General features: G+C 43.2%; 4 protein-coding genes and 1 long non-coding RNA gene across 8 annotated transcripts; 1 reads left to right on the top strand and 4 right to left on the bottom strand.

The window, feature by feature from the left end:
- Positions 1–15,960: 15,960 nt before the first annotated feature.
- Positions 15,961–23,716, bottom strand: LOC109876554 (oocyte zinc finger protein XlCOF6-like). The gene is made up of 3 exons (XM_031811423.1): positions 23,636–23,716; positions 22,517–22,985; positions 15,961–17,953 (listed from the first exon to the last, which is right to left on the bottom strand). The coding sequence occupies exons 1-3, from the start codon at positions 23,648–23,650 to the stop codon at positions 16,689–16,691; spliced, it is 1,749 nt and encodes a 582-aa protein (XP_031667283.1). The 5' UTR covers positions 23,651–23,716; the 3' UTR covers positions 15,961–16,688.
- Positions 23,717–28,008: 4,292 nt separating this feature from the next.
- LOC109876556 (zinc finger protein 436-like) lies at positions 28,009–38,909 on the bottom strand. Of its 2 annotated transcripts, none has more exons than XM_031811421.1 (3): positions 38,806–38,909; positions 36,869–38,033; positions 28,009–29,509 (listed from the first exon to the last, which is right to left on the bottom strand). In XM_031811421.1, exons 2-3 carry the CDS (start codon positions 38,025–38,027, stop codon positions 28,338–28,340), a joined length of 2,331 nt encoding a protein of 776 aa, XP_031667281.1. In that variant the 5' UTR covers positions 38,028–38,033; positions 38,806–38,909; the 3' UTR covers positions 28,009–28,337. The 2 variants fall into 2 exon arrangements, with proteins under 2 accessions (XP_031667281.1, XP_031667282.1); XM_031811422.1 differs by having other exon boundaries at positions 38,618–38,870.
- A 1,786-nt stretch (positions 38,910–40,695) lies between these two features.
- On the bottom strand, positions 40,696–48,420 carry LOC116359000 (oocyte zinc finger protein XlCOF6-like). The gene is made up of 2 exons (XM_031811596.1): positions 48,298–48,420; positions 40,696–44,047 (listed from the first exon to the last, which is right to left on the bottom strand). Exon 2 carries the CDS (start codon positions 43,941–43,943, stop codon positions 42,792–42,794), a length of 1,152 nt encoding a protein of 383 aa, XP_031667456.1. The 5' UTR covers positions 43,944–44,047; positions 48,298–48,420; the 3' UTR covers positions 40,696–42,791.
- A 781-nt stretch (positions 48,421–49,201) lies between these two features.
- On the bottom strand, positions 49,202–53,969 carry LOC116359001 (uncharacterized). The gene is made up of 3 exons (XR_004206583.1): positions 53,888–53,969; positions 50,160–50,268; positions 49,202–49,435 (listed from the first exon to the last, which is right to left on the bottom strand). It is a non-coding gene; the product is annotated as an uncharacterized LOC116359001 (long non-coding RNA).
- A 10-nt stretch (positions 53,970–53,979) lies between these two features.
- LOC116352771 (zinc finger protein 239-like) lies at positions 53,980–64,030 on the top strand. Of its 3 annotated transcripts, none has more exons than XM_031811597.1 (5): positions 53,980–54,260; positions 57,034–57,153; positions 59,678–59,818; positions 60,759–61,077; positions 61,170–64,030. In XM_031811597.1, exons 2-5 carry the CDS (start codon positions 57,048–57,050, stop codon positions 61,900–61,902), a joined length of 1,299 nt encoding a protein of 432 aa, XP_031667457.1. In that variant the 5' UTR covers positions 53,980–54,260; positions 57,034–57,047; the 3' UTR covers positions 61,903–64,030. The 3 variants fall into 3 exon arrangements, with proteins under 3 accessions (XP_031667457.1, XP_031667458.1, XP_031667459.1); XM_031811598.1 differs by having other exon boundaries at positions 54,012–54,203; XM_031811599.1 differs by lacking the exons at positions 53,980–54,260; positions 57,034–57,153 and adding an exon at positions 59,012–59,142 and having other exon boundaries at positions 61,170–61,953.
- Positions 64,031–71,826: the final 7,796 nt, after the last annotated feature.

The following is a 71,826-nucleotide window of genomic DNA, read 5'->3' as shown; positions in this document are numbered from 1 at the left end:
TGGGGAACTGAGACTGGGACACTGAGACAGGGGCACTGAGACTGGGGCCAAGTGAGTCTCATGAAATAGTCAGAGAAGACAGGTAAGGACACTCCCTCTTAAAACACCCAACATGGCATGCCAATAAAATACATGTTAGAACATTCAAACTCATTTTCATTGGGAAGGAAGACATTTTTTTTAAAATCAAAAGCAATCACTTTTGCATTGTGAAACCGCAGAATTCTACTCATTAATCAACCTATGTCACTTTTATTTGGAGCCAATTTCACCATCATCCATAACGGTTCAAACACGGGAGTAGACACTGACATGCTTCCCCCGGGGCCCGGGACAGTAATAGAACTCCCTCACTGGTCTTTTGACCAATCACATCTTTTCACATCAGATCAGTTTTTTATCTCCACAGACAGGACTTTGAATGAGACACTTTTCAAGCATCAACATCTATAAGTGACTTTATTGAGCTTCACGATACATTTTTGATACTTTCGAATGATTTGGACATGATGCCCGAAAAATTGCTAAAATCGGTCCCATGACTTGAATGGAAATTGCTAAAACTCTAGCATTTGGAAACAGTGGCAGGGAAACTAAACCCAAGCATGGATTGCTGTAACACCTTGTCCATATAATTCTTACAGGGTTAGAAAACCAATGTGTAATTTTGTTATTTGGATGAACTATCCCTAAACATCAATCCAGGCGTTCTGAGATCTGGCATTCATCTGCAATGTAGTCAACTTGGACGGTGGACATTTGCTTAAGAACCACAGGTCTCAGTGCCCCAGTCTAAGTGTCCCACTAAACTGCAACTAATGTTAGCTGACAGAGTGGTTAACTGTTCACTGCTCCAAAACCTGCCTTCTGTCACCATGTATCTGGTCTGTTTTGACTGACTGTGTAGGCCTTTATTCCAACCTAAAGGCCAAGCAGTCTGTGGATTCTATTTATAGACGTCTCATAAAAGTGTGAAGCATCTGCTATGTGTGAAGCCTACGCTATGCTGACGAAGCTATCTAGGGGGTCACGGTGGCATGAGTTTGGGGGGTGAATGTAGCAGATGAGGATCTCTCAGCCTGATGTGTCCCGACTGAATAGCTAGGTTTTGGGCGGCGCGACAGGGTAATATGTTTCAGGAGGGCACTCGTTGCCAAGCAGCCTGACATCCTTTACACGTGGTTTAAAGTGAACGTTGCACAAACAATAAAAAGCTTCTGTGTCTGAAACATGTCTTGCCTACTGCTTAGAAGTGCAGTCACCTCCAAAATGATTGGCACCCTTGATAAAAATGAGCAAAATTATTGTATAAAATAAATCATTAAAATACTGAGCTATGTTGTACGCAAAAAAAAAAAATGTTCATATTTTATACTAATTCACTTGCTCAGAGATAGATATTTTTTGAACAAGTCATATTTTCTTCGGAGTGGCTGCAGATCAGACTATTCCCTGACCTTTTTATTTCTTCTGCTGACCAGCTAAAAGTCTCGGAAGCTTCTGCGCGTCTGCGGGATTCTCTACGTAGATTTTTTTTTACGTAGCTGCTGCTCACTCTGCTACCGCTTCCGCATCCTTCCTCCCAGCAGCAATGATCGGACACCTTTGTCTATTTTAGCGTAGTCTACAAACTTCTTTGTCTGTTGTAACAGTAGGCTATTGCTAACATAATTATGACACAAATAACAGGCAGTCTATTTAGGCAAGCTATTTATAGTTAGCATATCAAACACAAGCGAGACACAGACAGGCATTCTAAACAGCAATTACATTTTATTTTTTCATTCTTTGCACACAATGGCTAAGCAGGAGGCAGACAGGCCGTTCAAAGTAGGTAGTGTTCTTTTTTTCAGCATGATATGACAAATAGCAGTAGGCACTGGGCCTGTTGCAGAACGAACTCGCCCACTATCAAACTCTGGTTAGCGGCTACACGCTTCAGCTGCCCAGAGTTGGAACAGCTACTCTGGCGAATTTCAATCATGCACAGTCTATCAAATCATGTGGTACTCAGCAACTCAGGCAACGATATAAATATTACACCATCATTACAAATGTAAACGTGTGGTTAGAAGGCAGATTGTTTTGACCCAATGCTATGTGTAGACTGAGCCCTGCTTCTGCTACTGCAATATCCTCACTGAAAACGGACAGAGAAGGTTGTAGCCTACATCCTCAATTAGCCAAGAAAATAGATTTATTTTTTGGAATGTTCATTCAAATAGCCACAGGGTTGTTCTTTCTGCTGTTCAGAAATATGAGGCAGAGACATCGGCTACATCATCGTGTCGATCATATCGGTTGAGACATCGGCTACGTCATCGTGTCGATCATATCAGTTGAGGGTTGATACATCGGCTACATCATTGTGTCGATCATATCGGTTCACAGTTCAGAAGAGGGGATTAAAGAGAGAAATGTGCAGGGAGGGGGAGGCTGAGCAGCAGAAATGTAAGAAACGTTTCAGGACAATTTGTGTTATAGTCTTGGTAAGTGTTGGGTGTTTTAAGAGGGAGTGTCCTTACCTGTCTTCCCTGACTATTTCATGAGACTCACTTGGCCCCAGTCTCAGTGTCCCAGTCTCAGTGCCCCAGTCTCAGTGCCCCAGTCTCTGTGCCCCAGTCTCTGTGTCCCAGTCTCTGTGTCCCAGTCTCAGTGCCCCAGGCTCAGTGCTCCAGTCTCTGTACCCCAGTCTCAGTGCCCCAGTCTCAGTGCCCCAGTCTCAGTTCCCCAGTCTCTGTGTCCCAGTCTCTGTGCCCCAGTCTCTGTACCCCAGTCTCATTCCCCAGTCTCTGTGCCCCAGTCTCAGTGCTCCAGTCTCTGTACCCCAGTCTCTGTACCCCAGTCTCATCTAAGGCCATCAGCTCCTTCAAGAGTATCAAGTGTCTTTTTTGATTCAGTAAGTTGTTGCTAGGGCAATTAAATTCAAGTTCCGACCCTCTACCTAGTAGCCTACTTAATAATTGTTGTTTGAGCTGTCTATTGGTCAGTACTTGTGACTGTTGCTGTGGACATAGATTCATTTTCAGGCCTGTTTATGTAATTGTCGTGCTACTTCGTAGGCCTGTTGTCTTCTAGGGGGGGTATTTTTCTTCACCTCTGCTAGGCAATCAGCAATTAGACTGGGTACTTAGTGTCTCCCTTGTTTTTTCAGCAGCAGCTGTAAGAGGCGGTGTTGTCTCCGAAACTAAGACTGTCTCCGAAACAAAAATGTTCTGAGTTATTCAGAGGAAGGAAAGAGAGGAAGGCTCTCTCACTTGAGTATCTTCATTATTTTTAGGTTATATAATTTTGGCTATTTTGTAGCTTTGTCATCTATGTGTGTGTTTTCTATCTCTGTTCGTTCCTCTACTTGTAGGTTCTACAGACGTCCATGGCGCCCCACTGCCCATGGCTGCCAACCCTTCTAATTTAGTGGACTTCAGCGCATGTGGAATTCCTGGATCTGCGGTCATCTGCGGTCATTTCAGCCTATGCTGCCCTTTTTGGTACATGACAGATACATGGATAACTTAAATGGAGATGATCTTTTCCCCCTCTCTCCTGTCCATCTCCTCATTTGAATTCCATGCTGTCACTGTAACTCAGCCCCTACCCACTCAATGCAGAGAGAAACAACAGGTGTGGACTAGCCGTGAAATGCTTACTTATGGGCCCTACCCAGCAATGCAGAGAGAAACAACAGGTGTGGACTAGCATTTTAGAGTGGCCTTTTATTGTCCCCAGCACAAAGTGCACCTGTGTAATGATCATGTTGTTTAATCAGCTTCTTGATATACCACACCTGTCTGGTGGATGGATTATCTTGGCAAACGAGAAATTCTCACTAACAGGGATGTAAACACATTTGTGCACAAAATGTGAGAGAAATGCGTTTTTGTGCATATGGGAAATTTATGGGATCTTTTATTTCACCTCATGAAACATGGGATCTATATATTTTTGTTCAGTATAATAGTCAAGTCATTGTGTAAAAACAGTTGAACTGTTTCTAAACAGGTGAGCTGGTTAAATGTTCTGGTGTTTTGTGGTGGAAAACTGAGTGGGTTGAGCTTAATACGTCAACCATGTTACCCATAGACATACAGGATAGAAATGTGTAGCTTGCACTCAATTGTCACTCCCTGTTGCACACAACAAGCTTCACAAGGGGATTTATGGCTGATTTAAGATAAAATCGTCAACCCTGCTACAGTCAACTCTGTTACAGTCAACCCTGCTACAGTCAACTCTGTTACAGTCAACTCTGTTACAGTCAACTCTGTTACAATCAACTCTGGTACAGTCAACCCTGTTACAGTCAACTCTGGTACAGTCAACTCTGTTACAATCAACTCTGGGACAGTCAACTCTGTTACAGTCAACTCTGGTGCAGTCAACTCGTTTACAGTCAACTCTGGTACAGTCAACTCTGTTACAGTCAACTCTGGTACAGTCAACCCTGTTACAGTCAACTCTGGTACAGTCAACCCTGCTACAGTCAACTCTGTTAGTCAACTCTGTTACAGTCAACCCTGGTACAGTCAACCCTGTGCACAGTCAACTCTGGTACAGTCAACCCTGTTACAGTCAACTCTGGTACAGTCAACCCTGTTACAGTCAACTCTGTTACAGTCAACCCTGTTACAGTCAACTCTGGTACAGTCAACTCTGTTACAGTCAACTCTGGTACAGTCAACCCTGTTACAGTCAACTCTGGTACAGTCAACTCTGTTACAGTCAACCCTGTTACAGTCAACTCTGTTAGTCAACTCTGTTACAGTCAACCCTGTTACAGTCAACTCTGTTAGTCAACTCTGTTACAGTCAACCCTGTTACAGTCAACTCTGTTACAGTCAACCCTGTTACAGTCAACTCTGTTAGTCAACTCTGTTAGTCAACTCTGTTAGTCAACTCTGTTACAGTCAACTCTGGTACAGTCAACTCTGTTACTTTATTTGGCACATAGTAGGCACATACTATAGTATATTTTTTTTATTTAACCTCTTGAGATTGGAAAACGTGTTTTTTATGAAGTTGAACATGTGCTTTCTATGACAGAATGTTAAAGCCCACATGCCTTCTTTTTTATTTTCAAATCATCATTGTGTTTATTTAACGAAAATAACTCCCAATACATTTTTTTTTTTACTATTTATTTCCCTGACCCTCCTTTTGCCATTGAAATGCTCAGGGCCCAGTTTCCAGATAGCGATGGAATTTAGTCTTAGGAGTGTTTTAATGATGCAACTTTCCTACAACCGTCGAAGTTGTAAAAATGTGTTTCACAAAACACCACGCAGAGAGAACGGTCGCTAGGTGCGTCCTTTGAGCATGTGTAGATACTGATATAAGATCGGAAGAAAGGGAGCACTGCTCTCAGATCAGTTTTCTCCATTCAAATCTTACCTTAATGTTACAATTATTTCACAATACCGACGACGGATCGGCTACTAGAGAGGTATTTCCACCTATGGCTGCAAATGTTGATGTGGCTTATTGTAATGCTTACCCAATAAAACGGCACTAAATCACCGATTTGGCACATCATTGCGCACATGTTAGGCTACCCATCATTAAATAAATTGAGACAAATTACAGACAGTAGTCTACAAGTAGAAAAATAGAACTCAATTAATTGAACATGAAACGTATATCAATATGATTGAAATAGGCCTATTCCCGCACACTATTTACATTGAATGTAGTCATCTCGTTTTTCATTTGAAGCTTCGTTTTATATGTTGCTTGTTTGTATCAATTGAAAAGACATTGCCAACTTTGTATTCGTAGTCAACTTTGTTGTGTAGTTATCAGCGGTCACAGAGAAACTGATAAACGATAATTCTATGTTTTCCCAATCTGGGGGTGGGAGAGGGGTCTGGGAGTGGAAGGGGGTCTGGGGGTGGAAAGGGGTCTGAGAGAGGGGTATGAGGGTGGAAGGGGGTCTGGTGGAGGGGGTTGCGGGTGGAAAGGGGTCTGAGAGAGGGGTATGAGGGTGGAAGGGGGTCTGGGAGAGGGGGCTGGGGTGGGAAAGGGGTGTGAGAGAGGAGTCTGGGTGTGGAAGGGGGTCTGGGGGTGGAGAGAACACAGGGTCTGGGTGGGGCGATGGGTAAGGCTGAATACACAGTACGCTATTTAAACCTATCAAAAACATATGCCTGACAAACCTGACTAACTTGAAAGGGTGGTTTAACAAACACAAGTTTAAAAATCCTTTTCAATGGAGATTTGTCCATTGGTTACCACAGGAGGACCCCCAGGAGACTGGTCACACTGGGTACCAGGTCAGCCCACAGCTCCCCCACCTGGAAAGAGAAAGAATTAAAACAACAGTCAGTCAATAACACAGTCATTACAGTCATAATCTATTCTATTCATGCGTGTGTGTAGATAGTAAAGATAATATATAGAATTTAATGGCAGGTTGTTGTTATAGGTGATATGTGTGTGTTTGTCCTGAACTTTGTTGCTGTTTTTAATATTGTTTTTAAGAAATGTGAGAACTCAGAGAGGTATACTACTTAGCAGGATTAATGATTTAACATTTTTTAGAAAGATAAGTGTGAAATTGGGATGGTGTAATTAAATCAACAACCAAAAACACATATTGAAGTTTATATTTCTTAATTAACTTGAAAATCAATAGGTCTTTTTGGTTGTCAAAGTTAACTGGCTAACTCATTGATTCTGCTGTGTAGTAGACCCCTCAGAGGTCTCACATTATATACCAATATATTAAAACAGCTCTCATATAGACCCCTCTGGTGAGTGAGGTTTCTAATGTATTTACTTCTTTGTCCAGAGTCCTCCTCTTCTTCCTTGACAAGTCTCTCTTCTTCCTCTTCTCTCATTCCTCTCTCCTCCACCTCCTCTGTGACGGCTCTCTCCTCCACCTCCCCAGTGACTGCTCTCTCCTCCATCTCCCCTGTGGCTCCTCTCTCCTCCATCTCCTCTTTCACTCCTCTCTCCTCCACCTCCCCAGTGACTGCTCTCTCCTCCATCTCCCCTGTGACTGCTCTCTCCTCCATCTCCCAGTGACTGCTCCATCTCCTCTTTCACTCCTCTCTCCTCCATCTCCTCTTTCACTCCTCTCTCCTCCACCTCCCCAGTGACTGCTCTCTCCTCCATCTCCCCTGTGACTGCTCTCTCCTCCATCTCCCCAGTGACTGCTCTCTCCTCCATCTTCTCTGTGACTGCTCTCTCCTCCACCTCCCCTGTGACTGCTCTCTCCTCCATCTCCCCAGTGACTGCTCTCTCCTCCATCTCCCCAGTGACTGCTCTCTCCTCCATCTCCCCAGTGACTGCTCTCTCCTCCATCTCCCCAGTGACTCCTCTCTCCTCCAACTCCTCTGTGACTGCTCTCTCCTCCATCTCCCCTGTGACTGCTCTCTCCTCCATCTCCCGAGTGACTGCTCTCTCCTCCATCTTCTCTGTGACTGCTCTCTCCTCCACCTCCCCTGTGACTGCTCTCTCCTCCATCTCCTCTGTGACTGCTCTCTCACCCAACTCCTCTGTGACTGCTCTCTCATCCAACTCCCCTGTGACTGCTCTCTCCTCCATCTCCTCTGTGACTGCTCTCTCCTCCATCTCCTCTGTGACTGCTCTCTCCTCTCCTCCTTTTTTTTTACAGTCCCACAGAAAACATGACAATGTAGGCCTTCCGAGTTGAGCATCAGTCTAAGGAAATATTTAACTAAATCATTACAGCCATGTCAAATTAGGCTTTCAATAGCAGCTTATAAACCGGTTAAATGTCATGTGTATTTATCTACAGTATCCACAGCTTAGGCAGCTGAACTGGCTTCAGTAAAACTGTTATAAACTGAATAGGGAATAGTTACAATAAAGTAACAGGTTCCTTTACATTACGTTTCAATGAATCCCACCGCCGACCCACTCATTAGGCAGGATTAGGCGTCATGCCGATGTTGGCAGATTGACGAGGGCGGCATTTTCGAAACTGACCAAAGACGTACCTCCAACAACACATAAAACATAATTCTGCCCCAAAACCATGACAATTGATTTCAACCAGGTGCCATATGGGAATTTTAGGTCTGATGTCACCCTTTGATAATCAGTGCCAACTTTGTCAAAGGCAGAGGCACAAAATATTGTGCTTGTCCATTCCCCGCGTGCCTCTCCAGGGTTCTTTTGGAGAGAAGCCAACTTTCCATTAAAATAAATTACCGAACATAAATCATGTAGCAGATATAAGACGTGGTAGAGAAAGTATGTGGCCTTTTCTGTCGCCTACTGCCTGGAAACAAATTGCATGACAATGTAATGAGAGGGACACTTTTTACATCATGTAGGTTTCTCCGATCAAATAGCCCAACCTAAATGGCGCTCAATCAGATACAAAATGAGCTGCCATGTTAACAAAACAACATATCCTACAAACAGGACAGGTCTAAATAAAATGGACAATATGGAATGGACTATCACAACTGTTGTACAGGAGTTTCACCCCATTGTCATGATCAGTGATCATAGCGAAAAATATACAGTGCCTTGCGAAAGTATTCGGCCCCCTTGAACTTTGCGACCTTTTGCCACATTTCAGGCTTCAAACATAAAGATATAAAACTGTATTTTTTTGTGAAGAATCAACAACAAGTGGGACACAATCATGAAGTGGAACGACATTTATTGGATATTTCAAACCTTTTTAACAAATCAAAAACTGAAAAATTGGGCGTGCAAAATTATTCAGCCCCTTTACTTTCAGTGCAGCAAACTCTCTCCAGAAGTTCAGTGAGGATCTCTGAATGATCCAATGTTGACCTAAATGACTAATGATGATAAATACAATCCACCTGTGTGTAATCAAGTCTCCGTATAAATGCACCTGCACTATGATAGTCTCAGAGGTCCGTTAAAAGCGCAGAGAGCATCATGAAGAACAAGGAACACACCAGGCAGGTCCGAGATACAGTTGTGAAGAAGTTTAAAGCCGGATTTGGATACAAAAAGATTTCCCAAGCTTTAAACATCCCAAGGAGCACTGTGCAAGCGATAATATTGAAATGGAAGGAGTATCAGACCACTGCAAATCTACCAAGACCTGACCGTCCCTCTGAACTTTCAGCTCATACAAGGAGAAGACTGATCAGAGATGCAGCCAAGAGGCCCATGATCACTCTGGATGAACTGCAGAGATCTACAGCTGAGGTGGGAGACTATGTCCATAGGACAACAATCAGTCGTATATTGCACAAATCTGGCCTTTAGGAAGAGTGGCAAGAAGAAAGCCATTTCTTAAAGATATCCATAAAAAGTGTTGTTTAAAGTTTGCCACAAGCCACCTGGGAGACACACCAAACATGTGGAAGAAGGTGCTCTGGTCAGATGAAACCAAAATTGAACTTTTTGGCAACAATGCAAAACGTTATGTTTGGCGTAAAAGCAACACGCGCCATCACCCTGAACACACCATCCCCACTGTCAAACATGGTGGTGGCAGCATCATGGTTTGGGCCTGCTTTTCTTCAGCAGGGACAGGGAAGATGGTTAAAATTGATGGGAAGATGGATGGAGCCAAATACAGGACCATTCTGGAAGAAAACCTGATGGAGTCTGCAAAAGACCTGAGACTGGGACAGAGATTTGTCTTCCAACAAGACAATGATCCAAAACATAAAGCAAAATCTACAATGGAATGGTTCAAAAATAAACATATCCAGGTGTTAGAATGGCCAAGTCAAAGTCCAGACCTGAATCCAATCGAGAATCTGTGGAAAGAACTGAATTGCCAATGCAATGGCCTGTTTTACAAGCGCCTGGCCTACCACATGGATGGGCATTCATAAAATTCCATTTTCAAATTTCTATTTAATTTTGGGCAACACCGTAGGCTACATCTCACCTTACTGAATACATCATGTTTGTTTGGGGTGCAGTGTCCACCCAGCACATCAGCACAAGAAGGCCAATATGGGGGAGCTACTGGATACTGGCTGGCCATCTGGAAGGATCCCATCAAAGCCTTTTCATTTCTTGGACTGTGCTCTCATCTTCACTGCAGCCAAGGTTTATTGTTTGGTATATCTGCCAACACCGTCTAATTCTGGCACCTATGCCACTGTTATTCGACAAGATATTTACTTAACATGTTTGTGGGTGGAGAGAACATTCTCACCATGCAGACTAAACGTTTATGACATGAAGTTATTTTAATGTGCAAAGATCTTGCATGATCTATGACCTATGTTTTTGTATTTGAGGGACATGTTCAGCTCCAAACTTGCTCTGGGCAGAAGTTACCCTCTGGGATAAAACTGACCTTAGATCAGTGTCAGAGGAATATGTACAGCTGTCATACCCAACTAGACAACTGTTCATTTGGCCACAAAGATCTCAACTGACTTTACAGCCATGGTCTACTCACAATGCAGTGAGCGCTGTATCGAGATCTGGGCTGGGGTCATTCCGGGTCAATGCAGGAAGCGAACTAAAAGTATTTGTCATTTCAAAGTATTGTGAAAGATTTTAATTTCAGTTTTACTTCCTGAATTAACTGAATTGTATTTCTAACAAACTGAACCTGATTTCAAGAAATTAAGCATTACATTAAAGAATCATTTTTCTTAGGATTATGATTTTAAAAACAAAATGTAGTAGGACATTTTCTATATAACTGACTGGTTTAGGATTTTCTGCTGCCAACATGACGAATCGGCAAGAATAATTCATTGAGGAGATGGAGAGGAGGAATACAGGTTTATGGTATTTATTAAACACATCTGAACACCAACCCAGAGCACATGGGGGAGGGTTTGGAATGGATGTTGATTAAGGTTTGGGGTTTAGGAGTTGGAGGTTGAAAGGCCTGTAGGAAGGTTAGGTTGTGGAAGGATGTGGTGGTCTGGAAGAGAAACAAGAGGGAAACATCAACATAAAAGGTGGTTCAAGGTGACTAGATAAAGGGAATGGGCTTACAACTGCAGCAACATACAGCCACAAACTTAGGAGACCACCAGGATAAACATAACAAAGACATATCATTTAGCATAAACTGATAAACGGATGAATATATGGGTTAACATACATACATACGTACGTACGTACGCACGCATGCACACGCACACACACACACACACACACACACATATACATACATACATATATTTGTGTCATTAAAACATCTGTGACAGCATGCACCAATTCGACACTCTCATTGACCTCCATACAAAAATTCCTCACATCGTGGGCTTATCTTTGTGGACAGATTTGAGAGGAGGAAAACCTCTCACTTTGCCTCTTCCTCTCTGATTTAGCTGAACCTGCTGTGGTGCTGGTGTGGAACAAGAGCCTGCACACCATGAGGATGGGCTGTCCAGAACAGGAGTTACAGGCCCCTCATATACTGTTATTAACTGACATATGTCATTAAGAAGTTGAGTGAACTGTCATTATAAAACTGTTATTGTACATATTTGAAGTATTTTAGTAGGGCCTTGGGAGGATCGCATAGTAAGTCTTGATCCAATACATTTTAAGGGTGCTTTAAACGATCGCAAAGTGGTTTTACCACCACAGACAGGAGTTTGCCTGAGACACCCTAGCGCTTTGGCTCACGTCAGCATTTTCTTTACATGATTCAATCCATTCAAATGTCACAGCCAGTAAAAATCTAAATCTGGATATGAAATGTCACATGCTTTGGCATGGATCCACAAAACCAACAAGCTTGGCTCGGTTCATTCAGATCTTATTTTTCAAGTCACATGTCTCTCTGTAAATCTATTACGGTGTCAGCAATGTGAGGACCTCATGGTAGACTAATAAGGTCAAAATAATGTGCTGGCCTGTATCGGATCTCTCTGTGGTCCACAGTAAAGGTATGAGGTCCTCACCTTTCAGCATGCAGTGTGAAGTCAATGGAGGGATGCATGTAATATGAACCTAATACATTTACAAGGAGAAACAGTTGGATCAAATGGGGAGTTGTTGTGTTTTACAGCAAGATTTACAGATCTTTAGACAAACAAATAGTCCATATTATTACCCCGTCAGTGACCTTCTCCTAACATGGCCGTGATCCAAAACTGGATGTTAGAAATACATGCAGCCTGAAGTCGTTTAGGATTACTGTATGACCCTCCATCATAGAGATGGTATCAAACCTGCTGAGCTGTTCTTGAAACTCCAATTTGATCCCATACAGTCCATAGCAGAGCCACAAGTGTACCAAAGCAACAGATCATTTACAATCCCAACATGGCCATGTTCAGAAACGGGTGTATCAGAAATACATCCAGCTTCCACAGCAATATATCTGAGATACTTATTTTCCACCATAATTTGCAAATAAATTCATTAAAAATCCTACAATGTGATTTTCTGGAATTCTTTTCCTCGTTTTGTCTGTCATAGTTGAAGTGTACCTATGATGAACATTACAGGCCTCTCTCATCTTTTTAAGTGGGAGAACTTGCACAATTGGTGGCAGACTAAATACTTTTTTGCCCCATTGTATGTCAACAATCCTTCCTCCAAAGGACCCATCTGTGGATTAAATGTCATGAAAATCCATTTTTGTTCAAGTTTCATGATGAATAGCTTTCTAATAGCTACAATAATGTGGCATAGCTAACCTTCCTTTCTCAAGTAGTTAATGTTTCCTCTTTCAGAACCTGTTCATAATACACTTCCCTGCCGGTGACAAGCATACCCATAACATGATGCTGCCACCACAATAGTCTTCTGAAAACCCTGGGATAGGGTACAACTTTTCAGCCAGACAATTACACAAATGTTTTTGCCAAAGACACGCCAAAATGGATTTCCAAGAAGTGTTAAGTGTTCTGGAATCATCTAGTCTCAGTCCTGATTTAAATTTGCCTAAAAAACAGAGACTAGGTTTGAATACTGCAATACTGGAGACTTATGCAATTACTATATATTTTTCTCTTAATTTGGAAAATTGAATAACCTTCTTTCACTTTGATAGAATTTGAGTAAATCTGTAGGAAAAATGGTCTAATTTAATAATTTTTCAGATTTAATTTTAAAAGCAACAAATTGTGAAAAAAGTTAAATGGGCAATTCAGGGCACAGCGAGCATTGCAGAGCAGCTAGCATGCTAAAAGCTAGGCTAGGTTGAAGATAGCATTGTAGCTAGCAACAAAACAAACAAAAAGTTTGAAAAATGTCAACGCATGCAGTGTCCGTCTCGCAACGGTACCTTGAACCACAAGGGGGCATTGCTTTTTCGCTCCGTTGTGGACATCTCCATTAAAATGCATGACATCTGGGGCAACGTGATGGAGTGTTTATGGGTGATGTGAACGAGGCTTAAGTTCCATCGCTAATCGGGAAACCGGGCCCAGACTGATTCCCACTGGAATCCGCAAGCTTGCGACACTTCCGGACGGTTGTACGACAGTAAGCAACCTTTACAGTGGCAGGCAAGAAAAGGCCCCTTGAGTAGCCTCTTCTAGGCATGTATTCCCCTTTACTGGAGAATAGGGATACTACATGTTGTTTGGATATTTGCTATACACGGTTGTTTGGATATTTGCTATACACGGTTGTTTGGATATTTGCTATACACGGTTGTTTGGATATTTGCTATACACGGTTGTTTGGATATTTGCTATACACGGTTGTTTGGATATTTGCTATACACGGTTGTTTGGATATTTGCTATACACGGTTGTTTGGATATTTGCTATACACAGTTGTTTGGATATTTGCGATACACACCTACGGATTTATTTGGACAGTGAAGCTAAAACGTTTAATTTGGCTCTATACTGCAGTATATTGTTTCATATGAGGCGACAGTACAGAATGTCACCTTTTATTTGAGGGTATTTTCATGCATATGTTTTACCGTTTAGGAATTGTCGTGGAAAATACCACCAGGGACACCGGAAGTCAATCTTAAATGAATCATTCTTTATTATCAGCAAGCTGGAGAGGTTCCAACAAACTTAATGCACCATAGTAGACATGACGATCAGGAGCTCCCCCGGGGCAGTCCTGTTAGTTCTCTTATATACTGCTATATTTGCATGATTTAACTTATTCATTATTCATCATTAATTCATCATTAACATTTGGTTCATGCATGTGACCGACCATTACATTACGAGGCCTCTTCGCTCCAAGCTGAGAACCTTGAAACTGAGACATCTCTTTCGGTTTTCAAAACAATGTTACGGGCGTGCTGCCAAATTGCTTCTACTGATAGTGAAGATTCCTCCCAGGCATGATCAATCAGTCACTTGCATGAACCCAGTCTAATTGGTTATTAGAAAACCACAAACATAAATTGTTCCTTCACAAAATGAAAGCACTTTATGTATCTAGTCCTCCCATTTGAAGGTGTCATAAGTATTGGGACAAAATCACTTACACTATATGTGTATTAAAGTAGTGAAAAGTTGAGTACTAGTTGGATGCATTTGAAGTTTGTTTTAGTTGTGTTTCAGATTATGTTGTACCCAATATAAATAAAAGGTAAATAATGTGTTGTTTCATTTTGGAGTCACTTATTGTAAATAATAGAATATGTTTCTGAACACTTGTACATTAATGTGGATGCTACCATGATTACAGATCATCCTGAACAAATGGATAATAATGGTGAGTGTGAAAATTAGAGGCACAAAGATCATACCCCAAAACATGCTAACTCCTCACCAGTACCAATAACAGGGGACATGCTAACCTTTCTCCATTACAATAACAGGGGATCCCCAAAACATGCTAACATCTCATTACCAATAACAGAGGATACACAAGACAAGGTAACCTCTCACCATTACCAATAACAGGGGATCCCCAAGACATGCTAACATCTCATTACCAATAACAGAGGATCCCAAAGACATGCTAACATCGCACCATTACCAATAGCATGTCTTGGGGATCCCCTGTTAACGTCTCACCATTACCAATAACAGGGGATCCCCAAGACATGCTAACTCCTCACCAGTACCAATAACAGGGGATCCCCAAGACATGCTAACATCTCACCATTACAATAACAGGGGATCCCCAAGACATGCTAACATCTCACCATTACAATAACAGGGGATCCCCAAGACATGCTAACATCTCACCATTACAATAACAGGGGATCCCCAAGACATGCTAACCTCTCACCATTACAATAACAGGGGATCCCCAAGACATGCTAACCTCTCACCATTACAATAACAGGGGATCCCCAAGACATGCTAACCTCTCACCATTACAATAACAGGGGATCCCCAAGACATGCTAACCTCTCACCATTACCAATAATGGCTGACACTGTCAGTGATTTATTTAGAATTAAAGCACACTTAACCAGCATGGCTACCACAGCATTCTGCAGCGATACGTCATCCCATCTGGTTTGCGCTTAGTGGAACTATAATTTGTTTTTCAACAGGACAATGACCCAAAACATACATCCAGGCTGTGTAAGGGCTATTTGACCAAGGAGAGTGATGGTGTGCTGCATCAGATGACCTGGCCTCCACAATCACCCGACCTCAACCCAAGTGAGATGGTTTGGGGTGAGTTGGACCGCAGAGTGAAGGAAAAGCAGCCAACAAGTGCTCAGCGTATGTGGGAACTCCGTCAAGACTGTTGGAAAAGCATTCCTCATGAAGCTGGTTGAGTGACTGCCAAGAGTAGGTGTGTTCAAACTTTTGACTGGGACAGTATGGTTTAAACTTTAATTCATAGGCCAGGTTGTAGCAACCTCATGATGGGTAGAGGGAAAATGAGTATCATGTAGTAGCCTAAACCTATCGATGTTACATTAAACTAGGTGAATGGAATATGAATGACAATACCATGTAAAAGCTATAAACAAATCATCCTGAAATAGAAATAAGGCTCATTAAAAAAATACTAATTATAATCCTCATCATAAACAGCACCAACCACCACTGCATTACAGTATAGCCTACCTGTAAAGCAACAGAAATAATGACCCTTCAAGCTTCCATAATAAACTAAGACAGGAGACTGAGCTGAGTAAATTAAATACAATATGTTTATTCATTTTTGGTTATATTCCTCTAATTAGAAGTTTTTGTTTGCATACATTTTTTGTGACTAAATTATATACATTTTTCAACTTAAAAAAATGTGATTATAGAAATCCAACTAGAATATATGATGTCTGATTACTGAGGATTCTCTATGGACAGATATTAGCTATGGATTCCACAATGGCAAATACAACTTCACTGAATTGTCCGTTGTGGCTGCGGAAGGTCTGCTGGTATAGAAAGTATTGCATTCCCAAAAAGACAGCTGTATAGTGGACATACTGACATTGACAAGCCATGTCTGTTTTAAGCACCAACAAAATACATACAGTTTCTGTAAAACTGCCTTTTCTCTGCAGTGCTGACTTTTTGCTGATTCCTGAAAAAGTGACATGATGATAATGGCTTATTGTGAACATAGCAGCTTCATTTCAATAAACAATATTCAAACAACTCCCGAACACAGTAAGGCTTCTCTACTGTGCGAGTTAAATGCTGTGTCTTCAAATCTGATGACTGACCGAAGCTTTCCACACAGACAGCATGTTCCACACTCCTTTGCGAGTTTTAACCCCCTTTAAGTAACCAGGTAAGTTATTGTTAGTCATAATTTGTTGGTGTTATATTTTATTAATATAAACTGGTGAAACTATCCCCATATTGACAGCAGAGTTTAGGCTTCTCCCCTATGTGAATAAGCTAGTGTCTTCAGCTCTGATGACACAGCTTTCCTCCTGAGTGAGTTCTCTGATGTTTCTTCAAAGTTGATGACTGGCTGAAACTCTTCCCACACTGAGAGCAGAGGTGAGGCTTCTCTCCTGAGTGAGTTATCTGATGTGTCTTGAGAGTTGATGAATGACCAAAACTCTTCCCACACTGAGAGCAGTGGTGAGGCTTCTCTCCTGAGTGAGTTATCTGATGTGTCTTCAAAGTTGATGAATGACTGAAATTCTTCCCACACTGGGAGCAGTGGAATGGCTTTTCACCCGTGTGAATTAGCTGGTGTTTCTTTAGGAAATATGCACTGGTGAAACTATCACCACATTGAGAGCAGTGGTAAGGTTTCTCTTCTGTGTGCGTTATCTGGTGTGCTTTCAGTTGATATAACCTGGTGAAACGCTTCCCACATTGAGAGCAGTGGTAAGGCTTCTCTCCTGTGTGCGTTAGCTGGTGTTTTTTCAGAGTTGATAACTGGCTGAAACTCTTTCCACATTGGGAGCAGTGGAATGGCTTCTCTCCTGTGTGAGTTCTCTGGTGCGACTTTAAGTCTTTTGGATGACTGAAACTCTTCCCACATTGAGAGCAGTGATATGGTTTCTCTCCTGTGTGAATTAACTGGTGTGTCTTTAGATGGTGTAACTGACTGAAACTCTTCCCACAATGAGAGCATCGGTAAGGCTTCTCTAGTGTGTGGGTTAGGTGGTGTCTCTTTAGGTTTCCTACCAGACTGAAACGCTTTCCACACTGCGAGCAATGGTAAGGCTTCTCCCCTGTGTGAGTTATCTGGTGTGTCTTCAGGCTGTGTAACCAACTGAAGCTCTTTCCACACTGAGAGCAGTGGTATGGCTTCTGTCCTGTGTGAGTTCTCTGGTGTGTCTTTAGTTGGTTCGACTGACTGAAACCCTTCCCACAAACAGAGCAGTGGTATGGCTTCTCTCCTGTGTGAGTTCTCTCGTGCGTCTTGAGTTTGCTTGGTGTTTGAAATCTCTTCCCACATTGACCACATGAGTACACCTTCCTCCTTTTTTGAGTCTGTTTTGATTTGAGGTGAGTTGGACAAATAAAGCTGCCTCTGCAATCTGAGCAGGGTTGGGGCCTACAAGTGTGTCTTCTCAACTCCTCTGGATCATAGAAACTAGTGAAGCAGTCCATGCAGTGGTGATGTTTCTGTCTTGAGTTCCTCTGTCTGTGTTTATGGTTTCCTGATGCTGTGGAACTGGGCTCACTGTCTGAACCTGGGTTGGAGATCTCTCCTGTGGGAATATGGACAGATATGGGGTTAGAATCAGGAACAGCATTGAAATGGTCTTTAAAAGACTTGTTTAAAGGCCTAATGCAGCCATTTTATATCAATATCAAATCATTTATTAGGTAACAATTAAGTACTTTACTTGAATACACTGAACAAAAATATAAATGCAAAATGCAACAATTTCAAGAATTATACTTAGTTTCCGTTCATAAGGAAATCGGTCAACTGAAGAAAAAAAAAATTAGAGCATAATCTATGGATTTCACATGACTGTGAATACAGATATGCATCTGTTGGTCACAGAAACCTTCAAGAAAAGGTAGGAGTGTGGATCAGAAAACCAGTCAGTATCTGGCATGACCACCATTTGCCTCATGCAGGGCAACATCTCCATCGCATAGAATTGATTAGGCTGTTCAAATCAAATTGTATTGGTCACATACACCTATTTAGCAGGTGTGATTGCGGGTGTAGCGAAATGCTTGTGTTCCTAGCTCCAACAGTGCAGTAGTATCTAATAATTCACAACAATACACACAAATGTAAAAGTAACAATGTTATTAAGAAATATATAAATATTAGGAAAAGCAATGTAGGAGTGACATTGACAAAAAATACATTAAATGAGTAAAGCAGTATGTAAACATTATTAAAATGACTAGTGATCCATTACTAAAGTGACCAGTGATTCCATCTATGTAAATGGGGCAGCAGCCTCTAAGGTGCAGGGTTGAGTAACCGGGTGGTAGCCGGCTAGTGATGGCTATTTAACAGTCTGATGGCCTTGAGATAGAAGCTGTTTTTCGTCTCTCAGTCCCAGCTTTGATGCACCTGTACTGATCTACCATCCATAAGGCGAGAGGGGTGAACAGGCCGTAGCTTTGATGCACCTGTACTGACCTCGCCTTCTGGATGGTAGAGGGGTGAACAGGCCGTAGCTTTGATGCACCTGTACTGACCTCGCCTTCTGGATGGTAGAGGGGTGAACAGGCCATAGCTTTGATGCATCTGTACTGACCTCGCCTTCTGGATGGTAGAGGGGTGAACAGGCCGTAGCTTTGATGCACCTGCACCTGTACCGATCAGCTCATTTGTTGTGTTGACGTTGAGGGAGAGTTTATTGATTGTGGCCTGTGGAACATTGTCCCACTCCTCTTCGAAGGCTATGCAAAGTTTCTGGATATCGGCGGGAACAGAACACATCGATCCAGAGCATCTCAAACATGTACAGTGGGTGAGATATGTAGGCCATGGAAGAAATGGGACATTTTCAGCTTCCAGGAACTGTGTACAGATCCTTGCGACATGGGGTCGTGCATTATCATGCTGAAACATGAGGTGGTTGCGGTGGATGAATGGCACCATAATGGTCCTCAGGATCATTATCATGCTGAAACATGAGGTGATGGCGGTGGATGAGGGGCACCATAATGGTCCCCAGGATCATTATCATGCTGAAACATTAGGTGATGGCGGTGGATGAGGGGCACCATAATGGTCCTCAGGATCATTATCATGCTGAAACATGAGGTGATGGCGGTGGATGAGGGGCACCATAATGGTCCCCAGGATCATTATCATGCTGAAACATGAGGTGATGGCGGTGGATGAGGGGCACCATAATGGTCCTCAGGATCTCGTCACGGTATCGCTGTGCATTCAAATTGACATCAATATCATATCGTAACCCCACCGCCACCATGGGGCACTCCGTTCACAACAGCAAACCGCTCGCCCACACGACGCCATACACACTGTCTGTCATCTGCCCAGTGCAGTTGAAACCGGGATTAATCTGTGAAGAGCACACCTCTCCAGCGTGCCAGTGGCCATCGAAGGTGAGCATTTTCCCACTGAAGTCGATTACGAAGCAAAACTGCAGTCAGGTCAAGACCCTGATGAGGACGACGAGAACGCAGATGAGCTTCCCTGAGACCATTTCTGACAGTTTGAGCAGAATTCTTTGGGTTGTGCAAACCCACATTTTCATCAGCTGTCTGGGTGCCTGGTCTCAGCCGATCCCGCAGGTGAAGAAGTCGGATGTGGAGGTCCTGGGCTGGAGTGGTTACATGTGGTCTGCAGTTGTGAGGCCGGTTGAACATAATGCCAAATTCTCTAAAATGACGGTAGAGGTGGCTTATGGTAGAGAAATTAACATTAGAGCAACAGCTCTGGTGGACATTACTGCAGTCAGCATGCCAACTGCACGCTCCCTCAAAATTGCAGACATCTGCGGCATTGTGTTTGACAAAAGTGCACATTATAGAGGGTGTGGCGCTAATGATGCTGTTTAATCAGCTTCTTGATATGCCACATCTGTCAGGTGGATGGAATATCTTGGCTAAGGAGAAATGCTCACTAACAGGGCTGTAAACAAATTCGTGCCCTAAATTTCAGAGAAATAAGCTTTTTGTACATATTAAAAATTCCTGGTATCTTTTACTTCAGCTCATGAAACATGGGACCAACACTTTACATGTTGTGTATATATTTTTGTTCAGTGTAGATTTCCATAATAAATGGGAAAAATAATTGCTTTTTAGCAGAGAAAAAAACTATTTCTCAAGCAAGAAGTTTGCCACAATTTACCACATGGTGATATCACCATGAAAAGCCTAAACTCCCGCCCACGCAAATCTGCTGATTAGAAGGTCCTGTGTAAATTGTATTTTCAACCAGCAACTACCAGGAAATAACAGATTAAAAAAAAATTAAAATCACACTGTTACAGTTTTAGTTTCATCCCGTTGAACAATATGATATAAAACACAGGAAAAACTGAATGTTTTGCACTTCAAATCAAATCAAATTTATTTATATAGCCCTTTGTACATCAGCTGATATCTCAAAGTGCTGTACAGAAACCCAGCCTAAAACCCCAAACAGCAAGCAATGCAGGTGTAGAAGCACGGTGGCTAGGAAAAACTCCCTAGAAAGGCCAAAACCTAGGAAGAAACCTAGAGAGGAACCAGGCTATGTGGGGTGGCCAGTCCTCTTCTGGCTGTGCCGGGTGGAGATTATAACAGAACATGGCCAAGATGTTCAAATGTTCATAAATGACCAGCATGGTCGAATAATAATAAGGCAGAACAGTTGAAACTGGAGCAGCAGCAGGAATCCGTAATTAAACCAATAACAAACCCCTTCTCTGTTTTGGTAAAACGCTGAGGGATGGGCTTTGAGATAGGTAACCACTCAAATGAATAGACAGCCACAAAGTGGTAGGCCACACGAGCTCACAGAACAGGACCGCTGAGTGCTGAAGCGAGTCAAATTAATCTGTCCTCCGTTGCAACACTCACTACCGAGTTCCAAACTGCTTCTGGAAGCAACACTCACTACCGAGTTCCAAACTGCTTCTGGAAGCAACACTCACTACCGAGTTCCAAACTGCTTCTAGAAGCAACACTCACTACCGAGTTCCAAACTGCTTCTGGAAGCAACACTCACTACCGAGTTCCAAACTGCTTCTGGAAGCAACGGAACCGTTTGTCGGGAGCTTCATGAAATGGGTTTCTAAGGAAGGAAGGAAGGAAGGCCCTAAACATGGTCAAAGACCCCAGCCACCCCAGTCATAGACTGTTCTCTCTACTGCCGCATGGCAAGTGGTACCGGAGTGCCAAGTCTAGGACAAAAAGGCTTCTCAACTATTTCTACCTCCAAGCCATAAGACTCCTGAACAGCTTCTACCTCCAAGCCATAAGACTCCTGAACAGCTAATCAAATGGCTACCAGGACTATTTACATTGTGGTTATATAGGTTATGGTTCCACTCTGTAAACCAACTGTGTTACCTAGGAGACCTGCTGTTTGTGGGTCTGAAACGTTCCTTTTAGAGCTGCATGAAACTGCCAGTGTTTTTAAGGACACGCCTCCAGTATTGCCACCCCTCCCACCTCAGCACAAGTGAGCTGATGTTACACAGATACATTGTTGATCATGGCGTTGGGGCTGGAAAATGCCAGCGCTCATATTCTTACATTCGGAAATTCCAAACTAACATGTGTTTGACACTTGGGCCTCTAATCGCCAGCTGAAAACAGGCCCATAATGTTAAAGGCCCCATGCAGTATTTTTAAATCATCACGTCTAATCACTGTGTTTGTTTTATTTCATGAAAATAACTTCAAATATATTATTTTATGATTTATTTCCCTGAGCCTCCTTTTGCCATTGAAATCCTCAGTCTGATCTTGTGGGCATGTTGATACAAATGTAAATATATTTACACACACAGCCCTGATTGGTGGACAGCGCATACCCCGCTTACCCCTTCAAAGTAGGAGGATACAAGTGCAAATAAAAGATGACTGGTCATTCAGATCAGATTGTGATGTCATGATCTGGGCCAAAAACCCCATCCCACCTGAACAGGCTGAAATTCCAGGAATTATTTTCCAAACAGGAACACGTTTTTAACTGCACTGCCCCTTTAAAACGAGGTGAAACCAAGTTACTCTTCAGAAAGAGCCACCAGATTGGTGGAAAGACTCAATAATAGTTCTGGAATCCCCTGTGGCTGTCAATGCACCAGCCTCTCTCCATCCTGAACTACTGAACTTACCTGGGTCAGTGTTCCCATCTACTTCTTCCTCCTCTTCCCTGTTCTCCACTTCTGTGAATGCTCTCTCCTCCTCCACCTCCTCTTTGAATGCGCTCTCCTCCGCCTCCTCCTCTTTGAATGCTCTCTCCTCCTCCACCTCCTCTTTGAATGCTCTCTCCTCTGCCTCCTCCTCTTTGAATGCTCTGTCCTCTGCCTCCTCCTCTGTGAATGCTCTCTCCTCCTCCACCTCCTCTTTAATCTCTACCTCTTCTTTGACTTCTCTCTCCTCCTCCTCCTCTTTGAATGCTCTATCCTCCTCCTCCTCTTTAATCCCTCTCTCCTCCTCCTCCTCTTTGACTATCACATTGAGTTCCAGTGGTTGGCTGCAGTCTTCCAGCTTCACTAAGACCATCTCTGGACCCCACTGTGAGCTTCTCTGGGCTGGAACACCACAGTAAGAACCCGGGGACTTGGGTTCAGACATGGAAGGCTATTGTAGGATTCAAAAGAGGCACAAACAAAATGTAAGAGGAGTTTCACAACTGGAACATCTTAATTAATAAAGGAATATAACTAAATATTCCAACCACTAGGAATCTACTAATACATGTAGCTAGCTAGCATTGCTGTGGTAATCGTACAACTAGCGTTAGCAATGTTAAGCTAGTTGGGTTAGCTTTAGATCACTGACACCTTTCTCACTAGGATGAAACGATCTAGCTAGATAACCAAATTACCAGCAATAAGTTATTTTGAAGCAACGGCGAACCAAAATAACATTTGATTTGTAATCTATAAATTACCAGTTAGCTAATGATTAGATACTGAAAATATATTAACTAGCTTGCTCGCTAGCCAGCCTTAGAAACAGCCTAGCTAACCAGCCATGCTCACTTATTAGTTAAGGGTGCCAATATATTTATGCCATCTTGAAGATGGACAATTCACATTGCTGTCTTAATAACTAATAACGAACAGTGTCTTGAAGATAAACACATTTTCTTGGGTAGCCATTTTACTGGCTAGTTAACGTTAGCACAAAATGGCTATTGTTTACACATGATTTAGTGGACAAATAATCGAATTCATCATGTTTACATATGGAAACTTTTCTGAATATATTAGAAATGTAGATCTTACCTTGACGCTTGACATTGAACTGGCAGCTGTTGTTGTTCTAAGCTCGCGCAACTCCTTCTTTGGTTTAACGGCGGGTGTATAATGTTGCATTACCGCCACCAACTGGACCGGAGAATAAATAAATTATACTTTGTGATGGAAAAATACAAATGACCCTGCTAAGTATTGTTGATGTTAATGTGTTGATGTTCTCCGTATCCATAGCCAGAATGATTTTGCAGTGCATGGTGATCGAAAAGATGTCCTGTTATATTCAGAGGTTTAGGGAGGCTGAAGTCTGTGATTTTTTTGTTGTTGTAATTATACAGATGATTAACAAAACATGCACAAGACAGTATTCATAACTTGCTTTTTGTGGTGAATGTGAATGAAAACCATTATCAAAACAGTTTCCATACACATGCCTTGTCCATAATGTAGAGGCTTATGGGATATTCATTGAAGAGGTATGGGGGGGGGATGGTACATGTGATCTGCATAACATACCAATACCAATTGATATAACTTTGTATGCTTCCTTGTCTGTATACCTGCAGACACAAACACAAAACTGAGCAGTTCAGTCATCTGCACCCAATACAGCCATCTTTCAACATATTGTTATAGCCTAAATATTCTTACCACTTTGTTGATTGATATCCTTTGAATTGTCTCCATTTTCGGCTTTAGAAAGATTTGCACAAGTATGAAAAGATATATTTAGCTAATTTCCTCAAATTATTTCAGATTTGGAAATGGTTTTAATTCTGTGTATTTAGGATACATTGTATGCTAGCTGTCCAACTGGAGTTAGCATGCTAGAATCCCTGCTAATTATGACCAAATAATGCAAAAATGTCATTCTCACCACACGTCATTGCCACCACATGATGAACTGTGATGGAAAGGACAGAATGTGGTGTTAATGACAAAATGTATTAGTTCATTCATTTTTACTTACCTCGAACCGCTGCAGGATCGGTGGGTCCACCGCGGGACTGTTGAGCTAACGTAGGCTAATGCGATTAGCATGAGGTTGTCAGTAGCAAGAACATTTCCCAAGACAGAGACATATCTGATATTGGCAGAAAGCTTAAATTCTTGTTAATCTAATTGCATTGTCCAATTTACAGTAGCTGTTACAGTGAAATAATACCATGCTATTGTTTGAGGAGTGTGCACAGTTATGAACTTGTAACGTTATTAATTAACCAATTAGGCACATTCGGGCAGTCTTGATACAAAAGTTTGAACAGAAATGCAATATTTCATTGGATCAGTCTAAAGCTTTGCACATACACTGCTGCCATCTAGTGGCCAAAATTGTAATTGCGCCTGGGATGGAATAATACATTATGGCCTTTCTCTTGCATTTCAAAGATGATGCTACAAAGAAAATAAATAAAAAACGCATGTTTTTTTTCTTTGTATTGTCTTTTACCAGATCTAACGTGTTATATTCTCCTACATTCATTTCACATTTTCACAAACTTCAGTGTTTCCTTTCAAATAGTATCAAAAATATGCATATCGTTGCTTCAGGACCTGAACTACAGGCAGTTAGATTGGGGGGGAAAAGGGGCGGATCCTGCACCCAATACAGCCATCTTTCAACATATCGTTATAGCCTACATATTCTTACCACTCTGTTGATTGATATCCTTTGAATTGTCTCCATTTTCGGCTTTAGAAAGATTTGCACAAGTGTGAAAAGATATATTTAGCTAATTGGAACTGAAAAAGACAAACAAATTTCATATGATCGCGGATGTTGAAATTATTAAACACTGATTTAAATTAAACACTTATTTGCTAAATAAGACCATTACATGTATTATGTTAGGATGATTGAGTGGTTTTGGTGTAACCATTACATGCATTATGTTAGGATGATTGAGTGGTTTTGGTGTAACCATTACATGTATTATGTTAGGATGATTGAGTGGTTTTGGTGTAACCATTACATGTATTATGTTAGGATGATTGAGTGGTTTTGGTGTAACCATTACATGTATAATGTTAGGATGATTGAGTGGTTTTGGTATAACCATTACATGTATTATGTTAGGATGATTGAGTGGTTTTGGTGTAACCATTACATGTATTATGTTAGGATGATTGAGTGGTTTTGGTGTAACCATTACATGTATAATGTTAGGATGATTGAGTGGTTTTGGTGTAACCATTACATGTATTATGTTAGGATGATTGAGTGATTTTTGGTGTCTATTTATGTGACTTACAATGTTTATTCCTGACTTTAATTATTTCTTTAACATTTGTCTTTAATATTTCCTCTAAATCAACCAAGGAGAGGACAAGGACATACACTATATACAAAAGTATGTGGACACCCCTTCAAATTAGTGGATATAGCTATTTCAGCCACACCCGTTGCTGAAAGGTGTATAAAATCGAGCACACAGCCATACAATCTTTATAGACAAACATTGACAGTAGAATGGTCCATACGGAAGAGCTCAGTGACTTTCAACATGACACAGTCATTAGATGCCACCTTTCCAACAAGTATGTTCGTCAAATGTCTGCCCTGCTAGAGCTGGCCCGGTCATCTGTAAGTGCTGTTATTGTGAAGTGGAAATGTCTAGGAGTAACAACAGCTCATCCGCAAAGTGGTAGGCCACACAACCTCACAGAGGGGAACTGCCGATTGCTGAAGCATGTAGTGCATAAAAATGGTTCGTCCTACGTTGTAACACTCACCTACCGAGTTCCAAACTACCTCTGGAAGCAACTTCAGCAAAATAACTGTTCGTCGGGAGCGTCAGGAAATGGGTTTCCATGGGTTTCCATGGCCAAACAGCTGCACATGCATAGAGCAAACAACTAGAAATGATAATAGTCTATCTAATAGGAACAATTAAATGAGATTTGTATGGTAATTTGGTGTACGGCTACTTCGGGAATATGAACTCATGGCCAGAAAAGGTGAGAAAATTATTCTGCAATGTTTATGATATGTATAATGTTTATAAATTAAATATTGTCTACTTGATAAATTTGACATTACAGTATTCAGACGTAGGCCACAAACGTCAATGGAAAATGTGAACGGTCTGTTTTTACAGTTTAACTTCGGGTCGGAGCTATATAGAGCTAAATACTTGAAATAGTGCATCTGTTTACTACTATTCTATTTACTACTGTGAAGTAGGTCCAATTAGAGATGGGACAAATGGTAGGAGAGCTGGAGAGGTCACAGTCAAACTTCGATGCATAAGAACCAGTCTGAAGCTCTAAAAGGGCCTTCCTTACATAAAGCCGTATATACCGCTATCTAAACCTACATAAACATGATTCATTGGTCTCCTTTCGTAAAGAACATATTCAGGGCGTTCTGGCATATGGTCCTAAAGAGGGGGTCATGACCCCCCCCCCCCCCCCCCCCCATATCTTTACCATGAACAGACACCAAAGACAAGATGAACATTTTCAAGGCTATCTCTTCACACAATACAATTTCCTTCACACCTTCAACTCTCCATAATAAAGTGAGACAGGAGACTGAACTTACAATATGTTGATTCATTTTTGGTTATTTTCTTCCATTTATGTTGCATATATTTTTTTGTGACTAAATAAAAATTATATTTTTTAAACTTGAAAAGAAAGAGAGAAAAAAGAGTGATTATAGAAATCCAACTAGAAGATATTAACTCTGGATTCTGCCACGAAATACAACTAGAAGATATTAACTCTGGATTCTGCCACGAAATACAACTAGAAGATATTAACTCTGGATTCTGCCACGAAATACAACTTCACTGAATAGACCATTGTGGCAACGTCCTCTAGGAAATCACCTGGATGTTCTCTGCTGAAGGTCTGCAGGTATGGGGGGCGGCAGGGTAGCCTAGTGGTTAGAGCGTTGGACTAGTAACTGGAAGGTTGCAAGTTCAAACCCCCGAGCTGACAAGGTACAAATCTGTCGTTCTGCCCTGTTCCTAAGCCGTCATTGAAAATAAGAATTTGTTCTTAACTGACTTGCCTAGTTGAATAAAGATAAAGTAGAAGTATTGCATTCCCAGACAGCTGTTTAGTGGAAATACTGACAATGACAAACCATATCACCAAATAAATAGTTTCTGTAAAACTGCCTTTTCTCTGCAGTCCTTTTTACTGATTCCTGAAATAGTGACATGTTCAATAACCCCTTATCATCATCCCTGCTTTATTTCAATAAACAATAGTCAAACTTCAGAACATAAGGATTCTCTCCAGCTGGTGTTTCTTTAGGTCTCCTAGGCAACTGAACCTTTTCCCTCACACAGAGCAGAGGTACGGCTTCTCACCTGTGCCAATGAAAAGGTAGGTCTTCAAATTTGATGACTGACTGAATTGTTGTGGAAATTCTTACACTGGGACACTCAAAGTCAATATTAAAATGAATCACCCTTTATTGTCAGCAAGCTGGAGAGGTCACAGTCAAACGTAGATGCACAATTACGAGTTTAGGACACCAAAGATAAGATGCACACAGAACATTTCATTCATTACAGAACCTTTCCACAGCTGGTGTTTTTGGGGGGAAATATAAACTGGTGAAACTACCACCACATTAATAGTAGAGTTAAGGCTTATCCCCTATGTGAGCAAATTGGTGTCTTCAGATTTAATGACCCAGCTTTTATCCTGTGTGAGTTCTCTGGTGTTTCTTTAAAGCTGATGATTGACTGAAACTCTTCCCACAATGAGAGCAACACTAAGGCTTCTCTACTGTGTGGGATAGCTGGTGTCGCTTAAGGTTTCCTACCAGACTGAAACTCTTCCCACACTGAGAGCAGACGTGAGGCTTATCTCCTGTGTGAGTTATCTGATGAGTCTTCAGAGTTGATAAATGACTGAAACTCTTGCCACACTGACGGCAGTGGAAGGCCTTCTCTCCTGTGTGAGTTATCTGGTGCGTCTTCAGAGTTGATGATTGACTGAAACTGTTCCCACACTGGGAGCAGTGAAATGACTTTTTCCCTGTGTGAATCAGCTGGTGTTTCTTTTGGAAATATAAACTGGTGAAACTATCCCCACATTGAGAGCAGTGGTAAGGCTTCTCTCCTGTGTGAGCTATCTGGTGTGCCTTCATTTCACATAACCTGCTGAAACTCTTCCCACATTGAGAGCAGAGGTAAGGCTTCTCTCCTGTGTGAGTTAGCTGGTGTTTTTTCAGAGTTGACAACTGACTGAAACTCTTTCCACATTGGGAGCAGTGGTAAGGCTTCTCTCCTGTGTGAGTTCTCTGGTGTGACTTTAAGTCTCTTGGATGCCTGAAATCCTTCCCACACTGAGAGCAGTGGTATGGCTTCTCTCCTGTGTGAATTAACTGGTGTGCATTTAGGTTGGCTAACTGACGGAAACTCTTCCCACAATGAGAGCAGAGGTAAGGCTTCTCTCCTGTGTGAGTTAGGTGGTGTTTTCTCAGAGTAGATAACTGACTGAAACTCTTTCCACATTGGGAGCAATGGTAAGGCTTCTCTCCTGTGTGAGTTCTCTGGTGTGTCTTTAGTTGATCCGAATGACTGCAACCCTTTCCACAAACGGTGCAGTGGTATGGCTTCTCTCCTGTGTGAGTTATCTGGTGCGTCTTGAGTTTGCTTGGTGTTTCACATATCTTCTCACATTGACCACACGGGTATGTCATAATCGTTTTTTGAGTCTGTTTTGATTTGAGGTGAATTGGACAAATAAAGCTGCCTCTGCAATCTGAGCAGGGGTGGGGCCTACAAGTGTGCCTTCTCAACTCCTCTGGCTCATAGAAACTAGTGAAGCAGTCCATGCAGTGGTGATGTTTCTGTCTTGAGTTCTTCCGTCTGTGTTGTTTATTGTTTCCTGATGCTGTGGAACTGTGCTCACTGTCTGAAACTGGGTTGGAGATCTCTCCTGTGGGAATATGAACAGATATGGGGTTAGAATCAGGAACAGCATTGAAATGGTTTTTTGAAAGACTTGTTTAAAGGCCTAATGCAGCTGTTTTGATATCAATATCAAACCATTTACTGGGTAACAATTAGGTACCTTACTTTAATACACTGAACAAAAATATAAATGGTAGAAGCAATCATTTCTAAAATTATACTCATAAAAGGAAACCAGTAGACTGAAAAACATTCATTCGGCCCTAATCTTTGGATTTCCCAACTGGAAATACAGATATGCATCGGTTGGTCACAGAAACCTTTAAGAAAAGGTAGGAGTGTGGATCAGAAAACCAGTCCGTATCTGGTGTGACCACCCTTTGCCTCATGCAGAGCAACATCTCCTTCGCATAGAGTTGATTAGGATGTTGATTGTGGCCTGTGGAACGTTGTCCCACTCCTCCTCAATGGCTGTATGAAGTCGCTGGATATTGGCGAGAACTTGAACAAGCTGTCATACACATCGATCCAGAGCATCCCAGACATGTTCAATGAGTGACATGTCTGGTGTGTATGCAGGCCATGGAAGAACTGTGACATTTTCAGCTTCCAGTAATTGTGTACAGGTCCTTGCGTCATGCATTATCATGCTGAAACATGAGGTGACGGTGGTGAATGAATGGCAAGACAATGGGCCTCAGGATCTCGTCTCGGTATTAAACAAAAAACAATCTACTTGTGAAACCAACAACAATATTTCTATTTGGGTCAGAAACATCAACTCATAAAATCGCTTCTCTGTGCACACGCCTAAATGTCTTTACACAACATTTGCACTTCTTTGCAAAATACTAGGCTCCTATCAATAGTTGATGGCATTATAGGAGGATGGAATAGTTTGGAGCTGGAGTTGGGGCTGGATAACTTACTCAAAACGAGGAAAATGAAGTATGCTGGTATGTGAATAATGAAAAAACATTAAAGCTAATATTTCAAGGCTCTCTCAGTAGACCATTTAAAACCCCTTTATTATTAGGATACTGGGCTAATGGCCAGGATGAAAAGACACCTATGTGATGCTGTTAAACCAGCCAGGATTTAGGAGTAGGGTAGGATGTTTGTAAATACCAGACTCACCGGCACAAAATGAACATCTCTCTACAATGGACACTGTGTGTCATGGCTGGATAGGTTATGGTTCCACTCTCTAAACCAACTGTGTTACCTAGGAGACCTGCTGTTTGTGGGTCTGAAACGTTCCTTTTAGAGCTGCATGAAACTGTCAGTGTTTTTAAGGACTGATGCAGTAGCACAAAAAGGGGCTCTGATGACACCTCCTTCTCTGGATCAGCACACACCGTCACCACCGGCTCCGCCTCTTGAGTGGGGGCCGGAGAGCTGGCCTGAGGAGATGCCTTGTATTCGGGCACCACCCCCAGAAGGGGGAGAGAGCTGGCCTGAGGAGATGCCTTGCATTCGGGCACCACCCCCAGATGGGGGAGATAGCTGGCCTGGGGAGATGTCTTGCATTCGGGCACCACCCCCAGAAGGGGGAGAGAGCTGGCCCGAGGAGATGCCTTGCATTCGGGCACCACCCCCAGAAGGGGGAGATAGCTGGCCTGGGGAGATGTCTTGCATTCGGGCACCACCCCCAGGAGGGGGAGATAGCTGGCCCGAGGAGATGCCTTGCATTCGGGCACCACCCCCAGAAGGGGGAGAGAGCTGGCCCGAGGAGATGCCTTGCATTCGGGCACCACCCCCAGAAGGGGGAGAGAGCTGGCCCGAGGAGATGCCTTGCATTCGGGCACCACCCCCAGAAGGGGGAGATAGCTGGCCCGAGGAGATGCCTTGCATTCGGGCACCACCCCCAGAAGGGGGAGATAGCTGGCCTGGGGAGTTGTCTTGCATTCGGGCACCACCCCCAGAAGGGGGAGATAGCTGGCCCGTGGAGATGCCTTGCATTCGGGCACCACCCCCAGATGGGGGAGATAGCTGGCCTGGGGAGATGTCTTGCATTCGGGCACCACCCCCAGAAGGGGGAGATAGCTGGCCCGTGGAGATGCCTTGCATTCGGGCACCACCCCCAGAAGGGGGAGATAGCTGGCCCGAGGAGATGCCTTGCATTCGGCACCACCCCCAGAAGGGGGTGATAGCTGGCCCGTGGAGATGCCTTGCATTCGGGCACCACCCCCAGAAGGGGGAGATAGCTGGCCCGAGGAGATGCCTTGCATTCGGCACCACCCCCAGAAGGGGGTGATAGCTGGCCCGTGGAGATGCCTTGCATTCGGGCACCACCCCCAGAAGGGGGAGATAGCTGGCCCGTGGAGATGCCTTGCATTCGGGTACCACCCCCAGAAGGGGGAGATAGCTGGCCCGTGGAGATGCCTTGCATTCGGGCACCACCCCCAGAAGGGGGAGATAGCTGGCCCGAGGAGATGCCTTGCGCCTTGCATTCGGGCACCACCCCCAGAAGGGGGAGATAGCTGGCCCGTGGAGATGCCTTGCATTTGGGCACTGCCCCCAGATGGGGGAGAGAGTGGGTCATCGACGGAACGGGGAAGAGATAGACTAGCAGTAGAATTTGAATGGGTTAAACTGATGCAGGAGTTGGGGATCGAGGATGCATCTGTCAGTAGTAATGTTTCACAGTAACATGTCGAACTGACCCTTTACAGAAATAGCCACAAGGTTAGAATATGACTCAGCGCTAAAAACCAACCTGGTCCCGAAAAGAGTATATAAGGAGAATGCCTTCCTTAAGAGGGCATGATAGTGCTACTTGACTTATCACTGACAGACAGCTTGTGATACTTCAACTATCATCAACCTAAAAGGTAATATCTGACTTTCATACTCTAGAACAATTGTATCTCTTGACTTCTGATTTCTGAACGAGACAACTACCCTCCACACTCCTCGTGCTGAATACATCCACCTCCTAACCAGAGTGAATAAACAGCGTCAGTGGTGTTATAAGTTGTATTTGTCTCAAACCTTCTCTTCAGTAAATCATAGTACAAACTTCTAGTAGGAGAAACAGACACTGAGTGATTGGATAAACCTCTGGAGAAACAGACACTGAGTGATTGGATAAACCTCTGGAGAAAGACACTGAGTGATTGGATAAGCCTCTGGAGAAAGACACTGAGTGATTGGATAAGCCTCTGGAGAAATTGTGAGTGGAAGAACATACTCTTTGGGGACCAACCAGGTCAACCTACGCTAAGGTAATTAACTGCATGTTGTAATACATAAAGGTAATTAACTGCTTGTTGTAATATATATATATAAGGTAATTAACTGCATGTTGTAATATATATATAAGGTAATTAACTGCATGTTGTAATACATATATAAGGTAATTAACAGCTTGTTGTAATATATATATATAAGGTAATTAACTGTATGTTGTAATACATATATAAGGTAATTAACAGCTTGTTGTAATATATATATATATAAGGTAATTAACAGCTTGTTGTAATACATATATAAGGTAATTAACAGCTTGTTGTAATATATATATATAAGGTAATTAACAGCTTGTTGTAATATATATATAAGGTAATTAACAGCTTGTTGTAATATATATATATAAGGTAATTAACAGCTTGTTGTAATACATATATAAGGTAATTAACAGCTTGTTGTAATACATAAAGGTAATTAACTGCTTGTTGTAATACATAAAGGTAATTAACTGCATGTTGTAATACATAAAGGTAATTAACTGCTTGTTGTAATACATAAAGGTAATTAACTGCTTGTTGTAATATATAAAGGTAATTAACTGCTTGTTGTAATACATAAAGGTAATTAACTGCTTGTTGTAATACATAAAGGTAATTAACTGCTTGTTGTAATACATAAAGGTAATTAACAGCTTGTTGTAATACATATATAAGGTAATTAACAGCTTGTTGTAATACATAAAGGTAATTAACTGCTTGTTGTAATACATAAAGGTAATTAACAGCTTGTTGTAATACATATATAAGGTAATTAACAGCTTGTTGTAATATATAAAGGTAATTAACAGCTTGTTGTAATACATATATAAGGTAATTAACAGCTTGTTGTAATACATATATAAAGGTAATTAATAGTAGTAAGTGTTTTGATGATGTTTGATGTTATAGATTAAGGACAAAGAAGAAACTGTGTGAACTGCAAACATTGAATAAAAAGTAGAAACTAGACCCAAAACCCTAGGAGAGAGAACACCTCTGACACTCCCAATCTAGGGGAACAAGTCTAGTTCCTACACTAAAGACAATATGACGGTTTGGACAGAATAATCATTGTATTGTAACAGATATCCTCTATATTAATATTCAAGTAGTATTAGTCGACGGACATAGACTGTAAATCGTAACTAAGGTATAGCTTGCGTGAGTCTAGATATAAGAGTATACAAGGGGAAAGCGAAAGTAAAACCCAGAGGTACTCTAAGTCTGATTGATATTATCTAGGATCCTGAAACCAGCCTAACGGCATCACACAAGGCTAATCTCTGAATAAAAGGGCAGGATACATAACCAGGCCAGTCCGGAGGACCTGTGAGTCACCTGTTAGCCGGGTGACATAAGAACTTGAGTGAGACGACTTGTATCACTCTCGACGGGGGTACCTTAATACCTCCCACCTCAGCACAAGTGAGCTGATGTTAGACAGGTACAAAGTTGAACCTGGTATTGGGGCTGGAAAATGCCAGCGCTCATGTTCTTACATTAGGAAATTCCAAACTAACGTGCGTTTGACAATTGGGCCTCTAATCGCCAGCTGAAAACAGGCCCAGAATGTTAAAGCCCCCATGAAATATTTCATTTTTTAAATGTTTTTATTTAACTATGCAAATCAGTGCATAGTAAAATAGTAATTTCTTTTTTTTTCTTTTTCTCTACTGTGTTATTGACTTGTTAATTGTTTTACTCCATGTGTAACTCTGTGTTGCTGTCTGTTCACACTGCTATGCTTTATCTTGGCCAGGTCGCAGTTGTAAATGAGAACTTGTTCTCAACTAGCCTACCTGTATAGGCTAGTTGAACAAGTTCTTATTTACAATGACGGGCTACCAGAAATCAAAAAGGCCTCCTGCGGGGAAAGGGGCTGGGATTTAAAAAAAATATAGGACAAAACACACAACATGGTAGCAACACAACATGACAACATGGTAGCAACACAACATGGTAGCAACACAACATGACAACATGGTAGCAACACAACATGGTAGCACCACAACGTGGTAGCAACACAACATGGTAGCAACACAACATGGTAGCAACACAACATGGTAGGAACACAACGTGGTAGCAACACAATGTGGTAGCAACACAACATGGTAGCAACACAACGTGGTAGCAACACAACATGGTAGAAACACAACATGGTAGCAACACAACGTGGTAGCAACACAATGTGGTAGCAACACAACATGGTAGCAACACAACATGACAACATGGTAGCAACACAACATGGTAGCAACACAACATGACAACATGGTAGCAACACAACATGACAACATGGTAGCAACACAACATGACAACATGGTAGCAACACAACATGACAACATGGTAGCAACACAACATGGTAGCAACACAACATGACAACATGGTAGCAACACAACATGGTAGCAACACAACATGGTAGCAACACAACATGACAACATGGTAGCAACACAACATGGTAGCAACACAACATGACAACATGGTAGCAACACAACATGGTAGCAACACAACATGGTAGCAACACAACATGACAACATGGTAGCAACACAACATGACAACATGGTAGCAACACAACATGACAACATGGTAGCAACACAACATGGTAGCAACACAACATGACAACATGGTAGCAACACAACATGACAACATGGTAGCAACACAACATGACAACATGGTAGCAACACAACATGACAACATGGTAGCAACACAACATGGTAGCAACACAACATGGTAGCAACACAACATGACAACATGGTAGCAACACAACATGACAACATGGTAGCAACACAACATGACAACATGGTAGCAACACAACATGGTAGCAACACAACATGGTAGCAACACAACATGACAACATGGTAGCAACACAACATGGTAGCAACACAACATGGTAGCAACACAACATGACAACATGGTAGCAACACAACATGACAACATGGTAGCAACACAACATGACAACATGGTAGCAACACAACATGACAACATGGTAGCAACACAACATGACAACATGGTAGCAACACAACATGGTAGCAACACAACATGACAACATGGTAGCAACACAACATGGTAGCAACACAACATGACAACATGGTAGCAACACAACATGACAACATGGTAGCAACACAACGTGGTAGCAACACAACATGGTAGCAACACAACGTGGTAGCAACACAACATGGTAGCAACACAACATGACAACATGGTAGCAACACAACATGGCAGCAGCAAAAAACATGGGACAAACATTATTGGGGACAGACAACAGCACAAAGGGCAAGAAGGTAGAGACAACAATACATCACGCGAAGCAGCCTGTCAGTAAGAGTGTCCATGACTGAGTGTTTGAATGAAGAAATTGAGATAAAACAGTCCAGTTTGAGTTTTTTGTTTTTCAGCTCATTCCAGTCGCTACCTGCAGCGAACTGAAAAGAGGAGTGTGCTTTGGGGACCTTTAACAGAATGTGACTAGCAGAACGGGTGTTGTATGTGGAGGATGAGGGCTGCAGTAGGTATCTCAGATAGGGGGGGAGAGAGGCAAAAGAGGGTTTTCTAAAGAAGCATCAACCAGTGCATCATGCGACAGGTATACAGAGATGACCAGTTTACAGAGGAGTATAAAGTGCAGTGATGTGTCCTATAAGGAGCATTGGTGGCCAGTCTGATGGCAGAATGGTTAAATCATCACTGGATGTCTAATAAATCACTGTGTTTTATATTATTTTATGATTTATTTCCCTGAGCCTCCTTTTGCCATTGAAATGCTCAGTCTGATCTTGTGGGCATGTTGATACAAATGTAAATATATTTACACACACAGCCCTGATTGGTGGACAGAGCATACCCCGCTTACCCCTTCAAAGTAGGAGGATACAAGTGCAAATAAAAGATGACTGGTCATTCAGATCAGATTGTGATGTCATGATCTGGGCCAAAAACCCATCCCACCTGAACAGGCTGAAATTCCAGGAATTATTTTCAAAACAGGAACGTCACATTTTTAACTGCACTGCCCCTTTAAAACGAGGTGAAACCAAGTTACTCTTCAGAAAGAGCCACCAGATTGGTGGAAAGACTCAGATTGGTGTAAATAATAGTTCTGGAATCCCCTGTGGTTGTCAATACACCAACCGCTCTCCGTACTAAACTACTGAACATACCTGGGTCAGTGTTACCATCTACTTCTTCCCTGTTCTCCACTTCTGTGACCACCCTCTCCTCCGCCTCCTCTTCTTTGAGGGCCATGTCCTCCTCCTCCTCTTTGAGGGCCATGTCCTCCGCCTCCTCTTTGAGGGCCATGTCCTCCGCCTCCTCTTTGAGGGCCATGTCCTCCGCCTCCTCTTTGAGGGCCATGTCCTCCGCCTCCTCTTTGAGGGCCATGTCCTCCGCCTCCTCTTTGAGGGCCATGTCCTCCGCCTCCTCTTTGAGGGCCATGTCCTCCGCCTCCTCTTTGAGGGCCATGTCCTCCGCCTCCTCTTTGAGGGCCATGTCCTCCGCCTCCCCTTTGAGGGCCATGTCCTCCGCCTCCCCTTTGAGGGCCATGTCCTCCGCCTCCCCTTTGAGGGCCATGTCCTCCGCCTCCCCTTTGAGGGCCATGTCCTCCGCCTCCCCTTTGAGGGCCATGTCCTCCGCCTCCCCTTTGAGGGCCATGTCCTCCGCCTCCCCTTTGAGGGCCATGTCCTCCGCCTCCCCTTTGAGGGCCATGTCCTCCGCCTCCCCTTTGAGGGCCATGTCCTCCGCCTCCCCTTTGAGGGCCATGTCCTCCGCCTCCCCTTTGAGGGCCATGTCCTCCGCCTCCCCTTTGAGGGCCATGTCCTCCGCCTCCTCTTTGAGGGCCATGTCCTCCGCCTCCTCTTTGAGGGCCATGTCCTCCGCCTCCTCTTTGAGGGCCATGTCCTCCGCCTCCTCTTTGAGGGCCATGTCCTCCGCCTCCTCTTTGAGGGCCATGTCCTCCGCCTCCTCTTTGAGGGCCATGTCCTCCGCCTCCTCTTTGAGGGCCATGTCCTCCGCCTCCTCTTTGAGGGCCATGTCCTCCGCCTCCTCTTTGAGGGCCATGTCCTCCGCCTCCTCTTTGAGGGCCATGTCCTCCGCCGCCTCTTTGAGGGCCATGTCCTCCGCCTCCTCTTTGAGGGCCATGTCCTCCGCCTCTTTAATCTCTACCTCTTCCTTGACTTCCCTCTCCTCCTCTTTGACTATCACATTGAGTTCCAGTGGTTGACTGCAGTCCTCCTGCTTCACTAAGACCATCTCTGGACCCCACTGTGAGCTTCTCTGTGCTGGAACACCACAGTAAGAACCCGGGGACTTGGGTTCCGACATGGAAGGCTATAGTAGGATTCAAAAGAGGCACAAACAAAATGTAAGATGAGTTTCACAAACAGGGTGAGTTTTACAAAATACTGGAACAGCTTAGCTAACAAAGACATATTCCATCCATACGAATACAAATACATATTCCAAGTATACTAATACATTTTGCTAGCTGGCATTGCTGTGGCAAAGGTACAGCTAGCGTTGACAGTGTCAAGTTAGTTGGTTTAGCTTGAATTTACAGACGAATTCAAATGTCACCTTTCTCACTAGGATGAAACGATCTAGCTAGATAGACATTTTACCAGCAAGAAGTTAGCTTGACGCAATCGCGAACCAAAATGTAATTTGTCATTTGTAATCTCTAAATGAACAGTTAGCTAATGATTAAGGTTAGCTACTTTAATTGAGTTTGTTATCTAAAGCTGGCTAACAAGCTAACGGCCTTGCTAACTAGCCATGCTAACTTACTAGATCAGGGTTGCCAATAGATTTATGCCATTTTAAAGATGGACAATTCACATATCACATAGTTGACATGTCTGTCTTAATAACAAATAACGTTATCATTCACAACAAAGTCTTGAAGATAAACTCACTTTGTCGGTATGACAGAAAGCCAGTTAGCTTGGCTAGCCGTTTTAATGGGTAACTTCGTAAGCAAGCTAGCTAACGTTAGCTCAAATTGATTTGTTTACACACGAGCTGGTGGACGTGGACAAATAATCCCACTACTAATGTTAACCTAAGGAAAAATTACAGAATATGTGAGAAATATTGATCTTACATTGAAACTAGAATGGGCAGCTCTTGTTTTTCTAGCTATCTAGCGTAACTTTTCAGTGAGGATTAACTTCTTCTTTGGTATAATGGCGTCCGCAACAATTATATTTGCGTTCCGCCACCTACTGTACAGGTGGATAACAAGGACCCACAAAGGGAGTAAAAAATGCATGGTAAAAAATAAAAACCTATACAAAACTGAGCAACGAAATGTTAATTAAACTAAATCAGCCTGCTTTTCTGTTTAATCAGGTTCCTACACAGGTTCATAAGGATCCTGTGATGGCGGGACATTTCCTGGCAACAGTAGCCCATGCAGTGTTTCTGCCGCTTAGTCTTGGAGGCCCAAAAACTTCTGACACCTTTATTAAGTTTGCCGACGACACAACCGACAACGATGAGACAGCCTATAGGGAGGAGGTCACAGACCTGGCCATGTGGTGCCAGGATAACAGCCTTTCCGTCTCCTCCATTCTCATCGAAGGCTGTGGTGGAGCAGCTTCAAGTTCCTTGGTGTCCACATCACCAACAAACTATCATGGTCCAAACACATCAAGACAATCTTGAAGAGGGCACGACAAAGCCTATTCCCCCTCAGGAGACAGAAAAGATTTGGCATGGGTCCTCAGATCCTCAAAAAGTTCTACAGCTGCACCATCGAGAGCATCCTGACTGGTTGCATCACTGTCTGGTATGGTAACTGTGTGTACGGCCCAGGACATCACTGGGGCCAAGCTTCCTGCCATCCAGGACCTCTATACCAGGCGGTGTCAGAGGAAGGCCCTAAGAATTGTCAAAGACTCCAGCCACACTAGACTGTTCTCTCAGCTACCGCAAGGCAAGCGTTACCGGAGAGCCAAGTCTAGATCCAAAAGGCTTCTTAACAGCTTCTACCCCCAAGCCATACGACTCCTGAACAGGTAATCACATGGCTACCAAGACAATTTGCATTGCCCCCCCTCAACCCTCTTTTACGCTGCTGCTAGGCTGTTTATTATCTAAGCATGGTCACTCCACCACATGTACATATTACCTCAATTACCTCGACTAACCGGTGCCCCCGCACATTGACTCTGTACCGGTACCCCTGTACATCAACACCATACCACTCCTGGTTACTATGACTACACAATATCAACACCATACCACTCCTAGTTACTATGACTACACAATGTCAACACCATACCACTCCTGGTTACTATGACTACACAATGTCAACACCATACCACTCCTGGTTACTATGACTACACAATGTCAACACCATACCACTCCTGGTTATTGTGACTACACAATATCAACACCATACCACTCCTGGTTACTATGACTACACAATGTCAACACCATACCACTCCTGGTTATTGTGACTACACAATATCAACACCATACCACTCCTAGTTACTATGGCTACACAATGTCAACACCATACCACTCCTGGTTACTTTGACAGCATTCACTTTTCCTGAAGCCTTCTTCACCGTCCTCGTGACTTCAAAATAGTTTCCCAAATAAACATCATTATCCAAAAAACGTTCTCCAACAAGCAACGATTCATCAGACTCATTTTCACAACAATTTCTCCCTTTTTGTTCCATTCTTGGACTTCACTGTTGTCCACTCATCGTTCTCGCTAACGGTCGTCGACGTGCTTCAGCACGACACTTCTGCTTCCGCCATCATCCCTATAGTGTCATACCAGGGTTTACTTATTCGATGAGGTTTAACAGAGTTTGGCATCCAATAATTATTGCATTACAGCCACCTACTAGAATGGACAATATCTCCATAATACTCTGCTTGAAAAAATAATAAACAGATACTCTGCCATCTAACACTACACTCAGAAAACATGTATATATTCACAGTGTCAGTCAAAAAGATTGGACAAACCTACTATTCAAGGGTTTTTCTTTATTTTGACGATTTTCTACATTGTAGAATAATAGAAGACATCAAAACTATGGAATAACACATACTGTACAGAATCATGTAGTAACAAAAAAGGGATTAATAAATCAAAATATATTTTATTTGAGATTCTTCAAAGTAGCCACCCTTTGCCTTGATGACAGCTTTGCGCACTCTTGGCATTCTCTCAACGAGCTTCATGAGGTAGTCACCTGGAATGAAATCAATTAACAGCTGTGCCTTCTTAATTCATTTGTGGAATTGCTTTCCTTCTTAACGCGTTTGAGCCAATCAGCTGTTGTGACAAGGTAGGCGGTGGTATACAGAAGAGCCCTATTTGGTAAAAGACCCAAGTCCATATTATGACAAGAACAGCTCAAATGACATGGTCAGTCAATCTGGAAATTTTCAAGAACTTTGAAAGTTTCTTCAAGTGCAGTCGCAAAAACCATCAAGTGCTATGATGAAACTGGCTCTCATGAGGACCGGCAAAGGAAGGAAAGACCCAGACTTACCTCTGCTACAGAGGATAAGTTCATTAGAGTTAACTGCACCTCAGAATGCAGCCAAAATAAATGCTTCACAGAGTTCAAGTAACAGACACATAACATCAACTGTTCAGAGGAGACTGTGTAAATCAGGCCTTCGTGGTCTAATTGCTGCAAAGAAACCTCTACTAAAGGACACCAATAAGAAGAAGAGCCTTGCTTGGGCCAAGAAAGACGAGCAATGGACATTAGACCGGTGGAAATCTGTCCTTTGGTCTGATGAGTCCAAATTTAAGACTTCTGGTTCCAACCCCGTGTCTTTGTCTTTGTGAGGAACTTTCCTTAAACGGAAGCAAATGGAACGAAACAGGAATAAACTTACCTTTGTCCAACAGAAACTCTAATGTGCAACTGTTGGACTAATGCCTAATGATTAAACCCTAGATCAGCTAGATGCAGGCAAGTGTGCAAGGCAGTATTGAACGCGTCTGTCACCTTGATTACTCTAAATTATCTTGACCTCTGCACCTATGTTTTAAACTTTAATTCATAGGCCAGGTTGTAGCATCCTCATGATGGGTAGAGGGAAAATGAGTATCGTGTAGTAGCCTAAACCTATCGATGTTCCATTGATCTGGATGAATGGAATATGAATGACAGTCATCCAGTCTGCTGAAATAGAAATAAGGCTCATACATTTGAATATATATATATATTCCTTCTCATCTTAAAACGGCACCGACCGCCACTGCTTTACTTACAGTATAGCCTACATGTAAAGCACCAGATATAATGACTCTTCAACCCTCCATAATAAAGAGAGACAGGATACTTACAATAGTTGTATTTATTTTCTGCCATTTAGAAGTTTATGTTGTATACATTTTCCGTGACTAAATTGTAAATATATATATATATATTTTTTTTTAAGCGATATAGAAATCCAACTAGAATATATGATGTCTGATTACTCAGGATTCTCTATGGACAGATATTAGCTATGGATTCCACAATGTCAACTTCACTCAGTTTTCTCTGCCGTGCTGCCTGTTTGGTGATTCCTGAAATAGGGATATGTTCACAATAAATCCTTATCATACCAGCTTTATTTTAAGAAGATGGTAAGGAATCTCTCCTGGGTGAGTTAGCTGGTGTTTCTTTAGGTCTCCTAGGGGACTGAATCTTTTCCTCACACTGTGCCAGTGAAATGGTGGGTCTTCAAATTTGTTCACTGACTGAAGCTTTCCACACAGGGAGCAGCTGCCACAATCCTTTGCAAGTCATTTTTTACCCCCTTTATCTAACCAGGTAAGTTATTATTAGTCATAATTAGCTGGTGTTATTTTGGAAATAAACTGGTGAAACTATCCCCACATTGATAGCAGAGTTAAGGCTTCTCCCCTATGTGAACAAACGGGTGTCTTCAGATCTAACGACACAGCTTTTCTCCTGTATGAATTCCCTGATGCTTCTTCAAATTTGCTGATGGACTGAAACGCTTCCCACACAGAGCAGCGGTATTGTTTCTCTCCTGTGTGAATTAACTGGATGTTAGGTGGTGTAAATGACTGACACACTTGCCACAATGAGATCATTGTTAAGGCTTCTCTACGGTGTGGGTTAGTTGGTGTCTCTTTAGGTTTCCTACCAGACTGAAACTCTTTCCACACTGAGAACAGTGGTAAGGTTTCTCCCCTGTGTGAGTTATCTGATGTTTCTTCAGAGTTGATGAATGACTGAAACTCTTACCACACTGGGAGCATTGGAACAGCTTTCCACCCGTGTGAATCAGCTGGTGTTTCTTTAGGAAATATAAACTGGTGAAACTATCCCCACACTGAGAGCAGTGGTACGGCTTCTCTCCTGTGTGAATTAACTGGTGTGTATTTAGGTTGGCTAACTGACTGAAACTCTTCCCACAATGAGAGCAGAGGTAAGGCTTTTCTCCAGTGTGAGTTAGGTGGTGTTTCTTTAGGAAATATAAACTGGTGAAACTATCCCCACATTGAGAGCAGAGGTAAGGCTTCTCTCCTGTGTGAGTTATCTGGTGTGGCTTCAGTTCAGATAACGTGGTGAAACTCTTCCCACATTGAGAACAAAGGTAAGGCTTCTCTCCTGTGTGAGTTAGTTGGTGTCTTTTCAGACTTGATAACTGACTGAAACTCTTTCCACATTGGGAGCAGTGGAAAGGTTTCTCTCCTGTGTGCGTTCTCGTGTGTGACTTTAATTCTCTTGGAGATCTGAAATCCTTCCCACACTGAGAGCAGTTGTATGGCTTCTCTCCTGTGTGAATTAACTGGTGTGTATTTCGGTTGGCTAACTGACTGAAACTCTTCCCACAATGAGAGCAGAGGTAAGACTTCTGTCCTGTGTGAGTTAGGTGGTGGTTTCTCAAAGTTGTTAACTGACTGAAACTCTTTCCACATTGGGAGCAGTGGTAAGGCTTCTCGCCTGTGTGAGTTCTCTGGTGCGTCTTTAGATGGTCCGAATGACTGCAACCCTTTCCACAAACAGTGCAGTGGTATGGCTTCTCTCCTGTGTGAGTTCTCTGGTGCGTCTTTAGTTTGCTTGGTGTTTCACATCTCATCCCACATTGACCACACGGGTATGTCGCCATCGTTTTTTGTGTCTGTTTTGATTTGAGGTGAGTTGGACAAATAACACTGCCTCTGCAATCTGAGCAGGGGTGGGGCCTACAAGTGTGTCTTCTCAACTCCTCTGGCTCATAGAAACTAGTGAAGCAGTCCATGCAGTGGTGATGTTTCTGTCTTGAGTTCCTCCGTCTGTGTTGTTTATGGTTTCCTGATGCTGTGGAACTGGGCTCACTGTCTGAACCTGTGTTGGAGATCTCTCCTGTGGGAACATGAACAGATATGGGGTTAGAATCAGGAACAGCATTGAAATGGTCTTTAACAGTCGTTTCTATATCAATATCAAACCATTTATTGGGTAACAATTGAGTACTTCACTTTAATACACTGAACAAAAATATAAATTCAAGAAGCAACAATTTCAAAAATTATACTCATAAAAGGAAATCAGTGAATTGAAAAACATTCATTAGGCCCTAATCTATGGAATTCACATGACTGGGAATACAGATATGCATCGGTTGGTCATAGATATGGGGCGGCAGGGTAGCCTAGTGGTTAGAGCGTTGGACTAGTAACCGAAAGGTTGCAAGTTCAAATCCCCGAGCTGACAAGGAACACGGTAGCTTATGCCTGCCCATACCATAACACGACTGCCATCATTACCACTCTGTTCACAACGTTATCAGCAAATTGCTCACCCACACGACACGCTTTCTGCCATCTGACCGGTACAGTTGAAACCAGGATTCATCCGTGAAGAGCACACTTCTCCAGCGTGCTTATGGTAGAGAATTGAACATTAAAATTATCTAGCAACAGCTACTGCTCCCTAAAAACTTGAGGTATCTTTGGCATTGTGTTGCGTGACAAAACTGCACATTTTAGAGTGGTCTTTTATTGTCCCCAGTTCCATGTAATGATCACGCTGTTTAATCAGCTTCCTGATATGCCACACCTGTCAGGTGGATGGATTCTCTTTGCAAAGGAGAAATGCTCACTAACAGGTGCCTCAAGTTTAAATAAAAGTTTTGTGCACATTTCTGGGATGTTTTCTTTCAGCTCATTAAATATTGGACCAATATTTTGCAGGTTGCGTTTACATTTTTGTTCACTGTGGATTTCCATTGAAATTGGGAAGGGAAAAAAAATAAGCTTTTTAGCAAAAAAAACACACAAAAAAAAACTCTCTCTCCAGAAAGAACTTTGCATAATTTACCACATGGTGACATCACCATGGAAGCCTCAACTCCCGGCCACACAAGTCTGCTGATTACAAGGTCCTGCGTAAAACAGCAACTAACAGGACATTTTTAAAATCACACTTTTAGTGTTAGTTTCATCAGCTGTCGTACAAAATGATGTAAAACAAAGGAAAAACTGCATTTTGAGTGCACTTGGGACTTTAAAAATCTAGATTCCTTCATTAAACCAATAACAAAAAAAACACCATATCTCTGTTGTGGTAAAACTCTGAGGGATGGGCTTTGAGAAATGTAACCACTCTCAGATTAACACCACATCTCTGTTGTGGTAAAACTCTGAGGGATGGGCTTTGAGAAATGTAACCACTCTCAGATTAAATAGACACATCTGAAGATGCAAGGACTGACCATGCATGATATGGGGCAGCAGGGTAGCCTAGTGGTTAGAGCGTTGGACTAGTAACCGAAAGGTTGCAAGTTCAAATCTGGTACAAATCTGTCATTCTGCCCCTGAACAGGCAGTTAACCCACTGTTCCTATGTCGTCATTGAAAATAAGAATTTGTTCTTAACTGACTTGCCTAGTAAAGTAAAGGTAAAAAATATCAAAATTATAGTTTTAACCATATTTAGAGGCGATACAGTGTTTGGTTACATTTAACATTGTTTACAAATATTGGAGAAAAACAAGCTTGTATGTTTGGTTCTGATGGGGAACGACCATTGAACTGCGAGCCATTTCTAAGTTACATTCATCAAGAATCAATGGGTAAATATCATTAATTTCAAATCAATAGGTAAATATAATTTTTTTCAAAGTCAAAAAATTGATGTAGGATCAAATGATTCTTGATTTAAGAATTTTCCCCAAACGTACACAAGGTCCAATGAAAATGTTTACTTCTGCTTTGTCCCTGAAAGACACACAGGGGAGGTTGGAGCAGGGGACTTCCATGCTCTGGCTCCCGTGGAGCAGTTGTTGTGGAGGGTTAAGTGCCTTACTCAAGGGCACAACAGCGGGTGATGACATCTGGGATTTGATATCAGATAGCAGCAACCTTCCAGTTGCACAGCTCACCTTCCGACAGAGTTTTGGAACCTCCTGGGGCTGCCAACGCACCAACTTCTCTGCAGGACCCGGAATTCAAACTGTCAATCCTTGGTCGCTGGCTCACCTCTCTAACCGTTAGGCTACCGGCCGCCCCTTTAAACAAACACAATACGGATGTTCCAGGAAAAAAATGTCTCTTCGCGGCAGTGTAGCCTAGTGGTTAGAGCGTTGGGCTAGTAACCGGAAGGTTGCAAGTTCAAATCCCCGAGCTGACAAGGTGCAAATCTGTCGTTCTGCCCCTGAACAGGCAGTTAACCCACTGTTCCTAGGCCGTCATTGAAAATAAGAATTTGTTCTTAACTGACTTGCCTAGTTAAATAAAGGTAAAAAAAAAAAATCTGCATCGCTTTGATATTTTAAGAAGAACTTTTGCACCAATAATGACTTTTAAAAGCTTGTTATATTAAATGACCACAGAGAAGTGCAGATATGTATCATTTTGACAAGTCCCTCCTGTGCACCTCAGTGGCGTCTTGGACGATTTTAACCCATCGAACACCAAAACGTATCGACATTTTCACCATCATTGTAAAGCCCTAGTGGTGATGTTGATGCTTCTGGAAAGTCCTTTCTGAACGTTATCATTTACTTCATGTGATTAGTGACTCATTTACCACCGTCCCTCATTTTAAGGTCAAACCCGTTACGGAAACTGAACGCTCGTTTTAAGATGGTGAAACTATTCCTTTTTGGAAAGAAGAGGAGGGCGCTCAATCAACGTGAGTCGAGGTGCAATTTATAAAAAATAAATCATCATCGCAAAGGAAAATCATAACACTGGCACTTCCCTTTGTGGGATTATTCTGATGAAGGCCAACGTAGACTGAAACATTGACCTTTAACCTTGTTTAAAGAAAACAAAGACACTATTCTTTCTACAGAAACATTGACCATCTAATAGTCAAATCATAGTGTATAAACAGGTGAGCTGGTTCTACTCTTTATGTATAAACGGGTGAGCTGGTTCTACTCTTTATGTATAAACAGGTGAGCTGGTTCTACTCTTTATGTATAAACAGGTGAGCTGGTTCTACTCTTTATGTATAAACAGATGAGCTGGTTCTACTCTTTATGTATAAACAGGTGAGCTGGTTCTACTCTTTATGTATAAACAGGTGAGCTGGTTCTACTCTTGATGTATAAACAGGTGAGCTGGTTCTACTGTATATGTAAAATCAGGTGAGCTGGTTCTACTGTATATGTATAAACAGGTGAGCTGGTTCTACTGTATATGTAAAAGCAGGTGAGCTGGTTCTACTGTATATGTAAAAGCAGGTGAGCTGGTTCTACTGTATATGTATAAACAGGATAACTTACTCAAACCGAGGAAAATAAAGTATGCTGGTATGTGAATGGTGAATAATGAAAAAACATTAAGGCTAATATTTCAAGGCTCTCTCAGTAGACCATTTAAAACCCCTTTATTATTAGGCTACTGGGCTAATGGCCAGGATGAAAAGACACCTATGTGATGCTGTTAAACCAGCCAGGATTTAGGAGTAGGGTAGGATGTTTGTAAATACCAGACTCACCGGCACAAAATGAACATCTCTCTACCATGGACAGTGTGTGTCATGGCTGGATAGGTTGTGGTTCCACTCTCTAAACCAACTGTGTTACCTAGGAGACCTGCTGTTTGTGGGTCTGAAACGTTCCTTTTAGAGCTGCATGAAACTGTCAGTGTTTTTAAGGACACGCCTCCAATATTGCCACCCCTCCCACCTCAGCACAAGTGAGCTGATGTTACACAGATGTTAGACCGGTACATAGCTGAACCTGGCGTTGGGGCTGGAAAATGCCAGCGCTCATGTTCTAACAATTCCAAATTAATGTGTATTTGACACTTGGGCCTCTAATCGCCAGCTGAAAACAGAGCCCATAATGTTAAAGCCCCCATGCAGTATTTTTAATAAATCACTGCATGTTTTTATTTCATGAAAATAACTTCAAATATATTTGTTATCATTTATTTCCCTGAGCCTCCTTTTACCATTGAAATTCTCAGTCTGATCTTCTGGGCATGTTGATACAAATTAAAATATATTTACATACACAGCCCTAATTGGCGGATAGAGCCTACCCCGCTTACCCCTTCAAAGAAAAAGTTACCAGATTGGTGGAAAGACAATAATAGTTCTGGACTCCCCTGTGGTTGTCAATGCACCAGCCTCTCTCCATCCTGAACTACTGAACTTACCTGGGTCAGTGTTCCCATCTACTTCTTCCTCCTCTTCCCTGTTCTCCACTTCTGTGACTGCTCTCTGCTCCGCCTCCTCTGTGACTGCTCTCTGCTCCTCTTTGAATGCTCTCTCCTCTGCCCCCTCCTCTTTGAATGCTCGCTCCTCTGCCTCCTCCTCTTTGAATGCTCTCTCCTCCGCCTCCTCTATGACTGCTCTCTGCTCCTCTTTGAATGCTCTCTCCTCTGCCTCCTCCTCTTTGAATGCTCTCTCCTCTGCCTCCTCTTTGAATGCTCTCTCCTCCGCCTCCTCTGTGACTGCTCTCTGCTCCTCTTTGAATGCGCGCTCCTCTGCCTCCTCCTCTTTGAATGCTCTCTCCTCTGCCTCCTCTTTGAATGCTCTCTGCTCCGCCTCCTCTGTGACTGCTCTCTGCTCCTCTGTGAATGCGCGCTCCTCCTCTGTGAATGCTCTCTCCTCCTCTGTGAATGCTCTCTCCTCCTCTGTGAATGCTCTCTCCTCCGCCTCCTCTGTGACTGCTCTCTGCTCCTCTGTGAATGCTCTCTGCTCCGCCTCCTCTGTGACTGCTCTCTGCTCCTCTGTGAATGCTCTCTCCTCCACCTTCTCTTTGAATGCGCGCTCCTCTGCCTCCTCTTTGAATGCTCTCTCCTCCTCCTCCTCTTTGAATGCTCTCTCCTCCTCCTCCTCTTTGTATGCCCTCTCCTCCGCCGCCTCTTTGAATGCTCTCTGCTCCTCTGTGAATGCTCTCTCCTCCGCCTCCTCTGTGACTGCTCTCTGCTCCTCTGTGAATGCTCTCTCCTCCGCCTCCTCTTTGAATGCTCTCTCCTCCGCCTCCTCTTTGAATGCTCTCTCCTCCGCCTCCTCTTTGAATGCTCTCTCCTCCGCCTCCTCTTTGAATGCTCTCTCCTCCGCCTCCTCCTCTTTTAATGCGCGCTCCTCTGCCTCCTCCTCTTTGAATGCTCTCTCCTCCTCCTCTTTAATCCCTCTCTCCTCCTCCTCCTCTTTGACTATCACATTGAGTTCCAGTGGTTGACTACAGTCCTCCAGCTTCACTAAGACCATCTCTGGACCCCACTGTGAGCTTCTCTGTGCTGGAAAACCACAGTAAGAACCCGGGGACTTGGGTTCAGACATGGAAGGCTATTGTAGGATTCAAAAGAGGCACAAACAAAATGTAAGGTGAGTTTCACAACTGGAACATCTTAAAGGAATATATCTAAATATTCCAGCCACTAATACATTTAGCTAGCTAGTATTGCTTTGGCGATTGTACAGCTAGCGTTAGCAACGTTAAGCTAGTTGGGTAAGCATTATCTTACTGACGAATTTTACTGGCACTTTTTTTTACTGTCACTTTCTCACTAGGATGAAACGATAGACACATTATCAGCAAGACCTTCATTTGAAACATTGCCGAACCAAAATGACATTTGATTTGTAATCTCTAAAATGACCAATTAGCTAATGATTAGGTGCTGAAATTAAAATAACTAGCTTGCTAGCTAGCCAGCCTTAGAAACTGCCTAGCTAACTAGCCATGCTCACTTATTAGCCAATATATCTTTGCCATCTTGAAGATGAACAATTCACACATCACACAATTCACATTACTGTCTTAATAACAAATAACGGTATCATTCACAACAGCATCTTTAAGAGTTGCTTGGCATGATCGATCGATCGATCGATAGATAGAAACGTTCGTTAGCTTGAGTAGGCATTTTAATGACCAGTGAGTAAGCTAGCTAACGTTTGCTAAAATGGCTATTGTTTACACATAATTTGGTGGATGTCGATAAATAATCCGCCTACTAATGTTTACATATGGAATCTTTTCAGAATATATTAGAAATGTAGATCTTACCTTGACGCTTGACATTGAACTGGCAGCTGTTGTTGTTCTAGCTCGCGCAACTCCTTCTTTGGTTTAACGGCGGGTGGCTTCCAGTATAATGTTGCATTACCGCCACCAACTGCACCGGAGAATAAATAAATTATACTTTGTGATACAAATTACCCTGCCAAGTATTGTTGATGTTCTCGGTATCCATAGCCAGAATAGCCAGAGGTTTCTTGTTATATTCATCATACCTTGGTTTTGTGGTAAGTGTGAATGAAAAAAAAAAAATTGATAATGGTTTTCATAAACATACATTGTCCTATGGGATATTCATTGGCAAGGTAAGGAAGGAGGATGGTAAATTTGATATGCATTACATATACCAATTAACATACCTTTGTATTTTTTGGATTCACAGACTTCACCATCCCTACACCTCTGAATATAACAGGAAACCTGTTCAATCATCATCCACTGCAAAATCATTCTGGCTATATACGGAGAACATCAACACATTAACATCAACAGGCCAGAGGATATACCCATTGGACTTGGGGCTCTGCTGGGAGTTTACCTCATATTTAGATTGTTTTTATTCTGCTTTGCCACTAAAATCATAACACTGACAACTAAAATATTGTATTATTGTTGTTATTGTTATGCATATTAATAATAATATGGGGGAGGGGGTTACATTTTTACCCCAAAAGGTTATTTAAAAAGGTTATTTGAAGAACTTATAGGGCTTCCCCCACAGTTTCAATTTGAATAACTTATAGGGCTTCCCCCACAGTTTAAATTTGAAGAACTTATAGGGCTTCCCCGCAGTTTCAATTTGAAGAACTTATAGGGCTTCCCCCACAGTTTCAATTCGAAGAACTTATAGGGCTTCCCCCACAGTTTCAATTTGAAGAACTTATAGGGCTTCCCTCACAGTTTCAATTCGAAGAATTTATAGGGCTTCCCCGTAGTTTCAATTCGAAGAACTTATAGGGCTTCCCTCACAGTTTCAATTCGAAGAATTTATAGGGCTTCCCCGTAGTTTCAATTCGAAGAATTTATAGGGCTTCCCCCACAGTTTCAATTCGAAGAATTTATAGGGCTTCCCCCACAGTTTCAATTTGAAGAACTTATAGGGCTTCCCCCACAGTTTCAATGTGAAGAACTTATAGGGCTTCCCCCACAGTTTCAATGTGAATAACTTATAGGGCTTCCCTCACAGTTTCAATGTGAAGAAGTTATAGGGCTTCCCTCACAGTTTCAATGTGAAGACGTTATAGGGCTTCCCCACAGTTTCAATGTGCAGAACTCCTAAAGGATACACAAGGAACCTTTTCTTTTTAGAGTGTATAGTTGATAACCATGTCAATGAAGACTAAAAAGCCAAACATAGCCAACCTTACGGAAGCACGTCACTCTGTACTGGCAAAATTCTACAACTCACAGGGGCCTCGTTCATAACCGTTGCTAAATGTAACAGTATAACGTTGGACTAGTAAATTAAAGGTTGCAAGATCAAATCCCGGAGCTGACAAGGTACAAATCTGTCGTTTTGCCCCTGAGCGAGGCAGTTAACCCACTGTTCCTAGGCCGTCATTGAAAATAAGAATTTGTTCTTAAATGACTTGCCTAGTTAAATAAAGGTTCAATTGAAAAATATAGAATTACATTAAGAGTCATAAAGATTTGTGATTTGACTTTATAAATGTAAATGTTTTATTGTGGCATAAACACAACCAGACATGAAATAATGTTTTCATCTGATTGTCAAACAATCACCTCAAAAGGTCTCCTTTATTAGGCTACAGTCGTGAAGGGAAAGAAAACACCAGAAAGTGTCATGACATTTGGAGATTGTCATTATGCCAGAATTTATGCGTCCACTGCTGTCCGCGTGAGTCTCGTGTCGGCCACTCATCTCTGCCTTGGCAAAATGTGATGTGGTTAGACGAGAACACTGACATTATGGAGCGTAGGCTACACCACCCGTTTAAGGCCATTGGCTCGTTGTTCATGCCTCTGACAGGCAGTAGTGATAAAGAGTGGTCTACTAGCTTACAGTTTGACATTTTGTTTTAATTATTGTGAAAGGCTCATGTTTTACCGGTACGGCGTACCCCCACTATTTATTTTGCCGGGGACGTCGTACCGCCTTACTTCCCCCTTGGTGGTAGCTCAAGCTACTTTACATAGTGGTTTTCTAAATTTTTCTTTAGACCTTTGACAGCTGCACGGAATACTGGCTGGAGTAGTTCCATCCTCTCAGGTCCCCAGATCTGTGTAGGGCTCTGAGGGAATTTGAAAGACTGAGGATTACGTTTTTGTTTTGTATGTTGTTTTTCAGACGTTTGGGGGGGTTACGTTTTTTTTCTTTTTTTCCCTTTTCTATTTTGGATTTCCACCCTTTGTTTTCTGAATCCAGTAGAGGGCAGGAATACAACTTTTCAGGTTGTAGTCCACCCTAAAACCCCACTGAAGAAGACAAAGCTGAAGAAGACAAAGATCTGAGCAAGTATGGGTAGCTGCAGCCCAATATGGCGACCGGAGTGTGAGTGTGTCAAAAGGAGTGGGCGTATGGAGAGCGAATCAGCTAATTGGGCAGATTTGTTGCCACTCAAGATGGTTGTACATGGCTGATTGGGCTGCACAACGAGTCAATAAGCCGTAGACTAGTGCACCGGTGTTCTATGGGACTCTCAATCACGGCCAGATGTGATACAGCCTGGATTCGAACCAGGGACGCCTCTTGCACTGAGATGCTGCGCCACTCGAGAGCCCAAATGGTCTGGGGGTAAAAGCTATTGGCCAATCTGTTAGTTTTTGCAATGACACTCCTATAGTGCCTTTCTAGATAGTTAATATTGATAACCATCTAGTTGTCACCTTGATACATGTACATACATTCGACTCAATGGGGAGGCCATGAATGGCAACAACACTACTGTCCGGCAATGGCGTGAGAAGTAGCTACCTAGTTTCAGGGTGATAGTCATAGTCAGCACATGCAAACAACGCGTGAAGCAGTTGGATTAAATGCATTAGACACATTTCAGTTGAACAACTGACTAGGTATCCCCCTTTCCCTTACACCAATCATCAGTACAAACAAAATGTTTGTATAAAACTAACCGTGAAATGCGACTCGGACTCATCATTTGGATTCAAAACAGAAGTCCAAATCCTCGCTGTATATTAGGTCAATATACAGTATTGCGTGGTAAGAAGCGGAAGGAAAAAAACACCGCTCAATCAAAACCGGAGCGCTTTCGACACACCCACTCGCCAATACTCCAGTCGCCATATTGTGCCGCAGCTACCCCCTTCTCGAATGTAGACCTTTTTTTGGAAGTACTGGTGCTTTCAGGACAACTGGGGGGGAAACGAGGTTAAATAATGACGTTAGTGAACTTCAGGTCGGAGCTCTAGAAAGATGCCCTAGTATCCGACTTGGATGACTGTTCAAAATGATTTTCCAAATCGGAGCGAACGTATTTTGACATTATAACGGTTGCACAGTTGTCTAATGGGACAATAAATTGTAAGAGAGGATATTCGTCAAATTCAACGTCTCCTCTACCAAGATACTGGTGCAGCTAGCTAACGGTAGCTAGTAACAACAACAAAAAGCTACCTTTGGCTAGCAGCTAGCTACCTGCAGTAAACCTAATGTTTACTGTGCGCCATGCAAGCTTTAGTCGCACATTATTCATCAACTCCTAAACTCACTATTATTCATCAACTCCCAAACTCACATTTAATGTTGAAAAGTCTTTGCTATTAATCGTTTGGGGGAGAAAAGGTTGAGCTCCAGTGGGACTGTAAACTTCCGGTCCGTACTAAAACCGGAAGTGACGTAAAATTTATGCTGCCATCAGGTAGGTGGCTAGTAACTCCGCGTTTTCCAAGTTATAATACATATATTTATATATGAGACGTGACTTGATACGTTGCTGATTTAAGGAGTACTGCCCCTACTAGAATGCGGGATCATCTAAATAGCTAGAACTCTATGAAAAGGACAGAAACAGAGAGAGCAAGCTAACAGAAGTACTAACATCGTTAGCATAGGTGGGTGGCTGTTTTGTTTGCTGCAGTACTGTTAACGTCAGAAGCTGGCCTTTATTGGTGAGTGCTGAAATAGTGGCAACATGTTCACAAAAATAAACCGTAATATTTCCGCCGTTATCATCATCATGTCATCTGTGCCTCCACTTGTCATTGCTAATTGTAGCCCTCGGTCTTGTATGTCTGTAAACATCAGATCTGTAATAACGTTAAACATTATGCCTCTGCCTACCAGCTATATGCTGTGAGTGACTTATCTCCTTTGTGTCACTAGTTATGTTTCCGTGAACTTGTCCAATGATTTGTCGACATTTACAAAGTTCGCATAGAAGACAGTTGCCTGGAAACCCGACATTGAATTCCCTAGAATTCTACGTCCATCCGAAATGTAGCGTTTTGAATCATGAACGTTTCCTCTCGCGACCTCCACAAGCGAGAATGTTGAATCCAAATCTATTTTAAGGTAGGCCTACCGGTGGTCCGTGCAGTTGGTCTCTTTGGTGGTAGGAATGTGAGACATATCGATAGGAAAGTATAATTAGCCTGCATGGATAGAATGCAAGAATTTACTCATATTTGCCATATTCTAATAATGAATGTGCCGACATATCGCCATGGTCCATGCAGCTCTCTCTAACTTTAGGTGGCATTCTGCCTTCCAGTGATTAGCTTCTCTAACAACTGGTTCCTGTGAACTACAGTCTCGACACTGTGTTTTAACGTTTAGAAACAACAACCACTGCTACTGTCTGTCATCTATGCATTGTCACTTTAACTCTACATGTACATACTACCTCAAATAACCGATGCCCCTGCACATTGACTCTGTATCGGTACCCCCCCTGTTTACTCTCCCTGTTATTTCAGGCTGCTCTTTAATAATGTTACTTTTATCTTATCTGTATTTCTTCATTGTTTGTTAGGGTCTTGTAAGTAAGCATTTCACCTGTTGTATTCGGTGCAGTGACTAATACGATTTGGTAATCCTCGCTCTCGAAACATATGGCCCTTTCATTAGCGAGAAAAAAATACTTGAAATAAAAAATATTTTTCACAGATTCATACAGATATGGGTGCCTCCATCTGACGAAACTACACTTCCTCTACACTTCCCGAGTTATGCGTACAAGTGTTTGAAGCACGCTAGATACGGTTCGAACACACCGACCGTGACATTGCGCAAAATAGTATGCAGCATAATCTGGATATGTATGCAACCAAAGTTCAACATTCACCTTCTGCTGCCATTTATGTCAAGCCGTCTACACTTACAGTTTGACCCATACGTTCAACGTATGCACCACACCGAACGCACTGCAACTACCCTCCGCAACACGATGCTGCAAGGCAAACGCAACATTTCATTGTGCAGGTGTGTTCGAAGCATGGCAATGTAGCACAGGTGGTCACCTCTGTTTTCTGTAAACAAACGCTGTAACATGGATACAATATGGCCATGTGGAACACTAACCTTATGAAGGTGTCGTTTTATAAGTTATTTATGTTTCCAAAACGGTACCTAAAGCTAGGCTCTTAACAAAACTCCCTCGTCAGAAGATACTATCACAAATAGGCGCAAAAACATTTGGCGTCTATGAATGGGGTAAGTGCAATGATGTATATAAACTCTGGATTGCTGATGCTATGTATGGGCTATTGAGAGGCTTTGAAGCTGTTGGTCATCCATATTGGCACTCCCTAGTAGGAGCAGTTCTCCATAGGAATGAATGGCATTCTACAGTATTTCAATCAAATGTTGAATTACATGTATTTTTGTTTTAGTGAGGACAATAACACTAGTAATCTACTTTAAGGAACATGTTTTGATATTTTTATATTTAGGTCACATCATTTAAACGTATACATTAAAATGTCTGTAATGGAATTCATGTGTCCAACGAATGGAGCCTTTTCTGTATGTTGGTCATCTATGAACATTTGAACATCTTGGCCATGTTCTGTTATAATCTCCACCCGGCACAGCCAGAAGAGGACTGGCCACCCCACATAGCCTGGTTCCTCTCTAGGTTTCTTCCTAGGTATTGGCCTTTCTAGGGAGTTTTTCCTAGCCACCGTGCTTCTACACCTGCATTGCTTGCTGTTTGGGGTTTTAGGCTGGTTTTCTGTACAGCACTTTGAGATATCAGCTGATGTATGAAGGGCTATATAAATACATTTGATTTGATTTGTAGCTTCCAAAATATTATTTACAATGGTGGGAGAGTGTCAAGGTGGCAACACGGTGACTTCAACACAGCGCCCTATGTCATCTAGTGTGTGTGTAAAAATATATACTGTAGATCATTGGGTAACTTGATCTCCTGTAGATCTTAAATAATTGGATGGCGAAACTTGCAAGGCAAAGCAATTCAGGTATTCTTAAAAGTTAGGAAAATCAGTCCTAAAAATAAATGTAATTTTTAGTTGAAAAAATTGATTTTGCAGGCAGTAGGCATTTTCAATTAAATGTGGAGTTTTATATATAGTTACGTGATAACATCACGTGCCCTGTGTACCTTCAACTTTATCCTGCTATAATTTCTTTGGGGGGAAAAAAAACACGTTCAATCATCATGTCTTGTAGTAAAGAAAGTTTGGCAAAAGACAAAACTACCCATGTCGAAACCGATACAAATGTTGTTGATGTTTAGAAAAGTTCTCCTAGATCTGCCGTTTCCATTACACATGTCGCAATGATATTTTTTGCGACATTGCTGGGTCAATGGAAACCTGCCTACTGTCGCCAAAACATAACATTTCACTTTGTGTGTGCGTGTGTGTGTGTGTGTGTGCGTGTGTGTGTGTGTGTGTGTGCATGCCATCACACCTACAGATAAAGCACTGTATATGGATCCTCACATCAGTGTGAAAGACGAACCCACTAGTGATGATGACGTTACACACAGCTGGTGCAACCCTGTCCGGCCCTCACAAATGGACTACAGTCATGAAGGTAAACTAGGATATATATATAACATGTTTTTTCCTACTTTAAAAGTGTTTAAGAAGTGAGGCAGTGCCACTCCTCTCATATGTTCTGTTTCATTGGGTAGGATAGAGTAGAGAGGAAAGCGTTCTGAAATAGAAGTGGACCACAGCCGTACACATGCTACTGGAGGAGACGGTTACTGCCTGAAAACATGCCATCATGTCAGATCTCACAACGGCTGGCTGTCTATATTTTTGAGAAATTAAGGCATATACAGTTGAAGTCAGAAGCTTACATGCACTTAGGTTGGAGTCATTAAAACTAGTTTTTCAATCACTCCATAAATTTCTTGTTAACAAACTGTAGTTTTTGCAAGTTGGTTAGGACATCTACTTTGTGCATGACACAAGTAATTTTTTCCAACAATTGTTTACAGACAGATTATTTCACTTATAATTCACTATATCACAATTCCAGTGGGTCAGATGTTTACATACACCAAGTTGACTGTGCCTTTAAACAGCTTTGAAAATTCCAGAAAATTATGTCATAGATTTAGAAGCTTCTGATAGGATAATTTACATCATTTGAGTCAATTTGAGGTGTACATGTGGATGTATTTCATGGCCTACCTTCAAACTCAGTGCCTCTTTGCTTGACATCATGGGAAAATCAAAAGAAATCAGCCAAGACCGCAGGGAAAAAAATTGTAGACCTCCACAAGTCTGGTTCATCCTTGGGAGCAATTTCCAAACGCCTGAAGGTACCTCGTTCATCTGTACAAACAATAGTACGCAAGTATAAACACCATGGGACCATGCAGCCGTCATACTGCTCAGGAAGGAGACGCGTTCTGTCTCCTAGAGATGAACGTACTTTGGTGCGAAAAGTGCAAATCAATCCCAGAACAACAGCAAAGGACCTTGGGAAGATGCTGGAGGAAACCGGTATAAAGATATCTATATTCACAGTAAACGAGTCCTATATCGACAGAACCTGAAAGGCCGCTCAGCAAGGAAGAAGCCATTGTTCCAAAACTGCCATAAAAAAGCCAGACTACGGTTTGCAACTGCACATGGGGACAAAGATTGTACTTTTTGGAGAAATGTCCTCTGGTCTGATGAAACAAAAATGGCCATAAAGACCATCGTTATGTTTGCAGAAAAAGGTTGAGGCTTGCAAGCCAAAGAACACCATCCCAATTGTGAAGCACGGGGGTGGTAGCATCATGTTGTGGGGGTGCTTTGCTGCAGGGGGGACTGGTGCACTTCACAAAATAGATGAGGGAGGAAAATTGTGGATATATCGAAGCAACATCTCAAGACATCAGTCAGGAAGTTAAAGCTTGGTCACAAATGTGTCTTCCAAATGGACAATGACCCCAAGCATACTTCCAAAGTTGTGGCAAAATGGCTTAAGGACAACAAAGTCAAGGGATTAGAGCGGCCATCACAAAGCCCTGACCTCAATCCCATAGAACATTTGTGGGCAGAACTGAAAAGGCATGTGCGAGCAAGGAGGCCTACAAACTTGACTCCGTTACACCAGCTCTGTCAGGAGGAATGGGCCAAAATTCACCCAACTTATTGCGGGAAGCTTGTGGAAGGCTACCCAAAACGTTTGACCCAAGTTAAACAATTTAAAGGCAATGCTAACAAATACCAATTGGGTGTATGTAAACTTCTGACCCACTGGGAATGTGATGAAAGAAATAAAAGCTGAAATAAATCATTCTCTCTACTATTATTCTGAAGTGGTGATCCTAACTCACCTAAAACAGGGAATTTTTACTAGGATTAAATGTCAGGAATTGTGAAACTGAGTTTTAATGTATTTGGCTAAGGTGTATGTAAACGTCCGACTTCAACTGTATACTTCCCCAAACCATTTTATATCCTTAATATTAAGAATAAGCAAAGTTTTGATTTCTGCTCATACCACAGAGGACTCTAGATGTATATCACCCGTTTTAGCATGGACGTTGCCATTGAGGGCTTCCACCATTTTAATTGGGTAAGAGAATATCATGTTACCATTGGTGTATTAAAGTCATGGTGATGGCCCCTTAATAATGAATTCAAGTGGGGAATGGGAACAGTAACTTTATGATCAAACTTTATCTTGGTTCCATAAGAAAGCTGAGGGAGATTTTACCTCAATTCTGTTACCAAACTTTGGATCTGCACTGTTCTTCTAGTAAATGTGTTTTTATAGTAACATTTTCAGTGTAAATTGTTAAAATAGAGTGGGATGGTTTGTTAAACTTTGAAATCAATGGTGTTTGTTAGGCATACATTTTAAAGTGGAAAAATCTGAGTCAGTGTCATTCCATTACCATGGAAATGCCATATTGTAACAAACCTAGCTAGTGTTGACCATAAGGCCGGTTAGGCACAATTCCCATAACTCGCCAAAAATTCCCAGATTTTCCAGAAATCTTAGCTGGAGGATTCACAGATTTCCTGCTTCTCTCCTGATCTTGAGATTCTTCCAACTGGGATTTTGTTAAGGGGATTTAGAAATGAACCTAATTCTATTCCATCCCCAGGTGCTGTTGATAAGTCTGAGTTGGAACCAGGTGACCTTCCAGGCCTCAGTGAGGCAAGAAAACCAACATTCAATGTGATTGTCAAAGAGGAGGAGGAAAAGGAGGATGATGAAGATGATGAGGAGGACATGGTTGACAGAGGTTGGGTTTGGGGAGAACATTATCAGTTTCATAGTAATGTCCGTAGCATTGTGTTAAAGGCCCAGTTGTGGTCAAAATTCTGTGTTTCTTTGTTTTGTGTCAGTTTCATCAGCTGTTCTATAAATATAACACTGTAAAAGTGTAATATATATATATATATATATATATGTATGTATGTATGTATGTATATGTGTGTATATGTATATATATATATGACCAGTGTTATTTCTTGATAGTTGCTGATTGAAAATGCCGTCTACACCAGGGGTGGGCAATTCCAGTCCTCGAGGGCCTGATTGGTGTCACAGTTTTGCCCCAGCTAACACACCAGACTCCAATAATCACCTAATCATGATTTTCAGTTTAGAATGCAGATTGATTAATCAGCTGTGTTTGCTAGGGATGGAGAAAAGGTGTGAACCAATCAGGCCCTCAAGGACTGGAGTTGCCCACCCCCTGATCTACATATTCTAATCAGCAGATTTTGTATGGGTGGAGTTAAGAGACCAATAACAGAGCCCCTAATCTCTCAACCAATAACAGATAGTTTTCAGGTGACAATTCCCTCCAATTCGGCCCCTCCCAGACAGAACTAGCAAGATTCTTGCATGAGATTTGTTTGTTGTTGCTACCAAGCTATTTTTGTTTATTTTTGACAACTTTAATGGGACACTTACAGTAAGGTACTTAATTGTTACAGAGAAATTATTTGATATTCAGTCAAAAACGGCTGCATTGGGCCTTTAATAGTATATGTCACGTACATTGTGTAATATGCCCCACATTGAGTGACTGCCCGCCCAATAACTACCTGTGTCTTATCTCACTCGCGCACACACACACATTTTTTGTTTACTCTAAACAAAAAAATTCTAGCCTGGTTAATCCAGACACTAACCAATGTTTTAACCAGGCTAAATCTATTCCCTTGTCTGTCTAGGTTCAGACACTGACTACACACCAAGTCCCGCTGTGGTAGTGAAGGTGGGAGAACACAAACCACCAAAGAATAAGAACACAGTAAAGAAACTTCACCAGTGCCCCGACTGTGGTAAAACCTTTGAGAGGCTGTCGCGTCTGAAGAGGCACGAGCCATCACACTTGAGGAAGAGCAAGCACCCGTGCCCTGACTGCAACCAGTCTTTTGGCAACCTCTCAGTCCTGAAGAAACACAGGGCAACACACAAGAGCACCGAGAAGCTGACTCACCAGTGTCAACAATGTGGCAAGACGTTTGAGAAGCTATCGCGCCTCAGAAGGTAAGCCAGAACACCAAAGACCCATTTCTGTTCTGTAAAAAGTTAATGGACAATTAACTGTGTAGACAATAACAATAGTGTTCTAATCTAAGGCACCAGCCCGTACACCAGAGGAGAAAGAGGATGGACCACCCGTGTCCTAAATGTGGCAAGACCTTCAAGAAGTTATCCGGCCTGGTTCGGCACGAGCGAGGACACACCGGAGAGAAACCGTTCCCTTGCTCCCAGTGTGGGAAGAGCTTTGCCGACGACCGTCACCGGAAAGTGCACGAGCAGGCTCACCAAGGGAAGCTGGAGAGACCCCACCGCTGCGCTGACTGCGGGATCTGCTTCCCCAAACCATCCGAGCTTCGACGGCACCAACGTGCTCACACGGGAGAGAAACCGCACCGCTGCCCTGACTGTGGGAAGGCCTATTCCCGGTCAGAGACTCTGAAGAGGCACCTTCTCATCCACACGGGGGAGAGACCTCACCTCTGCACTGATTGTGGGAAAAGCTTCATTGACTTGCAGCAGTTGAAATCTCACCAGCGGATTCACACTGGAGAGAAACCATTTCACTGCCCCGTGTGTGGGAAGGGTTTCTCACAGAGGGGTAACATGAGGGCACACCATCGGACTCACACAGGGGAGAAACTTCATCACTGTGCCGACTGCGGGGCCAGTCTCTCCACATCTTCTAGTTTAAAAGAGCATCAGCTCATTCACACAGGAGAGAGGCCCTTCCAGTGTCTGGTCTGTGGCAAACGCTTTCTGCACATCTGGAGACTCAGAAAACACCAGAAGACACACACACACCGGACTAACATACACACACCGGACTAACACACACACACCGGACTAACACACACACACACCGGACTAACACACACACACACCGGACTAACACACACACACACCGGACTAACACACACACACACCGGACTAACACACACACACCGGACTAACACACACACACCGGACTAACACACACACACTGGACTAACACACACACACCGGACTAACACACACACACCGGACTAACACACACACACCGGACTAACACACACACACTGGACTAACACACACACACCGGACTAACACACACACACCGGACTGACACAAACCGGACACACGCTGGATACACATAAGGAAGACGTCTCTGTGTGCTTTGAAAGAGCAGCAACTGTAGTGTTGTACTACTACTACTAATATTAATACTACTAATAGTTAATACAACTAATATTAATACGAGGATTGTGGGTTCAATTCCTGGGACCACCCATGCGTGAATGTGTGCATGCATGACTGACTGACTGTAAGTTGCTTTGGATAAAAGCATCTGCTAAATGGCTGTTATTATTAATATTAATATCAGCAACGCAGAACCAACCAAAATAATTTCGCTCACTTTAATAGCTTGCAGTAGGGATCTGCTTGTGAGTATTCAAATGACATATGTGTACAGGGCTGGTGTACTACAAAGCAGGATCAATTAATTATCCAGCTAACTTTGATAAGCAACCAGAAATATCTATTGATTTTTCTGACTAATTAATGCATTCAAAATGAGATATGCGTTGTTGGTTGAGTCAGTTAAACAATGCCAATTCCAAGCTTATCTTTCTAAAACAAGAAAAGGTCATATCAGAATATTTAGACAGGCTGACTCATTGAATGGTCATTGAATGGTCTTTGTAGTTTACCCCTCTGGTCTACGCCTTGTCCCATTTTAATCAACACTGAACAATGCTCTTTATACGTCTGACATAACTATTTATTTTAATGGGACATTTAATAGTCTTATGTTTTGTGTGTGTTTGTGTACACGTTTTACTATACTTGTGAGTACCAGTAGTCCTCATGAATAGTAAACTAACTAAAATTCAGAGAAGTAAGGACTTTTTTTTTGCAGTCTTCACTTGTAAAAATGTTATTTTAGGCTTAGGGGTTAGGTTCACAGTTAGGGTTAGGGGTTATTGTTTAGCGGTTAGGAAAAATAGGATTTTGAATGGGAATCAATTGTTGGTCCCCAAAAAGTCCTGCAATGAAGCCCATTATCTGTAGTCTAGGTAACAGTCTCCAGCTAACATCCCACTCCTCGTCACTCCCAAAGAGACTGGCCTTTCAGCCATAGAAATATGAATAGAAAGGTGTCTCCATTCAAGTCAATGATGGCATAATGGGTGGACTGGCAGCCATTTTGAGTGTATCCATGCCAGGAAGTAAAAGCAGGAAGTGTCCCCTTTAATCTGTGCTGTGATTTGTTGAGTGAACTAAACTGATGTTTAAAAAAAAAATACATTCCATTGCATGAGCCACATCCGTTAGTATCATTTGAATGAACATTTTACATTACCATGGCAACCCAGCATCAGTTGATAGAACATTTCCAAAATACCATGAACATTATTGCATCACAATAGAAGGCAGCCATTATTTGCGAGTGGACCCATGAGTTTGCCAGGGTTAGAGCTTCCAAGCCCATTCTATTCATATTTCTATGCTTTCAGCAATCTCAGTGTTCAATATGTACTGGATTTATGGCGGAGTTGCTCCTTGGCTGTTGGAAATAACATTCATATTTCCCACGACAACATGTGGAGCCTCAATTAGAATACAAAGTAAAAACAACATTTAGCTGTTAGCTAGGCAAGTTATTTTTAGGTTTCAAAATCTAAACGGAGGTTTTGTGGTTGGAATTGAAGTAGGTATTTACTTCATTTAAATTCCAGTCAATTCAGTACACTGAAATGTCAATTCTCTTCAATACTTTTCAATGAGGGAAATGTGGAATTGGAATTGTTTACTTTCTGAATTGACCGGAATTGACCCCAACGCTGCACAAAAGCCCATTTTTGTCCTCGAGGCTTCCACACCGTTTACTTCTTTTTCTTCCATTGAGGCCCCCATTATTAGCCAAATAATGGCCATTCTGCACAACAAAAACATTCAGACAGGCCCACCCATTGGGCTAATGATGGACTAGACCATTACTGTTGCCAATCGACCCTATATTATAGGCTACCCTTGCCTTGCCACAGTCATTCTATAAGTATACAATGATATACTTTGTATGGTAGGGTATACTTTATTCTGTAGACACTAGGAAATACTCAGACAGGTTACATTATGATTACAGTGTGCTGTATTCTAGTATATACTCTGATACTCTAGCTTACATTATTACTATTCTACTAGATTCTAGTATATACTCTGATACTCTAGCTTACATTATTACTATTCTACTAGATTCTAGGATATAATCTGATACATTATGATTCTAGGATATATTCTGATAGATTACATTATGATTCTACTGGATTCTAGGATATACTCTGATAGATTACATTATGATTCTACTGGATTCTAGGATATACTCTGATAGTTTACTGCCAAGAAGGCCAGCACCCCGGAATCACCTCTTCACTGTTGACGTTGAGACGGGTGTTTTGCGGGTAGTATTTAATGAAGCTGCCAGTTGAGGACTTGTGAGGCGTCTGTTTCTCAAAATAGACATTCTAATGTACTTGTCCTCTTGCTCAGTTGTGCACCGGCGCCTCCCACTCCCCTTTCTATTCTGGTTAGGGCCAGTTTGCTCTGTTCTGTAAAGAGAGTAGTACACAGCATTGTACGAGATCTTCAGTTTCTTGGCAATTTCTCGCATGTAATAGCCTTCATTTCTCAGAACAAGAATAGACTGACGAGTTTCAGAAGAAAGTTCTTTTGTTTCTGGCCATTTTGAGCCTGTAATCGAACCCACAAATGCTGATGCTCCAGATACTCAACTAGTCTAAAGAAGGCCAGTTTAATTGCTTCTTTAATCAGAACAACTGTTTTCAGCTGTGTTAACATAATTGCAAAAGGGTTTTTCTAATGATCAATTAGTCTTTTAAAATGATAAATGTGGATTATCTAACACAATGTGCCATTGGAACACAGGAGTGATGGTTGCTGACACCTATGTAGATATTCAATTAAAAATCATCCGTTTTCAGTCATTTACAACATTAACAATGTCTACACTGTATTTCTGATCAATTTGATGTTATTTTAAATGGACAAAAATGTTTTGCCTTTCTTTCAAAAACAAGGACATTTCTAAGTGACCCCAAACTTTTGAACGGTAGTGTATATATTTAAATAAATCCTACAAACCCAATAAAGGAGTCAGAATATTGTTTCATTACAAATACAACCTGTGATACAACTGGAAACATAAAGAACAAGATCATATCAGAGATATTGTATCGACGGCTAGAATGTCAGACCATGATCTCTAGACCAGTGTTTGTTCATCCTGGTCCTGGGGACCCAGAAGGTTCACATTTCTGTTTTTGCCTCTACTATCACTACACAACTGCTTCAACTAATCAACTCAACATTAAGCCTTTGATTATTTGAATCAGGTTTGTTAATGTGCCAGGACACGTTTCCCAGGAGGACCTGGATTAGGAAACACTCACTGCTCTAGAGTCGTGTTAACCAAACTCGGTCCTGGGCATCCCAAGGGGTGCACGTTTTGGTTTTTTCCCGAGCACTACACAGCTGATTTAAAATACAGCTTAATGTTAAGTTGATTGTTTGAATCAGCTGTGTTGTGCTCGGGCAAAAACCCAAAGGTGCTCCCCTCGGGTCCCCAGGACTGGGAAACACTACTCTACACATTCACTTCTATTTTGGTTTGGTGTCAGTTTGTCCACAAGAGGGTGATGCACTACCAGAGAACAAGGGAGAATACGTTCTGGGATGAGATGAGATGAGATGGGATGAGATGAGATGAGATGGGATGGGATGAGATGGGATGAGATGAGATGAGATGGGATGGGATGGGATGAGATGAGATGGGATGAGATGGGATGGGATGCTGATAACTGAAGCGCTGTGCTAGCAGGCTTCATTATATTCCAGTCGGCTGGCTGCACATAGATTCCTGGTGTCCAAAAATGTACCCTTCGATGGTAAGAACCCTTTTAAAGGAAAACTGAGCATGCTGTTACTTTGTGGGTAAATTATAGGGCCTGTGGTGTTTTGGTTGTTACTTCGTGGTAAATTGTAGGGCCTGTGGTGTTTTGGTTGTTACTTCGTGGGTAAATTATAGGGCCTGTGGTGTTTTGGTTGTTACTTCGTGGTAAATTATTGGGCCTGTGGTGTTTTGGTTGTTACTTCGTGGGTAAATTATAGGGCCTGTGGTGTTTTGGTTGTTACTTCGTTGGTAAATTATAGGGCCTGTGGTGTTTTGGTTGTTACTTCGTGGGTAAATTATAGGGCCTGTGGTGTTTTGGTTGTTACTTCGTGGGTAAATTATAGGGCCTGTGGTGTTTTGGCTGTTACTTCGTGGGTAAATTATAGGGCCTGTGGTGTTTTGGTTGTTACTTCGTGGGTAAATTATAGGGCCTGTGGTGTTTTGGTTGTTACTTCGTGGGTAAATTATAGGGCCTGTGGTGTTTTGGTTGTTACTTCGTGGGTAAATTATAGGGCCTGTGGTGTTTTGGTTGTTACTTCGTGGGTAAATTATAGGGCCTGTGGTGTTTTGGTTGTTACTTCGTGGGTAAATTATAGGGCCTGTGGTGTTTTGGTTGTTACTACATGGTAAATTATAGGGCCTGTGGTGTTTTGGTTGTTACTTCGTGGTAAATTATAGGGCCTGTGGTGTTTTGGTTGTTACTTTGTGGTAAATTATAGGGCCTGTGGTGTTTTGGTTGTTACTTCGTGGTAAATTATAGGGCCTGTGGTGTTTTGGTTGTTACTTCGTGGTAAATTATAGGGCCTGTGGTGTTTTGGTTGTTACTTCGTGTCGGTACTTCCCCTGTGTCGGTACTTCCCCTGTGTCGGTACTTCCCCGTGTCGATACTTCCCCGTGTCGGTACTTCCCCGTGTCGGTACTTCTCTGTGTAGCCCGCATACTTCCCCGTGTCGTTACTTCCCCGTGTCGTTACTTCCCCGTGTCGTTACTTCCCCGTGTCGGTACTTCCCCGTATCGGTACTTCTCCGTGTCGGTACTTCCCCGTGTCGGTACTTCTCCGTGTCGGTACTTCTCCGTGTCGGTACTTCTCCGTGTCGGTACTTCTCCGTGTCGGTACTTCCCCGTGTCGGTACTTCCCCGTGTCGATACTTCCCCGTGTAGCCAGCATACTTCCCAGTGTCGGTACTTCCCCGTGTCGATACTTCCCTGTGTAGCCCGCATACTTCCCCGTGTCGTTACTTCCCCGTGTCGGTACTTCCCTGTGTAGCCCGCATACTTCCCCGTGTCGGTACTTCTCCGTGTCGGTACTTCCTTGTGTAGCCCGCATACTTCCCCGTGTCGGTACTTCCCCGTGTCGGTACTTCCCCGTGTCGATACTTCCCCGTGTAGCCAGCATACTTCCCCGTGTCGGTACTTCCCCGTGTCGATACTTCCCTGTGTAGCCCGCATACTTCCCCGTGTCGTTACTTCCCCGTGTCGTTACTTCCCCGTGTCGGTACTTCCCTGTGTAGCCCGCATACTTCCCCGTGTCGGTACTTCTCCGTGTCGGTACTTCCCTGTGTAGCCCGCATACTTCCCCGTGTCGTTACTTCCCCGTGTCGTTACTTCCCCGTGTCGGTACTTCCCTGTGTAGCCCGCATACTTCCCCGTGTCGGTACTTCTCCGTGTCGGTACTTCCCTGTGTAGCCCGCATACTTTCCCGTGTCGGTACTTCTCCGTGTCGGTACTTCCCCGTGTCGATACTTCCCCGTGTAGCCAGCATACTTCCCCGTGTCGGTACTTCCCCGTGTCGATACTTCCCCGTGTAGCCAGCATACTTCCCCGTGTCGGTACTTCCCCGTGTCGGTACTTCCCCGTGTCGATACTTCCCCGTGTAGCCAGCATACTTCCCCGTGTCGATACTTCCCCGTGTAGCCAGCATACTTCCCCGTGTCGGTACTTCCCCGTGTCGGTACTTCCCCGTGTCGATACTTCCCCGTGTAGCCCGCATACTTCCCCGTGTCGGTACTTCCCCGTGTCGGTACTTCCCCGTGTCGATACTCCCCCGTGTCGATACTTCCCCGTGTCGGTACTTCCCCGTGTCGGTACTTCCCCGTGTCGGTACTTCCCCGTGTCGGTACTTCCCCGTGTCGGTACTTCCCCGTGTCGGTACTTCCCCGTGTCGGTACTTCCCCGTGTCGGTACTTCCCCGTGTCGGTACTTCCCTGTGTAGCCCGCATACTTCCCCGTGTCGGTACTTCTCCGTGTCGGTACTTCCCTGTGTAGCCCGCATACTTTCCCGTGTCGGTACTTCTCCGTGTCGGTACTTCCCCGTGTCGGTACTTCCCCGTGTCGGTACTTCTCCGTGTCGGTACTTCCCCGTGTCGATACTTCCCCGTGTAGCCAGCATACTTCCCCGTGTCGGTACTTCCCCGTGTCGATACTTCCCCGTGTAGCCAGCATACTTCCCCGTGTCGGTACTTCCCCGTGTCGGTACTTCCCCGTGTCGATACTTCCCCGTGTAGCCAGCATACTTCCCCGTGTCGGTACTTCCCCGTGTCGGTACTTCCCCGTGTCGATACTTCCCCGTGTAGCCAGCATACTTCCCCGTGTCGGTACTTCCCCGTGTCGGTACTTCCCCGTGTCGATACTTCCCCGTGTAGCCCGCATACTTCCCCGTGTCGGTACTTCCCCGTGTCGATACTTCCCCGTGTCGGTACTTCTCCGTGTCGGTACTTCCCTGTGTAGCCCGCATACTTTCCCGTGTCGGTACTTCTCCGTGTCGGTACTTCCCCGTGTCGGTACTTCCCCGTGTCGGTACTTCTCCGTGTCGGTACTTCCCCGTGTCGATACTTCCCCGTGTAGCCAGCATACTTCCCCGTGTCGGTACTTCCCCGTGTCGATACTTCCCCGTGTAGCCAGCATACTTCCCCGTGTCGGTACTTCCCCGTGTCGGTACTTCCCCGTGTCGATACTTCCCCGTGTAGCCAGCATACTTCCCCGTGTCGGTACTTCCCCGTGTCGGTACTTCCCCGTGTCGATACTTCCCCGTGTAGCCAGCATACTTCCCCGTGTCGGTACTTCCCCGTGTCGGTACTTCCCCGTGTCGATACTTCCCCGTGTAGCCCGCATACTTCCCCGTGTCGGTACTTCCCCGTGTCGATACTTCCCCGTGTCGATACTTCCCCGTGTCGATACTTCCCCGTGTCGATACTTCCCCGTGTCGGTACTTCCCCGTGTCGGTACTTCCCCGTGTCGGTACTTCCCCGTGTCGGTACTCCCCCGTGTCGGTACTCCCCCGTGTCGGTACTCCCCGTGTCGGTACTCCCCCGTGTCGGTACTCCCCCGTGTCGGTACTTCCCCGTGTCGATACTTCCCCGTGTCGGTACTTCCCCGTGTCGGTACTTCCCCGTGTAGCCCGCGCAGTGTTGCCGCTTCAAAAACAACATATTTGGGTGTTTTAGGAGCATTTGTTTGTGTTTTATCTGTGTCCCCTACAACTGCAGAATGAGCAGGAGGAAGTCTATCGCTGATGGGGTACATTTCTCATAACCAAGTAAAGTAAAAAATAAATAAATACAACTATTAAAAAGTTGTCAGTTTACATCCAAGTACAGATTTGTAAAAAAATAAAATAAAATAAGTGAACTTTTAACATGTATTCTACAGCATCATTTTCATGACCTGTGAAATGAATGTAGAACAGTGAGGGGGGAACAGAACAGTGTAGTGACCACAGCATGTGGTGGTGTAGGGGGAACAGAACAGTGTAGTGACCACAGCATGTGGTGGTGGTGTAGTGGTGCTGTAGGGGAACAGAACAGTGAGGTGACCACAGCATGTGGTGGTGTAGGGGGAACAGAACAGTGAGGTGACCACAGCATGTGGTGGTGGTGTAGAGGAACAGAACAGTGTAGTGACCACAGCATGTGGTGGTGGTGTAGGGGAACAGAACAGTGTAGTGACCACAGCATGTAGTGGTGGTGTAGGGGTACAGAACAGTGTAGTGACCACAGCATGTGGTGGTGTAGGGGGAACAGAACAGTGTAGTGACCACAGCATGTGGTGGTGGTGTAGTGGTGCTGTAGGGGAACAGAACAGTGAGGTGACCACAGCATGTGGTGGTGTAGGGGGAACAGAACAGTGAGGTGACCACAGCATGTGGTGGTGGTGTAGAGGAACAGAACAGTGTAGTGACCACAGCATGTGGTGGTGGTGTAGGGGAACAGAACAGTGTAGTGACCACAGCATGTAGTGGTGGTGTAGGGGAACAGAACAGTGTAGTGACCACAGCATGTGGTGGTGGTGTAGTGGTGCTGTAGGGGAACAGAACAGTGAGGTGACCACAGCATGTGGTGGTGTAGGGGGAACAGAACAGTGAGGTGACCACAGCATGTGGTGGTGGTGTAGAGGAACAGAACAGTGTAGTGACCACAGCATGTGGTGGTGGTGTAGGGGAACAGAACAGTGTAGTGACCACAGCATGTAGTGGTGGTGTAGGGGAACAGAACAGTGTAGTGACCACAGCATGTGGTGGTGTAGGGGGAACAGAACAGTGTAGTGACCACAGCATGTGGTGGTGGTGTAGTGGTGCTGTAGGGGAACAGAACAGTGAGGTGACCACAGCATGTGGTGGTGTAGGGGGAACAGAACAGTGAGGTGACCACAGCATGTGGTGGTGGTGTAGGGGAACAGAACAGTGTAGTGACCACAGCATGTAGTGGTGGTGTAGGGGAACAGAACAGTGTAGTGACCACAGCATGTGGTGGTGGTGTAGGGGGAACAGAACAGTGTAGTGACCACAGCATGTAGTGGTGGTATAGGGGAACAGAACAGTGTAGTGACCACAGCATGTAGTGGTGGTGTAGGGGGAACAGAACAGTGAGGTGACCACAGCATGTGGTGGTGGTGTAGGGGAACAGAACAGTGTAGTGACCACAGCATGTGGTGGTGGTGTAGGGGAACAGAACAGTGTAGTGACCACAGCATGTGGTGGTGCTGTAGGGGAACAGAACAGTGTAGTGACCACAGCATGTGGTGGTGCTGTAGGGGAACAGAACAGTGTAGTGACCACAGCATGTAGTGGTGGTGTAGGGGAACAGAACAGTGTAGTGACCACAGCATGTGGTGGTGCTGTAGGGGAACAGAACAGTGTAGTGACCACAGCATGTGGTGGTGCTGTAGGGGAACAGAACAGTGTAGTGACCACAGCATGTGGTGGTGGTGTAGGGGTACAGAACAGTGTAGTGACCACAGCATGTAGTGGTGGTATAGGGGAACAGAACAGTGTAGTGACCACAGCATGTAGTGGTGGTGTAGGGGGAATAGAACAGTGAGGTGACCACAGCATGTGGTGGTGGTGTAGGGGAACAGAACAGTGTAGTGACCACAGCATGTGGTGGTGGTGTAGGGGAACAGAACAGTGTAGTGACCACAGCATGTGGTGGTGCTGTAGGGGAACAGAACAGTGTAGTGACCACAGCATGTGGTGGTGCTGTAGGGGAACAGAACAGTGTAGTGACCACAGCATGTGGTGGTGCTGTAGAGGAACAGAACAGTGTAGTGACCACAGCATGTGGTGGTGGTGTAGGGGAACAGAACAGTGTAGTGACCACAGCATGTGGTGGTGGTGTAGGGGAACAGAACAGTGTAGTGACCACAGCATGTGGTGGTGGTGTAGGGGAACAGAACAGTGTAGTGACCACAGCATGTGGTGGTGTAGGGGGAACAGAACAGTGAGGTGACCACAGCATGTGGTGGTGGTGTAGGGGAACAGAACAGTGTAGTGACCACAGCATGTGGTGGTGGTGTAGGGGAACAGAACA

The sequence above is a fragment of the Oncorhynchus kisutch genome, unplaced genomic scaffold (genome assembly GCF_002021735.2).
Source record: "Oncorhynchus kisutch isolate 150728-3 unplaced genomic scaffold, Okis_V2 Okis01b-Okis20b_hom, whole genome shotgun sequence".
NCBI classification, from domain to species: Eukaryota; Metazoa; Chordata; class Actinopteri; order Salmoniformes; family Salmonidae; genus Oncorhynchus; species Oncorhynchus kisutch.
Note: the sequence above shows the minus strand (reverse complement) of the source record. Positions and strands in the feature narration are given on the sequence as shown.

Excerpts from the sequence above, each read along its gene's own strand:
- LOC109876554 (XM_031811423.1), bottom strand. Across the intron at positions 17,954-22,516 it reads AGATGGGAACACTGACCCAG|GAGAGATCTCCAACCCAGGT; the intron begins GTAAGTTCAGTA and ends ATATTCCCACAG.
- LOC109876556 (XM_031811421.1), bottom strand. The coding sequence starts at position 38,027 with ATGTCGGAACCCAAGTCCCCGGGTTCTTACTGTGGTGTTCCAGCACAG. Across the intron at positions 29,510-36,868 it reads AGATGGTAACACTGACCCAG|GAGAGATCTCCAACCCAGTT; the intron begins GTATGTTCAGTA and ends ATATTCCCACAG.
- LOC116359000 (XM_031811596.1), bottom strand. The coding sequence starts at position 43,943 with ATGGACTGCTTCACTAGTTTCTATGAGCCAGAGGAGTTGAGAAGACAC.
- LOC116352771 (XM_031811597.1), top strand. The coding sequence starts at position 57,048 with ATGGATCCTCACATCAGTGTGAAAGACGAACCCACTAGTGATGATGAC. Across the intron at positions 59,819-60,758 it reads GGAGGACATGGTTGACAGAG|GTTCAGACACTGACTACACA; the intron begins GTTGGGTTTGGG and ends TTGTCTGTCTAG. Across the intron at positions 61,078-61,169 it reads AAGCTATCGCGCCTCAGAAG|GCACCAGCCCGTACACCAGA; the intron begins GTAAGCCAGAAC and ends TTCTAATCTAAG.